We start from the raw sequence: 72,089 nt of genomic DNA, 5'->3' as shown, positions 1-72,089 counted from the left end.
CTTTGCATCTACACTGTCAGGTTAAATCAGAGCACAGATTTGTATCGATTTTTGACCACCTGTGCCACACACCCTGCTGGGCTATTGACGGCCACTGGTTCCCTTGGTCTTTGCCAGCCATGGTCTCTTGGGGCCACAGTGACATGGGATGCCATGCAGTCCATTTGTCACCAATTGTCATCGTTTTGTTCTGCCTTGTATGTTCACTCGGCTGTGTCATATAGAAATACAGGGCTCTAGCAGGAGGGGTCTCTCTAATAGGCTGAGAATCACCCCTGCTGAGAGGCTACTAGGAAGCAAACTGAAAATTCTAACTGCCTCAATCTGCTCTGTATGAGGCTGAGTGGGAAATGAGCCCAGCCCCCCACCTCCCACCAGAGCACAGTCAATTACTGGAGACCCCCAAAGGCCAAGGAGAGTGAAAACAGAGAAACAAGTAGGCTTAAGTCACTTAATGCCAACAGGTGGGTGTATACTGAGGTGTATATGTGACAGCAGCTTATGTAAGTAATGGAGAATCCAAAAAATATACATTGTTAGGTCAGAACTCCCGTTATACCTAAGCCTGTTTAGGTTGATATGTGGTAGGAAATATAAAAATACCTGCTAGATACCACACCACACTCTTTGCTGACAAGTAGTACTGTACATGATATAACCTAAAAGTACATCTGCACAACATAACACATTTGCATCTGAATTCTGCTCACTTTCTAAACTGGCTATGTCAGTACATTTGTTCTGTGCTTTATTTAGATAGATAGATAGATAGATAGATAGATAGATAGATAGATAGATAGATAGATAGATAGATATGAAAGGCACTATATGATTCATAAATAGATAGATAGATAGATAGATAGATAGATAGATAGATAGATAGATAGATTTTTGTAAAGTCAGGGCACTTATGATTAAGATGGTATTTGTAATGTTCTATGAGATGTGAACAAATAAACTACCCTAAATGCAGTAGATAATTCATTAAAGTTAATGGTGGGGCAAAATTGACCCGAAATGCATTGTAAGGTGGTAAATGTTTTTAGCATCTATGAAAATTACGAGATGTTTAACTTTTTCTACTATGCATTAAATATGGGGAAATATATAAATGACTACAAAGTTTCATCTTAAACAGATTAAATTTAGGGTCCTTTTACTGATTTCAAGCTCAAAACTAGAAAAAATGTGACCTAAAAACTGGTTAAAAGGAAAAATTTGTCTTAGCAATATTAAAATATTAATAACTGTGTCTTGTGACTTGTTTTTTCTGACCTGGCACTGACCTGTCCTTATTACTATTACCATATGCAGAAGAAATGTTAAAAAGCAAAGAACAGCAGCTTAGTCAAGCTCTGTTAAGCACTAGCCTTAAACAAGTAGTTAAAAATGTGTAAAGTACTGAGGATTTATTGCTTGATTCTAAAAAATTCTGATTTTGTGTGGAAAAAGGTGGTCTGCTTAAAAGTACACTAGATCTTTTAAAAGTACAAAACAATCCTAAAAATAATGAAAAGACGAACAGCCTCAAATCAACAAACAATAAAACAGAAAATCAAAAACAAATCTAATGAGTTAAACAAAACAAATAAAGAAAAACCAGTCAGAGATGTATAAGATTCTTTAAAAAAAAAGGAACATATTAATTCAAGAGACAGAGTGTGTAACACACAGAACCAAAGAGATGCTGATCTAAATAAAGCCTTCAAATGACAGTCTAGATCTCATGACAATGATTTGCCAACATAGGATGTTCTCTATATGGCAATACCCCATGTTCTCACAATACGATCGCCATCTTGGATGACTGAAATAATTTGAAGTTGCCAGGTCAAAAACACAAAAATTAAAAACTAACCATAATAAATAAAAAATAGCAATGAACAGAGTGCTAATGAGCCCTAATGGTAAACAGTTTTGTAAACCGTGTTCTGAGATTTTTCAGGTAAGAAATATAGAAATTTTGCCATAAGGTTGTTATACTTATTAATCATGGTGCCCATTCGCAGGGAAGGAAGGTGGGATCAAGGCAGTTCACCCAAGGTGGCACTTTATAATAAACTATAGTACTAGACTGTGACAATTTTATTTGATAGGTCTTTGGCAAGGGGCGGCACAGTGGCACAGTGGTAGCGCTGCTGCCTAACAGTAAGGAGACCTGGGTTTGCTTCCCGGGTCCTCCCTGCGTGGAATTTGCATGTTCTCCCCGTGTCTGATGTGGGTTTCCTCCAGGTACTCTGGTTTCCTCTCACAGTCCAAAGACATGCAGGTTAGGTGCACTGGTGATCCTAAATTGTCCCTAGTGTGTGTGTGTGTGTCCTGCCCAGGATTTGTTCCTGCCTTGCGCCCTGTGTTGGCTGGGATTTGCTCCAGCAGACCCACGTGACCCTGTGTTAGGATATAGCGGGTTGGATAATGGATGGCTGAACTTTGGCAAGCTAATGTGTGTTATCTATGTCAAAATTACACCATTTTTAATGATTAAAAAAAACTGGGACAAATACATGAGTCGCAAAGTTATATCTTACAAACACAAATCTTGACCATTTCACCAATTTATTCTGACTGAAGACTCTCACCACTGACTTACTCTGATCAAAGACTCTCTTCATTGACTTATTCCAATGAAAAGGGACAAACCATTCAATCTCATTATTAATATTTTATTATTCTCTCAATCTTAAGATGAAGCGAACAAAAGAGAGGTGTGCTGCTTTTAGATAAAACAAAAAGGTGATGGAAGAAGTATTAACTCTTTGAAGGCTGAATGTTTTTCCCAAAGACAGTTTTTGAAAAGCAATGGTTTCACACAGAAATCAACATAAATGTCTGTTGCTGCATGCTGTAGCTGCCAATTTGCTAAGAATGTGCAGCAGGCTTGCTGCCAGGCTGTCTTTGTGCGGCGGTCACGGTCGCAGTGCATTGCAATCTGGTTTCTACCTCTTATCATTGTTAAGTGGCAGTCCTACCTGGCGAACATTGCCAGTACCACTATTAGCTGGGGACCAATCAGCTGAAGCTGGAACCTTACATTCATTTTCGACCACTTGTATCAAAATCGGAATCCGACATGTCACAGTACAGTTCAGAGATAAGAATATTCAAAACGTCGTCCACGGAGTATTTTGCTTTACACATCCACTTTCATCTCTCGCCAGATGTCAGTGCCATTTTTGTTGTTGTCTGCGCCTTGCTATTCACGCGAGTACAGGAATCTCGGTCAAACCAATGAATCTAACTTTCCTTCTAGCAATGAGAGACCAACTAAAATATAACAGTAGGTTTTGTCACCGTTTGCAATCGATTACCATCATCAACGTCTCCTTTTGACAAAAATCAACATTACCCCTGAAAGAGTTGAAAAAGAATGAAGGGGCATTACTGAAATATCTCAATCGTAATTAATGATTAAAAATGCAGTTAAAATTTTATTGTTTTTAATTTTTTGTATGATATGTAAGGTGGGTATGGGGCGGGTGTGGACGGTTTTGGGTGTCAAACTCAAAGACCAACCCGGATGACAAAAATTCTAGCTACTCCACTGGTGGTGATGTGCTGCATGTTGATTAGCACATGCAAGTAAGAACTTCAAAGCATTTTGCACATGTGACAATAATGATATAGCCAAGTACCAGACATCCTCCTCTTACATCCCTTGTAGTTTTCCAAGATCTTTTCCTATTTTAAAACTTAAGAGAACTGTAATTACATTGGCCCTTCCAGAATCTATGCCGATATCCATGTTCATAGCCTATGGGGATTATGCTTCTGTTCACCAATTCTTGGGCTCCTGCAGTAGTGACCATCAACTCAAATCCAGTTGGAGACTTCACCTCTGTCTGACCATGACCAGGACCAATATTGGGTGCACCACCTATTACAGTGTATATGGTTCCCTTCTCTTCTTCCATGTATGGAAATGTTTTTGTGCGATTTGAATAGCCATTTAAGTCACAGCAGGTGAATTCGACTTCACAGTCTGTAACAGTTTTGGAGGTGCCAGGCCTACCTTCCTCCTCCTCTCTATAACCAATGATATTGGCATGTTTCTGTCCTCCTTCTCTATTTCCTCACCAGGTGTGCTCTTGCCTCCATTTTATTCCCAATTCCAAGTACATCTTGCTTAGGAAGGAGGCTGCTTTTAAAGTGTAGTCCTTAACTACTTCTGGAGGTCATAGCAAACTGGTTAAAGGTCATCACTGACCTTTTGGCAAGCCTACATAATGTTTACTTAAAGGGCCAGGTGCACCTACATGTGGTTACAACCAAAGAATAGCTTCCTGGTACTTCTGCATGGTCGATGTATTATTATGCGGTCACTACTCTTCTTTAAGTCACCATTACAAATCCATCTGAGATGGGATCTCAAGTACCCAGATAACTGCTTTGTGTCTGTCTCAGGCAGTAGTCCCAACAAAGCCCCGGAGAGCACAGTGTCTTCCCATCTGGGCAGTGGTCCCAACCAGCTTCTGGATTGCACAAAAATAAAAACCTCTGTACCCTGCTGACCTTCACAACGTATGCACATAATATTAGGTAAAGACTCCCTGAACGCAGGTAAACTCTGTCATCTCCGGTAATCTGTAGTTTATATTATTGAGCATGATAGCTTTGGCCTGGGCATAGATTATTCAGTCCATTTGTTGTTCTCAGTCAGTTTTTCATGCAACACTTCTCTGCTTACCTTTAGCTCAGTTTTAATGCAGCAGTTTTCCACCTTTAAATATAAAGCAAACCTAACCCACACTTCTATGACCCTTAATAAAAACACAGACCAAAATACAATGGGGGAAAGCAGACATTAAAAAAAAAAAACCCTATTGTATCCATATAACCATTGTGCTCTTACAATACTTCAGTGAACCAGATACCCTGTTCCAGTAAAGCACCCTGAACTGTCAAACCAACAAGATTACATTTGGTTTTGTCACTGAATAATATCCATTATTTGCAACAGTACTATAAATGACACTCATCTCCCATATTGTTTCTTTGCCTTCATATCTAATGTCAACATAATAAAAACAAATGACATTCAAATATTGACCTTCATTGAACCAAAGTCCCCTTATAATGTAAAAATGATGCAGATGACACTGGTGATTAGCTTATTTAATTAAACTATGCACCTTGTAATATGGAACCATTTCCCATGTGACGTGAGGTGGGTCAGAGGCAGATGTTAAGCTGAAATAACACATTTTCATTTCAATACACTAATGAAATTTTGCTGCCCTTCCCTAATTAGACCCCTTTATCCTTTATGCTATACATTCATTTTCACAGTGTACTTGTGGCACCCTCCCTTTCACTCGCTATCTCTGTCTCGGCTTTTCTCCTTGTCTCTACAAACACTATATTTACTCTCTCCAGACACTTCATAATTCACTCTGACATAATACTTACTTTTCCCCCTTGATTTTGCAAATTTTTTGAACTTACCAAATATAAATCACCCTTTGCTTTCTACAAAAAAATCCAATACACTTAGAGCAACAAATTGCAAATATTTATCACCTGGGGCCTCATGTATAACGCCGTGCGTAGAACTCGCACTATAACATGGTGTAAGCACAAAAGCCGAAATGTGCTTACGCACAGAAAAATCCAGATGCAGGAATCTGTGCGTACTCCAACTTCCACGTCCTTCCGTTACATAAATCCCGATCAGCGTGAAAACTAACGCTCATGCACGCGCATTATGTAACGCCCCAAATCCTCCCAGAATTACGCCTATTTGAATATGCAAATCAATATAAATCGCCCTTAAGCACAGACTTCTGTGAAAAGACAATGGGAAAAGCACGGGGAAAATATAAGAATTTCAGCGAATACCAAGTGGAGGCAAAGGAAAAACATACTATTTGTTCAAATAAACCGTGGTATAATCAACAAAATGAAGTTGATCGAGTGACATAGCGTGTTGGAGAAACTTGAAAGCTCACATTCACAAAATCGCACAGTGCCGGAAATAAAAAAGAAGTCACATATCAAAGTTGCCGTGAAAAGAAGAGTTGTAAGCCCACTGTCTGAGTGTCATATGAAAGTTTATTAGGGTACAGAGAAAAAAGGCACACGGTGGGGAAAAAGCACGAAATGTCAACTTTAATCTCGAATTTTCCACTTTAATCGCGTAGTTTATTTTGTCATTGAGTAGAACATTATAAACTTCATCTTAAAATCGTTTAATTAATCAGTTTCTCAAAATTACATCGTAATTAAAGTAGCACGTTAAATGCTTTGTTTTGTATTTGATCTTCTAATCGTATGTGATCTATGTGTGTGAATCACTACTTGCTTCTTAAACTGACTCTCTTCCTCCAACTGGACACAGAGTCCATTACATTTGTGACATTACAGCTCTCTGAATAACTAAAATACTGAGAGGTATACGTGATATCATTTTCATGATGATAGGAGCTAAAGCACATTATTAAACATGTGTTTCATGAGCCTCGTGCTCATGACAAGCATTTATCTTTTGTCGAAATTTGTCGCTGCGTTTTTAGCTGTGTTGTTATTTTCTCTTTCTGTTTTATATTCAATATATATTGGGTGCGCCCAAGAGTCCTTGCTTTTCTTTCCCCAAGTAACCGATTGCCATACAATCAGCTCTGTAATAGACGTTAAGCCATCTGTAAGCTTAGCGCCGATTCTTCAAAACGTTTAAAGAACATTGAAATATCTTCGTAGTACATGTTTAATTATTCTATCCTTCACGACACTCCCAGTGAAGAATATAGATTATTTAAATGAAGTTAAAGTTTTATGTGTATAATTTAACAAACATATTTTTCACCTTAAAAATGATATCGTCATCATATGTGAATACACCCTTTATAAAGTGGCTCAGGTTGTGCGATATTATAACTGTAGTACAAGTTTACAGTGGGGTGATTGTACTTATAAGTACAAACCGTTCTACAAGGAGAAATTGATTGAGTGCATTTAAAGTTCTTGGGATTAAACTGTTTCTGAACCGCGAGGTCCGTACAGGAAAGGCTTTAAAACATTTTGCACTGGCTGAGACACCATGTCCTTAAAGCTGTATACCGATAATTCTCTTTCCAATCAGCTGCTGCTGTGATTCACACTCAGATACAGTGATATAAATACTCCGAATCGTGCAGTGAGAGTAATATGGAAAAAGATGATCCACTGTGGCAACTCCTAATGGGAGGAGCTGAAAGAAGAAGAAGAAGAAGAAGAAGAAGAAGAAGAAGAAGAAGAAGAAAAGAAGAAGAAGAAGAAGGAGAAGTGAGAGTAACAATGCTAAAGCAGTTATGGTATTTGGAATACTATGGCTGTTCCCTGGACCATTATATTGTTACGAGTTAATTACAATCAGATGCATTACACTAATAAACAATATGCGATTAGTTTCTGTGTATTTATAAAGCCGCGTCATGAAAATAATGAGTAATCACACAAGAACAGTACCATTGCTTTGACGCTGGGTGCCGCCAGTTTGCAAAACCGAGCGGAGAACTTGCGTAGGACAAGGCATGAGGTACCGTGGAAAAGTGCGTGGCTTTACGCCAAGTGTAGGTTTTATACATCGCGATTTGAACGTGGAAAAGTTCTAACGCAACATTTCTGTGCGTACGCACCGTTTATACATGAGGCCCCTGGTGCCCAATCTTTGTAATTCCCTATCTTATATAAAAACTTCTACGCGTGGAAGTGTGTGTGTCTGTCTGGCCAGGAAGTGAGAGCTGGAGTCCGGATAAGAGCTCCACCTCTGAGGATACACAAGCGAGGCCAGCATGTCGGCAAAGCAAAACCTCCGAAGAAAGAGTCACTTGCTTAGCGGCTAATACAGAAGCGAGGTGAGCACATCGACAAAACGGTATCCCTTTTACTTTTCCTCCCGCCGCTAATGCACGAATGATGCAAGGATGTCGGCAACATGAATCCTCCTAGGAGAGAGATTCCCAGAGTAGTTTCTTTCAATTACCTGACATCTGTACATTTCAATTTTTTTCGGACGATTTCAATAGTTTCTATGACCCCGTGCTTTTTACAGCATGGGCTTACACAGCTAAATTATAGTAATAATAATAATTTTTTACATTTATATAGCTCTTTTGTCATTACTCAAAGCACTTCAGTGAGAGAGGAGCCAATTCAGCCACCACTAATGTATAACATCCACTTGGATGATGCGACGGCAGCCATTTTTGCTCCAGTATGCTCACCACACATTCAATGTTAGGTAAACTGGAGAGAGAGCTAGCCAATTAGAGAGAGGGAATAATTAGGGGGCTGGAATGACCAGACTGTGGTGGCCAATTTAGCATGCACATTAGCATACACCCTGCCCTTTACAAAGTATGTCTAGGAATCTTTTATGACCACAGGGAGTCAGGACCTTGGTTTTACATCTCATCTGAAGGACTGCACCAGTTTTAAAGCACAGTGTCCCCACTACTGCACTGGAGCATTGAGATCTACACTTAGACCTCAGGGTAATTATACCCCCAAACCCCCCGTTGACCTCATCAGCACCTCTTCTAGCTGCAACCCAAGCTTTTCCAAGATGCTCTCCAATCCAAGTACTGGCCTTGCCTAAACATGCTTAGCTTCAGGTGGATGACCTGTTCTGAAGTGCATGTGGTATGGCTGCTGGAAACCCTTTCAGATGTTTAAAGCATAACCAGTGGGAAAAATGGAGTGCAGAATTCTCCCTCCACTGTTTTGACACCTCATTTTAAGAAAGTCAGTAGCCAATATCTCAAGAATTAATTTCACACTGTGAATCATAGTAATAATGATGATTTAAATAAATGCAAGAGAAAGACTTCATAATAGGTTACCAAAATTAGGCACCACTTTTCTTCTCCTGTTTTGTCATGCATTGCACCAGTTGTAGCTTTAGCTTTACACTAGTGTTTAAAGGAATTTTAATTATAAAGTATCAGCATCTGCAGGAATGGCCCCCTTACAAAAATACAATAATCAATAACAGTGCTTCATGAATGTTAACCATTTTATGACTTGATTTAGACCTTAAAAATTATTTATTTTTGTAGAACAGACCAATTACAGATGTCTGACGCTTCAGTCTATGAATTGAATCTTTCTATTTATTTGATTGTTTTCTATACTAATTCTAATTGAAGGACGTATTTCTAGGACTTGGCAGCAAAAACTTTAAAGATGGCTCAAAATGAGAGGTTAATGACATCAGGTGGAGACCAGTGTCATATTGTTACTGATGATATTATATGTATTTCTGATTTTTTGTAGGTAAATGATCAATCACCCCGCTGCACTCCATATGAGTATGGAATATCTTCATGTAATTGACTAGGAATGGTAAGACAGTATGTCTAAATCAGAAAAACACACACAAAATATAACTGATTTTAATTTTTAGATTTTGAAATATTTGATTTTTTTTCCCAAAACCATGCTTTTGAGGCCATTTATTTAAATTCTCCTTATGAGTCCAATAAAATATTAAATTGAGATTTTAAATGTTCACAAACTGATTCTGTTAGGTAAATTCTGTTATGGTGGAGTAATACTGGAGTACGTCAGGGAACTGTCCTGTCTCCCTACCAGTTCACAATCCACACAACTGATTTCCAGCACAATACCAGCCCTTGCCATCTATAAAACTTTTCAGATGACTTATCCATCATATGCTACTTTATGGAGATGAGTCAGAGTACAGGAAAATCATGGACTTTGTCTTGTGGTGCAGAGAAAACAACTTACAACTCAACATCAGCAAGACAAAAGAGTTGGCGGTGGACTTCAGGTGTGCCAAGGAGCCTCTGAGATCAGTCACCATTCATAGGGAGGACGTGAAAGTTCTGGAGAGCTACTAGTACCTTGACTGGACTGATCTGACAACACAGTGGTGATGTACAAAAAGGGCCAGAGCTAGCTGTACTTGATAAGGAGACTCAGGTCTTTTCGTGTGTGCAGCAAGCTTCTGGAAATGTTCTACCACTCCATAGTAGCCAGTGTGGTGCAATATGCTGTGGTCTCTTTGGGAAACAACCCGACCACAAGGAAAGCACAATGCCTGAACAAACATATCAAGAAAGCCTGCTGTAGCTATTGTGGAAAAGAGGATGATGCCCAAATTGGAAGCTATCATGAAAAATCCCCTCCATTCCCTCCAAGGGACACTCTTTTGGAGTACTTGTAGCCACAGGCTCATTCCACCGCAGTGTGCTAGGAAGCACCTCTGGGGATCTTTTCTGCCCACTGCTATCATGCAAATCAATGCTTCCAACATCAATCAATCAATCAACATTTATTTACAACATATGTACTCAATGAGTTTATTTATTTATTTATTTGCTTGTTTGTTTGTTTGTTTATCTCGTCTAGATTACTGTAATGTGCTTCTTTGTGAAATTAGCCAGTCCTCCATTGCTCGCCTACAGCTGGTGCAAAATGCCACTGCTTGATTTTTAACTGGCTTCGCTTCACTGGCTTCCAGTTTGAATCAATTTTAAGATCCTTGTATGTGTTTTTAAATCCTTTAATGGTTGTGCCCCATTTTATTTGTCGGAACTGCTGCACCCTTATATATCGTCTCGCCCTCTCAGGTCAGCAGACCAGATGCTTTTATGTGTTGCTAAGACACGATGCAAACTCTGAGGTGATCTGCCTTTTTCGGTTGCAGCTCCAAAACTCTGGAATTATTTGCCGTTGCACGTTAAGCAGGCTCATTCACTTGCTCTCTTTAAATCTTATTTAAAAACACACTTTTACTCCATGGCCTTTAACCCAGTATGATATGTTGACTATCTGTGTACTTTTTATTATGAATCTCTTCAGTTCTTCTGTGTTTATGTGTTTCTGCTTATTTTACCCTTTGGTTACTGTTTGTCTGATATGTTGGGTTTTTATTGTACAGCACTTTGGTCAGCCTTGATGTTGTTTTAAAGTGCTTTATAAATAAATTAATAAATTAATGTGTCTAATATTAAAAGTTCTGTGTGTGAAGAAATAGTATTTTAGATTTGTATGAAATGGATTTCTTAACCAACTTCTAGTTGTACCTACATGTCCACAGTGAGTTTATTTTAATGTAATATCTGTTATCTGCCTCCTTCATAATTTAAATACATCGCTATTGTGTTTTTCACATTGTCCATTTGTGCAGTCTAAATAAAGATTTGCTCCTTTGTTCTGTCCTCCTTGCTCATACCTTACATTGTTAGTATAGAAGTTATTTTCTGGGCTGTTACCTCCATGGTAGTATTTATAAACACATTTAAATTTTAAATACCAATGTCAAATGTTTGTGAGAAAATATTCATTGGGCAAAGTGACAACAACTGAATGGGAGTTTATCCAACTTTCCAGTGTTTCATTTTCCAAACAAAATTATAAAATAATTTTTTATTACACATCCAGTGAAATTTCATTCCTGTTTGAAGGCATTTTTATGCATTTATTTTCATGCTGCAGTGTGCAATGTTTTCCATTCCAATTATATCTCAATTAAAATCCTCCACCTGCGTCCTTGACCCAGTACCAACAAGGTTTTTCAAAGAAGTATCAGGCGTGCTAATTAATAATGTTCTGGACATAGTAAATTCGTCATTAGATACGGGAGTCTTCCCAGACTGTCTTAAGACTGCTGTAGTTAAACCCCTTCTTAAGAAACATAATCTTGACCCCTCGGCTCTTGAAAATTTTAGACCCATCTCTAACCTGCCTTTCTTAAGTAAAGTTCTGGAGAAGGCAGCCATTATGCAGTTAAATGACCACCTAAATAAACATGCTATTCTTGATAAATTTCAGTCGGGTTTTAGAACAAATCACAGCACAGAAACTGCACTTGTTAAAGTAGTAAATGATTTGCGAGTGAACACAGACTGAGACCATTTATCTGTTCTCATCCTCTTAGATCTGAGTGCTGCATTTGACACCATTGATCATAATATTCTTAGAAATCGCCTTAGTCAATGGGTGGTCTTCTCTGGCAGTGTCTTGAATTGGTTTGAATCCTACCTGACAGGGAGAAAATATTTTGTTAGTTGTGGTAATTACAACACGAAGACACATGATATCCGATATGGTGTTCAACAAGGCTCTAGCCGGGGTCCGCTGTTATTCTCAATCTACATGCTTCCGTTAGGTCAGATTATCTCAGGACACAACGTGAGCTACCACAGCTAAGCTGATGACACACAGCTGTACTTATCAATAGCACCTGATGACTCCGATTCTCTTGATTCACTAACACAATGTCTGACTTGTATCTCAGAATGGATGAATAGTAACTTTCTCAAGTTAAAAAAAGAGAAAACTGAAATCTTAGTGATTAGCAATAATGGATACAATTAGAAATAAACTGGCTACATTAGGATTAAAAGTCAAGACGGAGGTAAAAAGCTTAGGGGTAATTGTTGACTGTAATCTGAATTTTAAATCGCATATTAATCAGATCACTAGGACAGCATTTTTTCACTTAAGAAACATAAGTAAAGTTAGACCTCTTATATCATTGAAAGATGCTGAGAAATTAGTTCACGCATTTGTTTTCAGTCGACTAGATTACAATACAATACAATACAATACAGTTTATTTTTGTATAGCCCAAAATCACACAGGAAGTGCCGCAATGGGCTTTAAAAGGCCCTGCCTTTTGACAGCCCCCCAGCCTTGACTCTCTGAGAAGACAAGGAAAACTCCCAATAAAACCTTGTAGGGAAAAATGGAAGAAACCTCGGGAAAGGCAGTTCAAAGAGAGACCCCTTTCCTGGTAGGTTGGGCGTGCAGTGGGTGTCAAAAGTAGGGGGTCAATACAATACAATACACAGAACAGAACAATTCCTTAATACAGCATAATAATAAAAATTTTAGAAGTACGGTTTAACAGTAGATGATATGACATAATTAGGTTTGGATATTTTTAGAGTCCTGGAGACCTCATCCATCTAGCTGCCTCCCCATTTGGCCATGCCACGGCTGAAACGTTGCTCCGATGGAAGGACCCGTCTTTCCCATGATTCCTGTGATCCTCCATCAGGGGTGACTTTACCATAGGCAGGCAAACAACTTGTCAGGTGAGCCGTGGCACCAATTGCCACATTTGGGTACCGAGAAAAGAAACAGAATAGGTGAGGGTTAGTATTCTATTATAATTATCATGTTACTTATGTTTTAGTGCTAATGACTAACAACAGAGATGCAGTATGTACAGTTAATCAGCAAATTAGTCAGAAAATAGATTACTGTAACGCACTCCTCTCAGGACTACCCAAAAAAGACATAAATCGTTTGCAACTAGTGCAGAATGCAGCTGATAGAATCCTAACTAGGAAAAGAAAATCCGAACACATTACTCCAGTTTTGATGTCACTACACTGGTTACCTGTGTCATTCAGGATTGACTTTAAAATTCTGCTTATGGTTTATAAAGCCTTAAATAATCTTGCCCCATCTTATATATCGGAATGTCTGACACGTTATATTCCAAATCGTAACCTTAGATCCTCAAATGAGTGTCTCCTTAGAATTCCAAGAACAAAACTTAAAAGAAGTGGTGAGGCGGCCTTCTGCTGTTATGCACCTAAAATCTGGAATAGCCTGCCAATAGAAATTCGCCAGGCTAATACAGTAGACCACTTTAAAACACTGCTGAAAACACATTACTTTAACATGGCCTTTTTATAACTTCACTTTAACTTAATCCTGATACTCTGTATATTCAATTTCCTCATAATAATTACTCATGGTGGCTCTAAAATCCGTAATGACCCCTACTCTCTTTTTCTGTTTCTTTTTCCGGTTTCTTTGTGGTGGTGGCCTGTGCCACCTCCACCTACTCAAAGCTTCATGATGCTCCAACAATGATGGGTGGATTAAAAGGCGGAAGTCTACGTGACCATCATCATCAAGTCCTTCCGTGAGAACCCTAAATCCAAAGAGGACTGTTTCATTTATGTTAGGTAGAATGCCCAGAGAGGACTAGGCGGTCTCATGGTCTGGAATCCCTACAGATTTTATTTTTTTCTCCAGCCATCTGGAGTTTTATTTTTTGTTTTTTCTGTCCCCCCTGGCCATTGGACCTTACTCTTATTCGATGTTAATTAATGTTGATTTATTTTGTTTTTCTTATTGTATCTTTTATTTTTCTAATCTTTATTATGTAAAGCACTTTGAGCTACTGTTTGTATGAAAATGTTGTATATAAATAAATGTTTTTGTTGTTGTTATTCCAAAAAAATACTTTTAAAACCCAAAAAAAGTCTTTACTGAGTTTTGCAGATAGTTGCAGTGTTGTTAAACTGTATGCAAATCAAAATTTGCCTGTTTTGCTCATCACAAGTTGGAAGAAAAGCTTGAAACCACAGTAGCATTTCAGAGCAAGGGCTGATAGCCAGTACACAAGAATCATCAACGGAAGGATTGCAAGGAGGCTGTGGGTTATTCTTCCTTCCTGAGGAGCGAGAGGGAGACATTTATTAAGTGGTATTTTTTGTCCCATCACAATTAATATTCTCTCAAACTCAGCTGTTTAGTTGCAAAGACCAACTCTGGATGGGGTGTCAGCCCATCACAGGTACACTCATGCCAATGCCTACAATCTTTGTAATTTTTGAAAATCAGATTTCTTTGGTTTACAGTAGTGCTGATGTTGGTGAGTCTGTGTTGTGTTTGCTTGGTTAAGGGGTGTCCCACTCAATGTCTATACAGACATCTGTTTCTTTTGTCTGATCATTCTAATTTGGAATCACAAGGAATCTAGCACTGACACCATGCAGGAACCAAGTCTCAATTGAACACTAGTCCATCACAGGACAGGTGCATTTTCAGTTTTACTTTCTCTCATAATGAGCCAATTAAGAGTAGACAAAAGAATATATAATGTATACATTTGGGTGGGGAAACTGGAGTACCCAGGTTAAAACCTACCTAAAGACTGGGAGAACATGCAAACTCTACATGTGTTATTTAGTATCTCTGCTGTTATTCATTTCCAGAGTTCTGTTACTCATTGGATGTGAACCCAGGGCCATGGAGCCTTCAGGACTAATCTCGCCTGTGATTTAAACCTCTTGCTTATTCACTCCTGGGGAGTTGAATTTTCCCACAATGTTTATGTAGGGTTCCTCTAGAAATTTCAGTTTCCTCCCACATTCTAAACCTAACCATTATGGTTTACGATTGGTTATAAATTGCTCTGGCTTGATTCAGCCTAGAACTGATTGTGGGTATACCCTGTAACTGAGTGGCATTGTGACTATGACTAATGTTACCTAGGAAAGCCTAAATTATCTGCCACTAGTGATGTGTGAGACAGGCAAGTCCTGACCCATATATAGTTTTGCAAAACTTATTAATTTATTTATTTAATTAATTTTGCAGATTATTTAACAATTGTTAAATTTGAAGGAAAGCAGATAGATTAAACTTTATTTGACCCCAGTGAGAAATATGGCTTTTTATGGAAACTCGATAGATAGATAGATAGATAGATAGATAGATAGATAGATAGATAGATAGATAGATAGATAGATAGATAAAACAGAGAAAATGGATCAATATTTGGCACTGACGAGTAGACTTTTGACACTGAAACGTGGTCAAAAATTTCAAAAAATACATTTGACAATTGAATCGGTCCTTCAGGGTACCTTTATTGAAACAAAAAAAAAATGGAACTGAGCTGGCAGGAAGTGAGAGATGGAAATGACATCTTCATCGGGGGACAGGGATGACGTCATCATAGGATGCCGGAAGTGAAGTCATCGATGTGCGGCATGAAGTGAGGACATCTTCTGTTTTTCTGTTGAAAGAAGAGAAAATGCATTAATAGTTTGTTCCAATCCCTGATCTTTTGTACTTTCACACTTGTTGAACCCTTTGGCTGCCCCTTAAGTGCACGTGCCTGATACTGTAGATAGATAGATAGATAGATAGATAGATAGATAGATAGATAGATAGATAGATAGATAGATAGATAGATAGACATCCACACACTATTGTCTGAACACACACCACAATGACTAAAAAGGAAGACATTTTCAAAAGAAAGTAAACTTCTGACTTTCCAGTCATAGTCCCTGTGCGCCATTATGCAGGTGTATTGCTCCCCCCTTAGTGTTCCTTGACACACTTCTGGAGAATGATATGTTGGCTGAAAGTCTCAGTGTTAGTGAGTCAGAGAGTGGATGTGCAGCATTGTTTATGATTGTTCACTAAAGAGCTTTTTGGGGGTTTTAATGTTTTCTTGTTGGGTGATAAAACAAGGAATATTGCTCCTTAAAGCCTGGAAAGTAGAAGATTGCCACTGCAAACCCTCTGTTACCTAGTAATCGCTTTATCCTAGTTGAGGATATGCACACTATCAATGATTTATTTTTCCACAAAAAATATTAGTTGAAACACTGACAGGAAGACACAGGTGAAATTAATACACAAAACACTTTCAGACAGGCACTAAAACACCCTTTCTTTTTGTGTGAATGCCACATATTTCGCTGGAAAGGAAACACAATTCATTAAACAAAACACTCAGTTTCACTGTAAATAATGTTCCCTTTGAATCATTTCATTCATCACTATCTACCACCTTGCTTAAAGACAAACATACCTTTATAAATGAATGGAAGGAGAATTTATTCTTCCAAACCATTTCAAGTGACTCATGTTTATCTTATAAAAGGCCTTGATGCCTTCATCTTGTTGGGTCAGCCAGAATTTTTCCAAGTGCAAAGCACATAAACAGGATGCTAGAGAGCTCTGCACATTTTTTTTGCTTTGCATTACCTTCTGTCAATCAACCCTATTATTGCACAACAGACTCCATCATTTAAAGTTCCTCTTTCATCCTAAACTGGTTTGATCAATGTTGAATGGGTGTCAAGTTCATTAAACAGTCTGCTACGGGCAGAGCCCATGTAATTATGTGGACATTGAGACAGACTGGTGCCTTGGTCATGTATCCCATTAGCTGAAATAAAATGAAAACTGTAGCTCATCAAACTGGGATTTAGGTATCTCTGTTCTTCATTTTCAAAGTTCCATTATTAGTCGGATGTTCCTTTGCACCAGATGCTGCTGGTTTAGACCACAATGCCCCATGATACTAAATCAGATTACGAGGGTTTGAATTAGAGGGTTTTTGGTTATGGAATGTTATGCTATCCTTTTGGAAAGTGGATGGTCAAAAAATATCAAAAAATTGAAAATAAAAAAAAAGAATCAGAAATCGTACAATAAAAGCTGAAACCTGGCCAGCCTACTCCTGGCCCCCATTAAAACATCACTCAACAGAGCCCATAAATATAAGGATCTGTCTCCCATGATCACTCAGCCCCGACTTGACATGCTCTTTCTGACTGACGTCCAAAATAACTGTTATGTAGAAAGAGCAAGCGCGCAGAATGAAACAAACAAGCTTGTACTTGTAATGCCTCCGGAAAACATCCAGCACAGACTGGGGAGTTCCCAGGTGAATTTTAAAGTTTATGTTAGGAGACATCAGCATGGAAATATTTGGCACAGGTAATCACCGTACCCAGATATTACGTCTTTTAAAAAAATGGAACAAAGCCTCTGGTGCAGGTTAATAGAAAAAATATAAAGGCTTCTGCCTAAAACATGTTAATTAACTTTGGAATAAATCATTTCTGTTGGATAAATAAAGTGATTACAAATGAATTTAGTGATTTCTATTCCCAAGACAGAGGACACAAAAGTTAATACTGTCACCTGGCATATCAAAAATTCTGGGTTAAAACCTCAGCCTGGGCACTGCCCATGTGATGTATGCACACCTCCCCTTGGCTCATGTGGGTTTTCTTCTGCAGATTCCCTGAAGATTAAGGTGATTGGCATCTCTTTAAAGGCCAGCTGTGAGCAAGTGGGTCTTGTGATGGCTTGGCATATCATGCTGGACTGATTCTCACCATTTTCTGGCATGTTTTTGTCCCCCATTACTCTATATTACAATAAGTGGGTTAAGAAAATAAATTCAATAAACAAATTTAACTTAGAGACTATACATGCTGCTGGCTTACCAGTTCAGGGACGTGTATTTAAGCCCCACCCCATTCAGTGCCTTGATGGATTCTGCACATTCTCTCATGCCTAAATGATTTCTTTACCATAATACAAAGTTTAATTTCACTGGCATTTCTATATAAATCCAAGGTAACTTTATGAAAGAAAGTTCCAAGCTAAAGGCAGGCACCTTGTTCAGGGTTTGGCACTGCCTTGGACTTAGTAAACCAGCATTGGCTGATCATAAATGAATAGATGGATGAACAAAGGTTTTCAACTTGCATGTTTCACAGGTAAAGGATTTTCAGCCTTCAGCAAGTCTCCTTATTTCCCTATTCAGTAGTTCACAAACAGCTTTGGTGACAGAATGAGTGATATAAGCAAGAACCTCAGAGACAAAACTAAATGATTCAAATCCACCTACCTTACTATGCCTCATCACTCTAAATCCTTACTAAACCAACTGTAGAGAGGCAGTGGAGTAATAGCCTATGGCAGCAGCCTATAGCAGGATTTGGTGGTGCATGTTGGGGTCCACATTAAAAACAAACTGGACCGGTCTCATAACACAGAGGAACTGCAGTATGTAAAAAAGGACAGAACAGGTGCTTTATTCTTTAGGGACTGTGCTCCTTTAATGTGAGTAGTGATATCCTTCATATCTTCTTTAACTCTGTAGTGATCTGTGAGATTTTCTATGCTGTGCTGGGGTGTTAACATCACTTCAAGAGAGGCCCATCGAATCAACAAATTAATTAAAAGGGCTGGCACATTTATAGGACACATCATGTAAGTCGTAGCAAAAGAGAGAATTAAAAAAATCTGAGTGCCATTATGAACAATGCTGCCCCTCTGTAACACACTAACACTGAGGACTTTCAGCCATTTTTTGTCTTTATTTTTAGTCATTGTGGTTTGTGTTCAGACAATAGTGTGTCTATCTATCTATGTATCTATCTATCTATTGAGCTTCTGTAAAAAGCCAAAGTTCTCACTCCTTTATACCAACAGCAATACATCAGCATGAAGTACACTGGGACTGTAACTGCCAAGTCAGAAGTTTACTTACTTTTTTTTTTCTTCTAAAATTTCTTCCTTTTTGGTGTTTCTGGTGTGTGTTCAGACCATAGTGTGTATATACATATACGTATACTGTATTTATTAATCTATCTTTTAATTAGCAGAAGTGTGTCAAGAAGTGCTACCGGGGATCCTTTAAACCAACAGCAATATGCCTGCATTATGCCTCACTGTGACTGTGACAGCTATTTAAACTTTAGCCGGTATGAAGTTTTTCTTTGTTTTTAGTTTTCTTTCCTTTTAGTCATTCTGGTGTGCATCTGAGAAGAAGTTGCTGTTTGTTATAATATGTTTATTTATTGAGCTTCTGTGAAAAACTACATATCCCCCGGTTACAAATACAGTAAAGTTATCTATCTATCTATCTATCTATCTATCTATCTATCTATCTATCTATCTATCTATCTATCTATCTATCTATCTATCTATCTATCTATCTATCTATCTATCTATCTATCTATCTATCTATCTATCTATCAGTGAAGGCAGGTCATCTTTTTATGAATCTGACTCAAATTGAACAAATGTCAAAAGTAAGCCCACCCCTTAATATTTTTAATTTGAAACCCTGAGTCTGTCCTAGAAACATCTCAGCTGCTCCTCTTTTCCATCCTTCATACCTGGAAGGTGTTGTGCTTTCATTTTGTGCATGTACAGTAACACCCTTCCTCCATCTCCCTGCATTATTCTCTTTGATCCCAGTGGCCTCATCCTTGCTTCTTACGTCTGTTAGGCTATGTGAGACCCCATGCAGACATCAGTTTTCATCTCCTTCATAGGATTTGCCTCTTGCAAATTATCATATGTGTTTTAATCTTTTCCTTGCTAGCAGACAAATTCCCCCCCTGCCTCTGCCAAAGGCACCGAAAATGACTCCATCACCTTAATCTTCCTTTTCACGATTGTCTAACAATTAATAGCACATTCATGATTTTCTGTCTGCTTGCCAAATCCATATTTGTGATGCTGCACTGGAGGAATAACAATTTGGACGGCATCACCTTGTCATAAAGACAAGAATGTACTTCACAGAAAAAAATTCAAAGTTCTTTGAAACACAATGATTTAGAAAGGGAGCTGGAGAGCACATATTTTGTTATGAAAGGAAAATTAATTACTACAAAAAAGAAATAGAAAACAAAAGAGGGCAAAAAGTGATTTCAGTAAGCAGTTGGGTGCTGAACAGCTCCAGCAGGATTTAACTGAGGTTAGCTTACATACTTTCATAAATCCAACTTTAGGAATTCTGTTAATCGCCTCTACATATCTCAAGCACTATGTGAAATTCAGAGAGCTTGGAGAGGCACATCCACTGTCAGTTTTATGTGCATTTTATTGCTTGTAGTCATTAGGTTGCACTATATGTGACCTCAACAGCAAGAAAAAAGAAGTTTTAAAAATGTATGTTTTCTTAGGGAAAATTGATGTTTTTAATAGAGGACAAGACCCTTTAAAAAGTAGGGTTTCTGTTAGAAAGTAATAAAAAAAGGGATCTTTTGCATTTACTGTTTGATGATTATGATAATTTAATTAAGATATTTGTTTGGTGTGTTAGCAATTTTTTTTTATTTGTTAATCTTTTTGGGTCCATTCATTTCCAAACAATCCGTCGTTAATTAATCTCAGGCAAAGTGCTTCAGCTTTATAAAACTGCTGTTATGTGTGTAAGTAGACAGCATAATCATCAGTGTTAACTCTTACAGAGACAAAACAACCCTTGCAAGTGCATATATAGAAAGAGATGATCCATATAAATCGTTAAGAGCAATAGCAGATATGGAACTTCAGATGCGTTGGTTTGTGTTAATTTACATCATTTATAATGTCTAGGCATGAAAGTAACATATTATAAGTTCATTACAGGGCACAGTCATCCACACACCCTCATACATCCCATTAAGTGTAGTAAATCCATCTATTTTCATGCCTTTGGTCTGTAGAAAGAGACTGAAGTCCAATGAGAAGACATACAAAAACACAACAAAAGCATGCAAGCTCCACACAAAAGGAAACTCATCCAAAAATGGAATGAAGCTTAATGAGGTTCCAAGACCATCATGTTACCAATCTCAACGTTTGTACTAGTCAACTGTATCAGTGTGACTTGCAGCTGTGGGAGGTGGGCTTCTGTTAAGCAAAAGATCACAGTGGTCAGACCCAATCAAAGTCCTCTAATATAAGGAGGAGTTTAAAGAAAATATATGGCAGAAGTCATGAGGTAAGTAATGGGAAAAAGTGAGAGATATAGTTAGCCACATTTACATTGTGCTATTGTTAGATTTCAGTCAGGGTTTGTTCCCTGTCTTATGTTTTATTGTTATATTTTTGGCATTTTTAATTTTTTTTTGTTTTAATGTATTTTTGTAAAAGTGTAATGCTTATTTATTTCTGACTATCCATACCTATTGACTGGGTATAAAAAAGCAGGTGTTAACTGTCTTTTGGAAATTCAACAAGGCAAAACACAACACAAGATATGACAAAAAATTGTGCTCTTATCCAAAGCTGTAATCTAGTGAGATAATTAAACTGTTATCCAAATTATAATGTTGCAGTTGTGCCTGTGGTCTTAAATAAGATCACAGTTTGGCTTGTACAAAACTTTGTGCACACTGAAGGTGTCCTACCATCAGCTCCAGCACACTCCTGCTGCTCGAATTGCATCCCCATTATCCATGGTGGTCTTTAGGTTTCCTTCCTCCCATTACTACCCATCAGTCCAATGTGCCATAGAGCCTTTATTTTATGTCAAACTAACAGCAATGCGCAGGCAGAAAATGAATTGACACCAATGTGTTATTGTGTGTGTGAATTGACACCAATGTGTTATTGTGTGTGTATGTGTTTACTCTTTGATGGACTGGTGCCCCTTACTGTTGTTTTTTTTGTGCTTTGCATCCTATGTTTGCTGGGATAGGCTCCAACTGCCCTGTGACCCTGTCCTGTAAAAGTGGGTTAAGAAAATAGATGGATGGATTGATCTATTGAGTTACATTTGCTTAAAGGATACATTCCTTGTGTTCTGTAGGTGAAACCTCAAGAGGCTTGGCCACCATTACGTTACTGCTGAGGAATTGCCTTCAGACTCTGTATTTCAGGATGGGGAGAGAGTCCCTCAGAGGTTCATTGTTGCTGGTGGAGAAAGGTGCATAACAATAAGTATGGTTGTTGAATTGTCTGGTGTTCTGTGATTTTCTGGTTGTTGCTGTTGGATTTAAGATTTAGACTTTCTTGTACTGAGTTTTGAATTTTTTAAATCAATGGCCCATTTTGGTCCTATACAGGCTTGAAAGCCTCCCCCTTTAGTTTGGAGTCTGGCTGCCCAGGGTAAGGTCTGTTTCTGAGGCTGACCACTAAAGACTTAGTCAGATTTTCATTTGTTCTGAGACCTATTTGCTATTTTGTACTGTTGCATCACAGCAACTAAACTATAATGTCTCTTACATAAATAATCCATAAATAAAAGAACAGAAAGCAAAGTAGGTAAAAGGAGAAAAAATCAAGTAAAAATAATATAAAGAGAATCAGGATCACTACCTTGTAACGGCCAACCCCTTCACTCAGACCGGCAACTACACAACCGAGACTATTGACTCGGCTAACCTCAGGATTCTCCAGATAATAAGACGCCCTACTCCTTACAAACAGTCCTTTTTCCCCAAACAACGAAATAACAGGCAATGCAAATCAGAGATGTAAAATCAAATGCAGATATATTGAAAGTGAACGAATATACATATACAAGGTGCCACACACGTGCGCATGGGAAACAGCTGAAGGGCCTAAACACTAGTAATTCTACGCCAGGCCAGGGGGCGTCGGAGTGTACTGACTATCTCTCTCAGTCCCTTACAGACCTTTCCTGGGAAATCCCGCCTGTTGCTGGCCCCAAGGATGATGTCACTTCTGGGCACAAGGACACCACTCCCATTTCATGCACCAATGACATCATTCCCCTTTCAGGCCTTTAAAACTACCATCTTGCCTCAGTACAGGCAGTTCTGTTCTGGAGTCTGACCTAAGCACATTGTGCTACTAAAAAGCAAGTTTGCAGCTGAGAAATATTTTACTGGTGGCTGCCCCAACTCTTTATGATGTCTCCGACTCATTCTTGTTACAGTGGCGTAGTCGACAGGATGAGACTTTCCCAGAAGAAACCGGGAAGGAACTGTGGATATACTCAGGTAGGAGAGTACTAGGGCCATGTTTCCGGGTGGGGGGCGTGCTCAGTGGTCTGAAGCAACATGGTGCAGACTTTGCTCGCACCAAGGGAAAATGAGCCCCTAATCCTACACAGGGAGAATGTGGAGGAGACCCACCAATATGGGCTGGTTCCTGGGAGGAAAACGAAAAGGGCTTATTATGTTCTCTCAGAGGAGAGGACTGAGCCATCCGTTGGGACCAAGGTCCCAGAGACATATCGGCTATCCCCAGACCAGCAGGTAAAAAACTTACAAAATTGGGAATGCGATCCGGAGATATCATCCAGCAAGCTTATGTTCTCTAGGAGCTAGTGGCTCAATCGCTGAAGCCATTTGAATTAAACACTTTACAAATTGTGCAGCAGGTGGCCTGCTTTATTCTAATTAAAGGTCTTTCCACTAATTTTGCACAGCCGGTCTGGGAAGACTTTCATTCTCTGGACAAATTAATAACACAAGTAAGAACAACTAAGCCAGCCTTACAATCTGTGAGAGCAGAATGGTCCTCTAGTGGACTCCGTAGGGATTATGTCCCACTGTATAAGTCCCTTCCTTATAAACCGAAGTCTGACCCGATGTCCCCGGGGCGTGGGGTGGGCTGCTCACGCGGGAGCGTGAAGGAATGTGGGTGGAAGGGGGGACGACGGTTATATGCACTTACAAATCCCCTGGCTACTGGTCATATGGGAGTAGTAATTATAAATGGATTTCGAGTTACAGCCCTTCTTGACTCCAGCAGCAACATCTCTATTGTTGATTGCCGTTACATACTACCGCGACAGGGGACGAGGGAAAAGACCAGTATCCAGTGAATACATGGGAAAACAAGTGTATATAAAACTGCCCTGTGTGTTATAAGCTTTGAAGGGTTAGTAAAAAAGTTCTCCGTGGTGGTCCACCCACACCCACCTTCTCCTGTGATCCTAGGGCGGGACTGGTCTGACAGTAAATGCGGGGTGCTGATAACTACTCCTCTTATCCCTGTAGACGTAGTCATGGAAGGGGCTAACCCGACTCAGGCTGTTTCCACACTGTGTAACCAGCCGAAGGAGAGAGGTAAGGAGGGCTGCAAAGAGGATGGGGAGGCTCCTGGGCTGTCGCACTTAAACATGTCATCAACCCGGGCCTCGACGAGTCGGGAGGACCCCCTGCCCCTTGAGGTCTGACTGGACCCTCTCTCCGAAATGCATTTCCAATTCAAAAAAACACCTCTGTCTTTCAACAAGGAGCAATGGAATGATGACTCCCTCAAATTTGCAAAAAATGCAGTCGTGCTTGTCAATGGTCAATGTACTCATCAGCCCATGCCACGCGGCCCTCACTTTGTACTAGACAACGATCTGTTATATTGAATAGCTAAACATGAGGGCGGGGTGCGGAAGCTGTTGCTAATCCCACAAACCTACCAGCGGCAAGTTTGTGAGTTGGTGCACACCCACCTCCTGGGAGGCCATTTAGGCACTTGTCAGGGATGCCAGGGGTGACAACCCGGCCGGGACGCCCTGAAGGACCGAAAGAGGGTCTATGCCTGCCCTGGATCACGTGGGGGCCGCCACCCTGGTTGCTTTGGGGGCCACGGGTAGAGGGCTGGGAAGCCCAACCCTGTAGGGGCCCGTGGTCACCGCCAGGGGGCTCCCCGATGCCTTTGGAGCCCTGGACCTCAGCACTTCTGCCACACCAGGTGCTGGGGGGAAGAGAAGAAGGGACACCTGGAGAGCTTCCGGGAGTACAGCCTGCACTTTCACCACACAGGGTTTGTGTGCACCTGACTTTTGTAAATATTGTAAATAAACGTGTGGTGGTGACTTTGCAACATGTCTGAATGTCTGTGTTCGGGACATTTCCACACACCGAAAAGACTCTAGAGCAGATTAAGCTCTGATTTTATTGGCCGGGAATTAATGAGGAGGTTCGCTGTTTTTGCATCTCTTATCCAGAATGTCAATTGCGGCAAATTCCTAGGAGGGAACGTGCTCCTCTCATTCCCCTTCCCCTGATTGATGTTCCCTTTGAGCATATTGGGGTCGATATAGTAGGACCTCTGGAGCCAGAGGACATAAATATATATTAGTCCTCATGGATTAAGTTACCCGATATCCAGAGGCAGTTCTGCTGCGCTCTGCCACTACTAACGCTATCGCACGGGAACTAGTGGGAGTCTTTGCAAATGTTAGGATCCCTAAAAAATTCCTTACAGACCAAGGGACGCCCTTTACTTTGGCGACATTCAAGGGAACGGTCAGGTTACTTAAAATAAAGCACTTAAAGACCGCAGTATATTATCCTCAAACCGACGGTCTTGTCGAGAGGTTAAATCAGACTCTCAAGCAAATGCTGCGCAAGGTGGTCAGTGGGGATGGGAGGAACTGGGATCAGCTACTCCCCCTCGTGCTCTTTGCTTATCGGGAAGTCCCACAAGCCTCTATGGGGTTCTCCCCTTTTGAATTGTTATATGGACGACAACCTCAAGGACTATTGGATGTTTTAAAAGAAGGATGGGAAGGAGAGGCTCTTCCCTCTATCAATATATTGGTATATATCACGCAGTTATGCGATTGATTTGGAAAAATCCGACCTCTTTTAAAAAGTCACATGGAAGTGGCGCAAGCAGCACAGGCCCACTATTATGATCGTGGCACCGCTCTCCGGGAGTTCTAACCAGGGGATCGGGTCATGGTATTGGTCTCTACCTCACATTCTAAGTTGCTTGTCCACTGGCAAGCCCCATATGAAATTAAGGAGAGGAAAGGGCTCGTCAATTATTTGGTGAAACAATCCAATTGTCGGCAGAGCAAGTGGGTATATCATGTCAACTTGCTGAAGCCATGGAAGGACAGTGATCCTGATCCCTTCTCTGCTCAGCCCCACTCTTTCTTCGCTCAGAACAACAACCTTAACTTCAGTCCCGAGTTGAATGCTAAACAGAGACGGGAGCTCGAAACAGCTTGTCAGTTCCGGAGGTAGTAAGTGAGCAACCCGGAAGGACCTCTCTGATTGCACATGACATAGTGACAGAACCAGGAGTTGTCATACGAGAACGCCCATATCATCTTCCCGAAGCAAAGAAGGCAGAGGTGGAGCTTGAGAGCAAGAGCATGCTGGATCTAGAATTGATTGAGGAAAGTTATAGTCCCCGGTCCAGTCCAATTGTCTTAGTCGGTAAGTTTTGCAACGACTTCTATCGACTGAATCAAGTCTCCCAGTTTGATACCTATCCGATGCCTCGCATGGATGACCCTTTGGATGTTGTCTTTAATTAGTTGTGTTAGTGAATTAAAGGAATGGGTGAATGAGAACTACTTGTCTTTGAATACAGATAAAACAGAGATGTTAATTGTTGGAGGGAATGACGCTGATCACAGCAATATTTTGTCGTCATTTAACTCAGCTGGAATCCCAATTAATTTTACTGAATCAGCCCGGAATCTAGGAGTTATCTTTGATTCTAGAATGTCAGTTAAAGCACATATTACAAAGTCGTCCAAAACATGTTTTTTCCATCTTAAAAATGTTAGGAAATTAAGGCGCTTTCTAAATAAACAGGATTGTATGAAATTAATTCATGCATTTATCTCTAGTAGGATTGACTACTGCAATGCGGTGTTCACTGGCTGTTCAAACTGTTCTCTATACAGCCTCCAGTTCATCCAAAATGCGGCTGCAAGAATTATTACAAGAACAAGAAAATATGAACACATAACTCCAGTTCTTAAATCTTTACACTGGCGCCCAGTTAAGTTTAGGGCAGATTTCAAAATCCTCCTTTTAACATATAAAGCATTAAATGGCCAAGGTCCGGCTTACTTGTCTGAACTTATCATGACTTACAAACCTGAGTGCACATTAAGATCTCAAGATGCCGGTCTGCTTAGGATTCCAAGGATTAATAAAATAACAGTGGGAGGTCGAGCTTTTAGTTACAGGGCCCCTAAACTGTGGAATGGTCTGCCTCCTTTCATAAGAGATGCCCCTTCAGTCTCAGCCTTTAAATCCCGGCTGAAGACTCACTACTTCAGTTTAGCATATCCTGACTAGAGCTGCTGATTAACTGTACATTACGCATCTCTGTTGTTTAGTCATTAGCACTAAAACATAAGTAACATTATAATTATATTTGAATACTAACCTTCACCTATTCTGTTTCTTTTCTCGGTACCCAAATGTGGTAATTGGTGCCACGGCCCACCTGCCAAGTTGTTTGCCTGCCTATGGTAAAGTCATCCCTGATGGAGGATCACAGGAATCATGGGAAAGAGGGGTCCTTTCATGGGAGCAACGTTTCAGCCGTGGCATGGCCAAATGGGGAGGCAGCTAGATGGATGAGGTCTCCAGGACTCTAAAAATATCCAAACCTAATTATGTCATATCATCTGCTGTTAAACCGTACTTCTAAAATTTTTATTATTATGCTGTATTAAGGAATTGTTCTGTTCTGTGTATTGTATTGTATTGACCCCCTACTTTTGACACCCACTGCACGCCCAACCTACCTGGAAAGGGGTCTCTCTTTGAACTACCTTTCCCGAGGTTTCTTCCATTTTTCCCTACAAGGTTTTTATTGGGAGTTTTTCCTTGTCTTCTCAGAGAGTCAATGCTGGGGGGCTGTCAAAAGGCAGGGCCTGTTAAAGCCCATTGCGGCACTTCCTGTGTGATTTTGGGCTATACAAAAATAAACTGTAATGTAATGTAATGTAAAGGCTTGTAGAAGCAAAATTTATGACTACACTTGACATGAAGAAGGGGTACTGGCAGGTTACTTTAACGGACTCCTGTTTAGCACTCCTAGTGGGCACTGGCAGTACCGGGTCCTCCCATTCGGGTTACATGGTGCACTGGCAAGTTTCCAGCGTCTGGTGGACAGAGTGATCCGGCCTCATAACGCGTTTAACGTTATTCCAGCAGATGGAAGGACCACACGCGGCAGGTGAAAACAGGTATTGCAGACGCTGGGTGAAGCCGGGCTTCGAATTAATCCAAAGAAGTGTTTCTTTGAATTAAAGGAGGCTAAATATTTGGGCTACCTGGTGGGTCTGGGTGCCATGAAGCCACAGTGCTCCAAAGTTAATGCCATATTAAACTGGCCCCGTCCAAATACTAAGCAGCAAGTGCAGGCCTTTGTCAGGTTGCCCAGGTACTACCGCCGGTTTGTACCCCGATTCTCAGAGGGAATGGCCGGGTACTACCGCCGGTTTGTACCCCGATTCTCTAAGAGAGCAGCTCCATTGACAGACTTAACAAAGAAGAGGGCTCCAAACCACGTGGTATGGACTGACAAGACTGCCACTGCATTTTGTGACCTAAAACAGGCCCTTACGTCAGCACCCATATTGAAAGCACCCAACTTTTCACTTCTTTTCATACTCCAGACGGACGTTTCGGACACAGGCCTGGGGGCCATGCTGAGCCAAAGCATCAATGGTGTTGAACACCTCGTCATGTACCTGAGCCGGAAACTGCTGGATCGGGAGACCAGGTATGTGGCAGTGGAACAGGAGGCTCTTGCGATAAAATGGGCGATTACGCAGTTGATGTACTACAGTGGATGGCCCTTCACAAGGAGACAAATCCACAGGTCACTAGGTGGTTTCTTGACCTCTAACCGTATAAGTTTTTGCTTGTTCACCTTAAGGGCTCATTTATACTTCACGTGACGCGACGCATGCTGCAGCGGACGCTCCTGCTACGCAAGCGTTGAAGTGTTTATACTTGTGCGCGTACTTTACGTAAATCTGGAGGAGTCCACCAGGTGGCAGTGTGAGATATTATCACGGTGAGAACATGTTTGGCTTCTCTGTGTTGTGAATTGCCTAAAACACCTATTAAATTCCGATAACACCTTACCGCAATATCTATGAAAAGGATGTTTATTGATTAAATCCATCAATCCAGGGATGTGTCCATTCCAACAAGCATTGGGCACGACTGAGAAACAATCCCTGGACGAGGTCTCCGCTCATCGCAAGGTGAATACAAGCACACATACACTAGCGTCATTTTAGCGGCACCAAATCCCCAAATCTGTTTATCTTTGGAAGGAAACCGGAGCACAGTGTGGAATACAAGCAGGAAATACCAGCAACGTAACTCCCTGTGAGACAGCAGTGCTATTGCTCCGCCACCGTGTCACCCCCATGTGTGTAATTATTAACAGTATTCATTATTTAAATGAAATTATATGTAAAATGTAACATACACTTTAATGCATTTCATCATGAAAGTGATATCAAGTATGAATCTAAAGATTCTAAATGTGCAGAGAGTTGGAATATCATACATTTAATTTGTTCTGTGTGGTGATCTTTTGCTGCTTGCCGCAGCTGTCCAAGAAGCTCGTGGCGATTAAAAACTGGGATGATGTTTACGATGGTCTGCTTTAATGATAAAGTAAACTACGAGGTTAAAGTGGACAATTCGAGATTAAAGCCGAAATTTCCACTTTAATCACAAAATACACGTTTTCACCGTGTCCTTTATTTTTTTCTCAGTGGTTCAAATATAACGCTATACATTATGTTGCTGTTGTTAAGTTGTAAAAATAAAAAAATTAAAAAAGACGACACAAAAGATGGTATGTGAGACTTTTAAAATGTATCGTGTCATTACGATCGGGAATATGCGACGCTTGAATATAAAAGCACCACGAATGCATCTGTATGTCGGCATTTTGCTTCAACACTTTGAACCATTCATCAAACAGCAAAGCGCGCACATCGATCCCCGCAGGATCTCCATAGAGGCTTGCTGTCACATGTAGATAGTAAACAGAGACTCTGACGTCACGCGTTCCGACTTTTAGCACACTCGCCCCGACTTTTGCTGGTACTGCAACTCGCGCACGCGTCGCGTTAATTTCTGAGGACCTGCTCAGAGGACGAGTGAAATGAATGCTGGGAACGCATGGCAGCCATGATGCGGACGCGTACGTGTTCTGAGCGTGAAGTATAAATGAACCCTAAGGCTTCTCTCCATGCCAATGCTGATGCTCTCTCTCGAGTCCACAACCTTTCGGACAGGTCCGGGCTTGACCTGGGTCTGGGCTGGGGGGGGAGGGGGGTCTGGGCTATTGTCACACATGTGCGCATGGGTCACAGCTGAAGGGCCTAAACACTAGTAATTCTACGCCAGGCCAGGGAGTGGCGGAGTGTACTGACTATCTCTCTTAGTCCCTTGTAGACCTTTCCCGGAAAATCCCACCTGTTGCTGCTCCCAAGGATGACATCACTTCCGGGCACGAGGACGCCACTCCCAGTTCCAGCACCGATGAAGTAATTTCCCTTCCAGGCCTTTAAAACTGCCATCTTGCCTCAGTACAGGCAGTTCTGTTCTGGACTCTGACCTAAACACATTGTGCTACTAAAAAGCAAGTTTGCAGCCGAGAAAATATTATAAGGGTGGCTGCCCCAACTCTTATGATGTCTCTGCAGACAAATACTCAATATTATATATTGTAAACAATTCCCCCTATCCCAAAGGCACACGAAGATACAGTAATAAAAGAAAATACAAAGCCCTCCTTTGCCCCTAAACAATAAATGAATACACACAGAACACAAAACTCTAACACAGATCAAAACAAACGGCAATTTGAATGGATGTGATATATGAGTCCAGAGTTATTAAAGTCCTGAATTAAATGAATACTGTCTGAAATGATATTTTGCTCCTTTCCAAAAAAAACACAAAACGATCTTACTGTTTGAGTCCTTGGCAATGGCTGAATGAAATTCAAACCCTGGGGTTTCTTCTCACAGGCTGTCGCAATGCTGTGAAAAAATGAAAAAGCAAACGGTAAAGTTTCGCAATGGTTGCAGGTGATGATTTCAAAGATGAACATGAAAATGACTCCTTTCTCCTCTCAGTCTCTCCCTTCTTTTAGATCTTCTTGTTCTTTTTTGTTCTTCACCCCTCTATTTTAAATAATAAATATCCCGGATATAATGGTTGTGGGAACAGGAAATTCCAGTCTCGGGGTCAGGGTCTCACCGCATCGCTCTTCCTCGTTTGTTTTCCGGGGACAACATTTACTTACACACACACACACACAATAGTAAATGGGATATTATGAACAAAATGCGACTCAGCACAAACACAAAAAATACCTACTATTATGTAGCCCTGCTATAACCTGCCCCACTCTGTCTATCTAAATAGGATCATGACTCTAAATGTTAGGTGAGGTGGCTAGCTCACTTGCTTATCATCCCTGAAACTCACTATTTACCTTCCAAATACTTACTTACTTTTCTTTTTTCTACTCTGGCTGCACTATCATCATGCCAGTTGAGCCTTGGTCAAAATTGCCTCCTTAAATCAATGCTCAGTGAATGTCTGGAAGGCAGTGGCAGTTAAACCCAACCCTGATGTTATTTACAGTACAATGACCAGAATTTAAATGCCCTCTGAAAGTTTTCTGGCCTTCTTGCCAGAGTTTCCCCATGCTCCCCTAAATACCCTAAATCCCTTATTCTTAATTTAAAGACTCCAAAAAAAAAACTAAAATAGTTTTTTTTACAAAATATGAAGAAGTTCTACACCCTCTGCTTTCAATTGAAATTTTAGGTGTCTTTTACTCCCCATGACCTCCATCTTGCAGTTCAGTCCTCATGTTCTAATTACTTTTGGGTACTATTTGAACATATGTGATATATCACACTCTGGCAGTCGTTTACCTGCACTGCTATACACCACTTTTACTCCTGTATTTCCAAAATGTCCATGCTAGGTTAATTTGCAACTCTAGATTAGCTCCATATGAGACTGACCACTGATAGAATGACACTTCATCCAGTTCGGGTTCCTGCTTTGAGTTTAATGCTAGGTTTGGCTCCAGCCACCTGCAACTTTGAACTGGACAATTAGGGTTAATAATGGATGAATGTAATGTAATGATGCAATTGATGAGTCTTTATTATATTGCCCTTCTGGAAAGTAGTGGCACAGCTCAGTTTAAGGTGTTTTAAGCTTTAGTGCAGCAGTTCTCAGTTCTGCTTGCAAAGCAGGAGGTGATTGGCTCAGTTCCCCCATTACAGCAGACATGAAGTAATGAAATAAATATTCCATCATTTTGGGTGATTTCACATATGCTTGCGTCTCAATCACGAGTGATTCATGTTTAAAAATCAGCAGTGAACACATTGCCATGAGTCTATCAAAAAAGTGTTAATAGTTTACTTCAACATATCAGGAGGGCAGTATGCTGACATATTGGTTAGAGTTGATGAACATAAATTCATTGCCCAGTGTACCCACTGTCTGTGAAGTTTGTATGTTGTCCCCATATCCATGTGGACATTCTCTGGGTACTTAGGCTTCATCCCATACCCAAACAGCCATTGATTCAACTAAAAGATGGTCTCTATCCCCCTTATATGACTGAGACCCTTAAAGGGGGTTCAGAAAGTGGATGGTGTATTGACTCAAGCTCATTAGCACCAAGAAGGGAAAACCTAGTTTCATATGCATAATGAAATAAATACCATTCTTTCAATTATTTTCTTTGCAATTTTTGCAAAATGTAAACCCAGAACTTATGACTTGGAGTGGCTTCTAGGTAGAAATGCTTGACAACTCGGCAATTAACACACCAGCAGTGCATGCAGCCTTCCCTGCTGAGGACACAGCATGCATCAGACTCCAAATGTCTCCAAAAACACAACCCTGCCATGCTCTCTGAGTCTCTGCTGTAGGCCAGTGACTGAGTCAGGCAGAAATATTGGACTGGAAATTACTCTCATATATCAAAGGAAATGTGCAGGCAATGAAGGCTATGCTGCCCTGCCTTTCAGAGTTCCCCTTTCTTCATTTTTCCTGTTCATGCTGAGCCTGCTGAAGAGAAATCTCCTATAGATGCATATACCTTATATATATATAATGAGTGTGTTCTAAAAATGAAAGGTGAATCTCTGGTCTTCATCTCTTTTCTTTTCTTTTTAATTTAGCCCTCTATTCTCTCATTGGAAAAATTGATTTGGATTGGTTCGGGTTTACTGACTCACAGTTCCAGAGTCCTATGGCTAAAACGTTCCAAAGCACTGCCTGTCTGGAGTCGCCATGTTCTGCCTGTGTCTACAAGGAGTTTTCTCCTGGTACAACAGGGTCCTGTGACCTGAGATTAGAATAATGTCACCACCCCTTTTGTATTTTATCAAATTTTGGTGTGACGTCTTCAAAAATCCAGTTTGTTTAGGTAGATGTGAACATGCCAATTACACTCGATGAATACCAAAACAAGAGACTCTGTGGAAATGGTGGTCCCAATTCAGTGTGATAGTGATCTGACACTGGATAGACCTAACTAAAGGACATACTGTGCATTATGTGTGTCCATGCTGTGGCCATCACGTTAAGCATCTGATGTCGATAAGGAATTTCATTCACAGACAATAAAAATGTAAATTTAAAAATGTTGTGAGGGATGACAGGGAAGTCTACAGTCTGGGAGAACTGCTTGCACAGGGCTTTGTCTTCCCTAGAATGCTAGATGGCAGTCCACCTGTGTTATAGCATGGCCAGGGATTTACACAGGGCATCTTGGGAAATGGTGTTTGGCAACTCAGCCTTGTTGGGTTCTGTGGGTGCTGCCAGAGGGTGCTGAGACACCTAGCAAGCCCTACTTTGTCGGGATCCCACCTTACCCAGAAGTGCTTCTGAGCCCCAGCTTCAGGACACCGGAAGTGCTTCCAGCTGATACATAAAATGAGCTGCCTGCCACAATTCTGGAGGCCAGAGTGGGGATGAGGAGTACTAAGATTGCAACAGGAGCACAGAAGAAGGAGACCAAACAGCTAAAGAAAGAGACAATTTCTGTGTGCTCTGGGTAATTCTGGGCTATAAAAAGTTTTACACAATAAAATCCCTTTGGTTTACTTGTGAGCTTGTGGCCAAGTGTGTGTATTGGAAGTTTGTGGAGCTGCAGCGCCCTAGGTGACCACAATGTACATAGCGACAAATGATACACAATTTGACTAAATTAGAGAAAGCCCCTTGCACACATGATAGTACAGCAGTTGATAAAGGTGATCAGATGAACACATACAACGATGGCAAAAAACAAACAGCAGTGTCCTGTGAGACTGATGATGAAGTCTATAATCTACACCAAAGTGTATAAGCGGTTTCTGACTTACACCCCAAACATCCAGGCTGTACTCCAGTGAGCCAAAATTGGTCTAAGGGTTTAGAAAGTGAAAGTGCATAGGTTAGTCCTGCTGCTTCACAGCCCCAGAGTGCTGTGGTCAGGTTCCAGCCTTGTCACTGCATTTGTGGCATTTGCATGCTCCCCTATATCTTGCTTGGGTTTTCTCCTGGTGTTCTCCCACATTTCACAGGTCACATATGTTGGGTTGAATGGCAATTCATGTGAATGTGGGGGTATGTGGAATGGGCTTTGAGATGAACTGGTGCACTTGATCCAGAGCTGGTTCAGTCTCGTAGTCCGTGCTGCTAGCATACACTCTAGCTCCCCCCATTATCCTGAACTGGGTAAATTATGAAAAAAAAGGATTATGGGAATCAGACTTAGAGAATTTTAATGCAGTACAGTATGGTAAATGCTAAATGGTTGAGGTTAAAGACATGCTTCATTTATAAAAGGGACAGAATGCAGCAAAAAAAAAACATGTAACATAGCTGGGGCCCATACCTAAATAAATAACATACTAGGAAGAGGAGAAAACATCCAGAAAAAAATGTTCAGCACTTTTTTCAACATAGCATTTTGCATCATCCCATCCAGTGATTTTCTGAACTTTTATAATCCAATCCAAGATTGCTGGGAAGCAGAACAAGAGTTCAATGGCCTGAATAAACTGTGGGCAATTAAAGTCGATTTCACATTGCACAAATTCTAGTTGTGGGGGGTGTCTGATTTGCTGAAGGCAGATACTGATCTTGTCTCCGGACCGTGTCAGTTTAAATGTCTAAAAATTACTGCCTATGTCACATCTAGAAACTGAGTGCCGACCATCTAGTACAGATGTGCTCATCCCTTTTTCCGACAGCTAATAGGATGCTACTTAACAGAGCTAGAATGGTTACGAACAATTAACAGCTACGGCAAGTTCAGCAACAACCTTGCCCTTTTTTAAATCATTTTTCCATTCTTTCACAGTACATAAAACACGAGACATCAGATAGGTTCTCTTCTATTTCTAACATACAAAACACGTGCTCCTTATTCCTCATCACTGTATTTCATGCATTGTACATTTTGATGAGTATTCATTGGTTGTCAGCTGTCATACACACACAGCCTGTCCATACAACTCAAGACAAAATTAAACCTGTTGGAGTTGGTGTGAGTCACTGGGTATGTCACATTAGGTGACTATCTTCATAGGAATGTGATGCCAAATGCCTCTGACTCACTAAGACAATGTAAATGAAGGCTACGACTGAAAATTGCTGGGAAAGCCGTGTAATGTGACATAGCCTTAACACAGTTTTGTTCAGGATTTGAGAGTATTAAAGTGATGTATCAATGGAGAAATGTACACAAACATACCCAGGGAGAACATTCAAATTTTATACATTCTGGCCTGGAGTTCAAACCCTGTTTGCTGAAGAAGCAAAAAAGCACTGCTAGCCACTTTAACAAAAGATCAGTTTTAATAAGAGAAGCAGAGACAAATATTCAGGAGTCCTTGAGCAGAAGTGACTCATGTTACTGCATTACTGGGATGTGGGAGAAGACGTTTAGTATCAAAGTCTGGGACATAAGTAATGGTGAACTTTTACTTTTTAAAATAAGTCTATATCTCATTGCTGCAAACCTCCAGCAAAATAGTAACTTGCTGTTCCTCCCATTCTCCCTAAAGTCAGGCTTTTTATAATGAATAATCAAAGTGCAACAAAGTGGCAAGGCAAGTGTTATTCATGTCATCGTTGTGAAACTTAAACTTTTCCCACAAAATATCCAGAAAGGAATAACCACAAACCGGCTAATTGCGAAAGAGCTTGAGAGGAATGAAAATTAGAGGACATGGGTGCTATCTCTGTCTCATCCCCATCCTATCTACTTGTCATCCTGCCATTTCTTCCTAAGAGTAAAAGTAGGCTTATGTTTTAATCTAGGCGTGCACGCTATGAGCTGCTATTTACGATTAGCTTACTTGCATGGGTTTGGAGTTGTAGTCACCTTCTGGTAGCTCCCAAAAATCTGCAGTAAAATATTATGGGAGAATCATTTGGAAGGTTTATTAGAAATATAGCAAGCTTAGGTGAAAGGGAGTGATATGAGGCTCTGCTTTCTTATTTTACTTCTGCCTCTCTTTTGTGTCTGACTAAACGCTGTATTGAAAGTGACAGACGTGTTACAAAGATTACATGTTACATATTATGATAGGAGTGGATGGGAGGAAGGACTTTCTTGTCTTAAAACTTTATGTTCTTCTAAGTGATGAGAAGCTGTAAAATTATAATTCAAAGGCATTTCAACAGCAACATGGTCATTTGTGCTCGATTGATGATCTTTGCTTTGACAAGCTGCTAAAAGCTGCCTCCTTTCCGATTGCTGGAAATGCCCGCTGTAAGGGGATCAGAGCCTGAAGACATCCAGAGAAGGAGCCCCATATGGAAATAATCAGGAAGCAGTAAAATCTGGTGACGTTCTCTGTACAAAGACCAGAGTATCACATATCCCCTGGAACGCTGCAGTAAGAGCTATCAACATCTTTGAGATATCCTGGGAATACCATTTTCACAGCTTTGCCAAAGCAAAAAAGTTATTTGTTTTCTTTTCTTCAATCTACAAACAAGATTTTCTTTTTTTGTGTTTTTACGAGAGAAAAAGTCCTGCATTGTATCAGTGCTATCTGTTAAATTATATGCAATTGTTTGAATAAACGTACAAAAATTCTATTAATTTTACTTTATGTGCAAGACTTATTGCAATCAGATTAAAGACAACATGGTTATTACTTACTCTTCAGCCTAACAAGAATAACAGTTAAGTTTTTATTGGAAATGTTACTTTCTTGGTTTGGAGGGCTAAACCACACTTCTCAATAGGGTTTGTTTCCTTAGATAGTTTGGTTTCATTTACCCAGGGTTCTGCAAATGTGTCTACAGTAGAAAGGACAGTCTGTTGCTTTTGGATTTACCCTACGAACCATCGAAAGTAAATATCACTGGGCTGTGTGCAGTTCTGCCAGGTCCAGAAGGGTCGAAGCATGAGAGATAACGTACATGTTAACATTCTCTTGGCAGAAATGGCTGCCAAAGATGGTATGAAACAAATGGTAGCTAGAAACATGATGGATATGCGTTTGAAGTCGTATATGTGAAGTCCTGACTCTTCATCGTTACTTTGTTACACTGCCTCTTGCACTATACAGTATCTTGTGCTACTGTATATATTCAGAACTAAATGGAGTGAAGAGTAGATTTATGAACAGGAGTGCTTTCATCTAACTGGAATGGTTGCCTGCTGCAGACAGAACACTCTCACAAGTCCAGAGGCACTTGTTCACATCCCAAATGTGTGCATTATTATTATTGTTTACTGTTATATTTATACCATCATTTAGTATATTGTTTTTGTATGATTGCTGCCCTTTTGTTAAAATTGCTTCATGACCACAAGCTATGTTCTTGACAGCAACTCCTTCTATTGTCAAGGATGTGACTCAACAATGACAGTGCATACGATGTCATTGTATGGAAATTTTTTTTACAGCCTTAGAACAATCTAGACAAGAGCAGGACATTCAGCTGGACAAAGCTCACCAGTCCTATCCTCTTAATTCCTCCAAAATAATATCAAGTTTAGTTCTGAAGGTCCCTAAAGTCCTACTATCTACCCCACTACCTGGTACCTTATTCCATGTGTCTATGGTTCTCAGTGTAAAGAAAAACTTCCTAACATTCATGCAAATGTGTCCCTGCATTCCTAATGAGCTCATTTTAAGATAGCAGTCTTGATCCAGAACCCTGGAGTAGAATCGCTGCTCCTCTACATTGAGCAGAGCCAGCTGAGGTAGTTGTGGTGCCCCCCAGACAGCTCTGCCTAGTGCTGCTCCAGGCACATCCCACAGACCCTGCAGTAGACCCAGGACATGCTGGAGTGGCTGGCTTGGGAAAGCCTGGGAATTTACGAGGAAGAGAGAGAATCTGTAACTAGGGACAGGGAAGTCTGGGATTACCTGCTTGGTCTATTGCCAGAGTGACACTCACCAGGAAATTGGTTTCAGAAAATGAGATGAGCTGAGACTTGCAAATACATGTTGTATGTAATGTACTATATGTGTTTCATGCTATATAGACTGTCATACACATGAACATGGGGAGTCTCATTGGAAATGGTGAGGTGAAACACAGGGAGTTTCCTAAGAAGGTTGCACAGTTACTTACATACTTTCATTTAAATAATGGAAAAGTAGTCCCAAGAAGAAGCCTTATAACGCCTCATTTATGCTAGGCCTGCTCCTTCCAGTCCTGTGGATATAATAAACCAACTAAATATCAGAAATCACCATTCACTGTAGAATAAGCTTCGACAAGAAACAGAGCAGGAATCTTGAAACCCAGGTCTTCAGTGAGTCTTTGACTCTGACATCTTCTTATGTTTTGCCTTTCAATCATTGGGCATTTAATGGGATTTTTATGGAACACCAACCCTTTTCCAGTTTCTTTGTATTTTATTCACAATAATTTTCATTTATTTATTTCATTGTATTGTCATTATTTAAATATATGTGCAAATAAGAATTGTGTTGTACTATGTACACAGGACAATAAACTTAACCTGACCTGGACTTGATGCAACTATTGTTTTGTTATTTTGAAACGACCTTTGTATGTGACTTTTGTGTTCCGTGTGGTTAAAGTACACAGTTGTGTGCATGTTAGGTTCTGCCAGAGAGAAATGGCAGCCCAGCATGACCAGGAGATTGGAGTAAACAAGGGCAAAAAAAAAAATCCAAAAAAAGTCCAAAATCCAAAAAAAGAAAAAATTCCCAAGGCCTCATATACAAGCCCAGAGTGCAAAGTCAAAAACACATGCAAAAATCCTAACTCTCCAAAAGAGTTTGAATATCTAAGTGCATGGCTGTCTCTTGAGAACAGTATAAAACTTTGACATGGACGAGAAGGTGCCGCTATGATTTATATTGTCAGCATGATGACATTACACAATTCAACCTCCTCTAGTCAGAAGAAGGCAATAGTCTCTCTCCAACAGTTCAAAAGAGTCACAAAATGGAATTACCCGTAGCTAGAAATGATAAACAAAATAAAGTTATGTGAAGCCACCAGGGGGCGTAAAGCCACCTTAACCCAGACACACACAGGCAGGACACTGGTTGTCCTCACAGATGGCACAGGTGGTAGTGCTGCTGCTTTGCAGTAAGGAGACTGTGGAAGGTTGTGGGTTCGGTTCCTCCCTGTGTGGATAGAGCTTTGAGTACTGAGAAAAGCGCTATATAAATGTAATGAATTATTATTAAAATTCAACACCCGGTTTATTTACAGTTTGAAGTGCACAATCACCAACACACCAATACACAGTCCCTTCTTGCCGCCAGTCCATCTGCCTCCACTCCTCCTCAGGCTTTGTCTTCTTCCTCCGGACTCTGGCCATTCAATGGAGTGAGGTGGCTCCTCTTATTCAGGTCCCGGGAGTGTTCCAGGTGGCTCATAAATACTTACTTGGATTCACTCCAAGGTGAGCTGGAGGTTCTCTATAGGGCTCTGCAGCTCCCCCTGGTGACCCCCACAGAACCCAACAGGGTTTCAACAAAATCCAGTTCCCAACATGCCCTGCAGGAATCTGTGGTGCCACAGCCGCCCAGGAGGGCTGCCCTCTAGAGTCCCAGGGGAGGTATTGCCTCACCAATGCTGTCTCCCCTTGGTCTTATCACTCTGTTGGCGTCCCGGTCAGGTAGTGGCTGTGGCTGCCCATCACTGTTAATACAAAGAAATACATTTTCTAGGTAGGTCTGCTTGTCTTTCTTTCTGTTAGTTTTCTTCTGTTTGTCTTCTGGTTTACGATTTTACTCCACTTGGCTTCTTGCTAACCTTGCATCTTCATTTTCCCCGATTGTTGTCTTCAAAGAGAAACTGATACCTGATTATTTATTCTTTTATGGCTATATACATAAACCTGGCACATAATTCAGCATGTAGAGTTTTATCTAATATAAAAAAATGTTCTCTGTTTTGTAAGCAGCTGTGATTTTACAAGTAATAACAGCCAATCTTACACACTCAGCATACAAATGGTCAAACCAGTGAGAATATCATTATAGGTCTCCCAATAGTTAAAGATACAGTAGACAATAATTTCAACATTAATTAATCCTGTGCACAGACATCGCAAAATAAAGTAATTAGTAAATTCAGAAATTGTATAGCTGTGTTGCATTATTAGACCATTAAAGCAATTATAATGAAAATAGGACATAGATTGTCTAAAATAGCATCAAGTTGACACCTGAAAGTCTCTGAAGTCCTGCACTCCACCACACTATTTGGTAATTTATTCCATGTGTCTATGGTTCTTTTTAATGTTTGTGAGGAATCTTCCCTTAACAAGTTTCCAACCATGTCCCTGTGATCTTGATACCTAATTTATATTTACCGTATATACTCACGTATAAGTCGGGTCTTGAAACCCGAAAAATCGATCATAAAATCAGACCCCGACTTATACACCCGTTCAAAAATGCAACACTTACATTTTTTTTTTACATCTTCTTGCCTCCTCCAATCTTGCATCAGTTTCTCAGACACATCAAATTTTGTTGCAGCAGGGCAGCTACAATTTTTTTCGCTACTTCAATGACGTTTAATTTAAAACCAGCTTCATATTTTCTCCTAATAGAACTCTCTAACGTCGATAAGGGATGCTTTTACGCTAAAGGTGTATGAAGGTGTGAGATAAAAAAAACAAAAAGGAGTGCAAATGTCGCTTCGGAATAGTTTGGGTATTACCATGTGGTCATGTAGGAACAATAGACAGACAAAGAGAAAGGTTATGAGCACGTGCTGATACAGTGCATTGCCGCACCAACATAAAAAAGGCAGTGTGCTCTGTGGTTACTCACTCAGGTGGGCATTAGCATATCATAATCTCTTGGACCAATGGCGCGAGTTTTCAGCATTTGACTTATACGACCGACATTATAAAATACCAGAAATTACATGGTAAAACCAAGTCCCAACTTATCCACAGGAGAACTTACCCACAAGTATATATGGTAAGTAACAAATAGAATCCTATCTTCTAATTTCTTTCATAATTTTAAGCACTTCAATTATATCACTTCTTAATTAGACTTGTACTCTACACATCAGGGTGCTATACAACATGACATTCTGTTGGCCTTCTTAATGGCCTCTGTACACTTCTTTGGCAGTTGATAGTGTTGTGTTCACTATGACTCCTACAACCTTCCTAGAAATACAATTGATGGTAAAATGAAAAGACATGACTAATCTTTACTAAAAAAAAATATATCAAAATGTCAAAATTGAAGTTCTGTGCACTGGAATAATGTAATGTCCATTAAATAATTTTTTGTTGTGAATGAGTTAAAAATTCAAAAGCAAGAAACAAAACCAACAAGAAAAACTGACGATATCTCAAATTCTTTTTTTCTCAACAAGATATTAAAAAAAGGATTTCCAAAAGAAAAGTTACATAAATAAAAATAAACCAACGTCCAGCTCACCGGATTACTGCCACTCTCACCCCTATATTCAGTCCTCAGAAAGCCTTCAAGGTATCATTCACCAACAACTGACACAAGGCAAAAAAGATGACCTCTAGTGTCAATTTTCTCATTTTATTCAACCAGGCGACTTCTTCCTCAAATCCCCATTGCTGCCTTCCCAGCCTCTTCTACTGACTTTGTGTTCAAATCCTCATTGCTGCCTTTCCAGCCTCTTCCACTGACTTTGTGTGCCTTCATGTAGGTTTTACTACACACTTCTGTCAGGAAGGAACATAATATATCCACACTCATGTATGTATATGGACACCGGAACTTCAATCACTCTCTGTTAAGTATACATGCTCTTTGTTCACAGGCTCTCTAACACTCACTCTAATGCTTTTTTCTGTCCATAGGCAGGTATGGGCCATGTAGCACTCCAAGTCCCAGCCTCACATGTGTCATGGACACTCATACCGTGCAGCTGCGCAGCTGCTTGCATCACTCCATCTGCACCACCTTTTAACTTTCAAGGCAAGCACTGCTTAGCTGCATAACTATTTAAACAAGTGAAAAATAAATCTATAAACAGTTGGACATAAATCTTAAACTGACTTCATGACACTACCCTTCACACCCTTCTACCTTGTCTGGTATCATCTGCAAACCTAACTAGTGTGTTGAATATATTGTTGTTTAGACCAATTATATTCTTGTCCTTATCATTATGGCATTAGGTAACAAAATTGCTGAAATTGCACTGTAAGAATGAATGGCATATAGGCACACCTTGAGGACAGACCATATGTAGTATATAAGTATGTCCTACATTAAAAGAAAAACCCAAGACTCTATAAGGACATGTTGTTAAAGTAAGTGTTACAGCATTCAAAGGCCCTAAAGTCTAAAGAAATCAAGAAAGCATAACAAAGGGTTTAAATACTGGGTGATAGTGAAGCAATTAATTCCAAGGTTATCATGTAACCATTGACATGTCACAATCTGAATCTTTATACACAGCTATCAAGAATTAAACAGAATTAAAATAGAAACATACCTTTAAAGGGGAATTTACCTTATTCTGTTTAATAGCAATGCTCTATCATTAAGCTGGGTTAGACATGATGGGGGAGTGACTGAATGAAAAATAAGGAGTGTTACACAGATTTGAAACCTAGTAAATCAAAAGTCAGCTTGTCACCTGTTGAACACCTGCATCCCAAAAACAGTCGGTGCCTGATCACTAAGTGGAATGGAGCCTCAGGGTAGTTTGATACATGACATGTAATATTTTCAGCAGCTCATTCGCTTGTCATACTGTACATCTGCATTCAGGGCTATTCATCATCCCTGGAGAAGAAATAGTGCTATGTATTTTTAAAAAATGGATGTAACAAATTAATGAACAAGAGATCCAACTGACAAACCTTCCTTAATGCCATTTTTACAGTTGATAGGGACATTTAGTGAAAAAAATATTTTAATTAAGTTGAGAAGCAGTATTATTGAACTGATGCTTACATAACCCATACATTAGCCCAGGCAGCACTCTTCTGGTATGTTTATCTCACATCTCTTGGAGACAAGGTTCAATTGTGGTGCAGAGTTTACATTTTCTCCAGGTATTTTCTGAGATACTTACATTTTTTCCTGTATTCAAAAAATGTCAAATGAATTATTCCTCTAAACTGGCTTTGTATAAGTGGATGTGCTAGACGGACTGGTGTGCCCATGTTGTTGCTGTTCCTGCAGATAGGGACTAAATAAACAGGTTGCCAAGTATTTTCATTGTGTACTGACATTAGGATGTGATAAGGCTTGACGGATGCTTGAATGCCCAATGAATAAATTAATGTAGACAGAATGAAGGTGTGTTACTGAGGATGTCATATCATTTACTCTTTATCTGGCTCTGACCCATCTGGAAAAAAAGACGTTGATGCTAGAGTGCTCATTCACTTCAGTTCAACATTCAACACCATCATCCCACTGAAGCTCTTATATATGCAACTAGATCCTGGACTTACTGAAAGAGAGACGCCAGACAGTCTACATCAGAAACACCATCTCCAGTACCAGCATGCTGATCATTGGAGCTCCCCTGAGCTGTGTACTCAGCCAACTTCTGTTCACTCAACTGACCCAAGACTGTACAGCTGCGTACAGCTGCAACACCATCATTAAGTTTGCTGATGACGGAATGGGGGAAGATCTCATCACTAATGGGAATGAGTCATCTTACAAAATATAGATATGACGATTAGTGGACTGGTGGAAGTGCCATGGACAAGATGAAATAAATTAATGTTGACTTCAGAAAGTCCCGTGTTGTTCATAGCCCTCTGCACATCAAGGGTTCTGAGGTGGAATTGGTCAACAGCACCAAAATCCTTAGTGTACACCTGGCAGCTGACCTTACAATTAACATCACCTCCATAGCCAAGAAGACGTAGCAACATCTCCATTTTCTTCAGTAACTGAGAAAGACAGGCCTACCTCCTTCCATTCTCACCACATTGTACAGTTGCACCATTAAGTGTGTTCTGACCAGCTGCATCACTGTCTAATAAGTGGTGCCTCTGACCTTAAGTTTCTACATCTGAAAGAACACCATCCATCCATCCATTTTCTAACCCGCTGAATCCGAATACAGGGTCACGGGGGTCTGCTGGAGCCAATCCCAGCCAACACAGGGCACAAGGCAGGAACCAATCCAGGGCAGGGTGCCAACCCACCGCAGGACACAGACAAACACACCCACACACCAAGCACACACTAGGGCCAATTTAGAATCACCAATCCACCTAACCTGCATGTCTTTGGATTGTGGGAGGAAACCGGAGCGCCCGGAGGAAACCCACGAGACACGGGAGAACATGCAAACTCCACGCAGGGAGGACCCGGAAGCGAACCCGGGTCTCCTAACTGCGAGGCAGCAGCGCTACCACTGCGCCACCGTGCCGCCCCTGAAAGAACACATAGAAGATAATTTCATTAGGATTCTCATTAAAGAGATCTTAATTACGTCTTTCATCCACAAAGCCTACAACATTTTGAATGACTGGTCTCACCTTTTCCATGGTCTCTTTGTCCTGGAAGAAACTATTGTAGTATCTGAACCAGCTCTGCCAGGTTCTGCAACAGCTTCTACCACTCTGAACTCTGTTCTGCTCACCTCCCATGAGATCTGTTTCTATTATTTTATTTACATGTTGTACATTGATTACATTTGTTGCTACGGCTGTTTTTATTATTAGTCTGTTATTATTTATTTATGTATATATTACTTTCTATTTCAATTTATTACTATTTGTTATCTCTTATTTATTTTTTATCTCTTATAGTAAAATAAAGTAAGTTTTTTACTTGTCTTGCACCTGTCCTGAATTTATGTATATGTTGCTCTGAGGTCCCGGGGAATGTCTTTTTCTGCCTCAGTATCTGCAATACACTGTATAGATGGTATGACAATAAAAGCACTTGACTTGGATCCATTGTTCATGGGTTTGAATGCCACACATGTTCATTGTTTGCATGAAGTTTTAATGTTCCCTTTCTGTCTGTGTGGGTTTACTTCCAAGTTCGCTGGTTTTCCTGCCACATTCACAACATTATACAAGTAGGTTTTGTTAAATGGTTATTGTATTGTGGCCCTGTGTGGGTGTGTGCATCAGTAGGTGCTAAGATGGACTGTCATCATATCCTGGGCTGTTCAATGCCAATGTGTAATGGTGTTGGGAATAGCATGGCCCACACTCCCATCAGGACCAAGAATTGGACAAATCACAATAAAGATTCATAATAATAAAAGGAGTATAATTTGCTCTTTCTGGAATATTTGTGTTACATGGGCTTCATGTAGAACAGCTGAATACAACAGGGCAGTGAAGGATGCATTTTATAAGACCAAATCAATTTTGACATTCTGTCCCACCTCTCTTATTTCATTACACTCAGTTCTGTTAAGACTGGTACATTCTAAGCCTGTCACAGTGAGAGTTTGTTCCTTTACATGGTTTTCTTACAATTTAATGGCAAATAATGACATTATAAACATCATCACTTTAGATATTAACCTCCCCAAACCCCTGTGTTTCTCACAGACATCATCTTTTGCAGTAATTTCAAAAAAGTCTTTCCACTCTGCTTCACTCTTTTATGAGGAAACTTTTGTTGTTTTCCACACAACTCTGACCACTGTGCCGCTCAGGCAGAGGAATCCTTCAAAATGCTTTGGGGAAGGTGAAAGGTTAGCAGGAGGTCAAAAATAACCTGAGTAAAAGCTACTGTGCCCTCTAGAGATCTTCCCTCTGAATTATAAAAAGAAAAGTTGGTGTCAGACCTGCATCTTGCACTTTTATTATATTGTATCTATGGTCTTTCACCGCCCCCAGCAAAGAAACAGATGGCAATCTATTACCATGTACGGTGAGTACATTTTAAAACAAGTTATACAACATTATACATAAAAGTTCAAAGCTGGATTAAAATGCCATTTTCCTTCCTTTTCCATGATGTGTCAGCATTTTCTTACACTCGTCATTAAATATGTGTGGGCTTTCTTTTCTGTTTTTGGCTGAAGCTTTGGCTTTCAATGTTATAACATTCATTCTCTAATTGTGTTTGTTTTATGGTGCAAACTTGGTCTTTGCATTTTCTGCTGTGATGAGTCATGGAGTACATATGGATGTCAGTTTTATTCGAAGGCAGTGTGGAGACACTGGCAGATTAGTAATGATATTTACAGTACATTGAAATGAGAAACTCTTCTCTTTGCTAATCTTTTTCAGATAGTTTTGCTGTTATCAACAATTAAAAGGACGACTGGTTATTTTGTAATGATGATGATGACAAAACTAGAGTAAAACATTCAATCTACATATCTATATACATCTATATATCAGATCAATGGTGTATGTCAGTATAGCAGATACGGTGATTTTAATTTTGAATCTGATTCTAATGTGGCTTGTGTCAGGGACAGGCTTGAATGGGTTAAGAAGACTGGCCAGCTGTGAAGCTAAAGTGGAGATCTGTATGTAGGAGGGTTAATAGTAACAGACACCTGAGGTCAAGTAGCATTTCCTGCACTTATAGAATGTTACAAAATGAAAAAAAAAAAAAAACAAAAGAATCATACAATGACCGTATACGCTGATGAGCCAAAACATTATGATCAGCTGCCCAATATACCATTGTTCCAACATGTGCTACATAAACAATCCCTATCCACTGAGGCATGGACTCTACAAGATCAAGTGTCCTGTAGTATCTGGCAATAGGATGTGAGCAGTTACAAGGTGGAGCCTCCGCAGATTGAGCTTGTTGTTCCAACACATCCCATAGGTGCTTGATTAGATTGAGATATAAGGAATTTAGAAGCCAGGCCAACACCTTGAATTCTTCACCATGTTTCCCAAACCATTCCCAAACAGTTTGTGCAGTGTGACAGGAAGATGCCACCTCCATCATGGGAATAGCATTGCCATGAATGGGTATACCTGGTTTTCGATGATGTTTAAGGTGGTGAAAAGCACCAAATTGACATCCACATGAAATCACAAACACAGAATTTTACAGCATAACATTTCACAAAAGCACCACACTCCCTGCGTATCCCTATCTTATTCCCACAGTGCATCCTGGAGCTATCTCTTCTCCAGACAAATGTTTGCCCAGGGTTCCACGAGATGCAACAGAAAATGGAATTCATTGGACAAGGCAACCCTCTTTCATTGATTCAATGTCCAGTTTTGATGCTCATAAGCCTATTGTGGGCACTTTCAATGAAGGACAGGGGTTAGCATGGGTGCTCTGACTGACCTGTAGCTACACTGTCTCATATACAGCAGGGTTTGATGCACTGTGTCATGACACATTATTCCCATAACCATCATTAAAATTATCTGCAATTTGCGCCACAGTAGCCCTTCTGTTGTTTTGTACCAGACTGGATAGCCTTTGTTGACTTCTTGCTTCAATGAGTCTTGGCCGCCCAACACGATGTCAATGTTTTGTGTTTTTTTCCCTCCTTGGAAGACTGTTGGGAGGTGCTCACCTTGGTGGGCCATGAGCACCCCATAAGCCTTGTGGTTTTGGAAAAGCTCTGACCAAGTTGTCTGAATATACTGTATTGAGGATTTGTTCTGTTCTGTGTATTGTATTGTATTGACCCCCTTCTTTTGACACCCACTGCATGCCCAACCTACCTGGAAATGGGTCTCTCTTTGAGCTGCCTTTCCCAAGGTTTCTTACATTTTTTTCCCTACAGGGTTTTTTTGGGAGTTTTTCCTTGTCTTCTTAGAGAGTCAAGGCTTGGGGGTTGTCAAGAGTCAGGGTCTGTTAAAGCCCATTGCAGCACTTCTTGTGTGATTTTGGGCTATACAAAAATAAATTGTGTGTGCGTGTATATAACTTGGTGCTTATTAAAGTTACTCAAGTCTTTACACTTGTCCTGAACAGAGCTCATGCATTCACTGGAACATACATTTTCACAATAAAATCTGTAGTTTCGAATATGAAATAGAACAACTGAATCATTAAAGAAAAATACAAAAACAAACAAAAGCTGACATCCATCTTAAGGTATCCATTATGCCCTTGCCACATACAGCTTCTACTGCAGGTATGATGTCATAATGCAAATCTGCAAACCTGAAAAAAACTTACTTGTAGTAACACTATGGCCATGATAAGAAAAGAAAAAAAAATCTGTCTTTCTTTTAAATTACTTAATTTATTTTCATGAGCAGGATGATCACCTGGGGCATCATGTATAAATGGTGTGTACACAAAAAAATGTTGCGTACCAACGTTTCCACGTTCAAATCGCAATGTATAAAACCTGAATTTGGCGTAAAGCCACATACATTTTCACGGTAGCTCCAACCCTGGTGTACGCAAGTTCTCCGCTTGGTTTTGCAAACTGGCGGCACCCAGCGTCAAAGCAGTGCTTCTGTTCCAGTGTGGTTTCCCTTTATTTTTTAGATCCCTGGCGCGGCTTTATCATATACTTTGAAATTAACCGCATACTGTTTATTAGTTTAATGCATCTGACTGTAATTAACCTGTAACAATATAATGGTCCACAGAATGGTCAAACTATTCAAAATACCATAGCTGCTTTAGCGTTGCTACTCTCACTGCACCTTCTTGTTCTTCTTCTTTCAGCTGCTCCCATTAGGCGTTGCCACAGCGGATCATCTTTTTCCATATTACTCTCACTGCACCACTCGGAGTATATATATATCACTGTATCTGAGTGGGGAATCACAGCTCTACAGCAGCTGACTGAAAAGAGAATTATTGGTATACAGCATCTAGCATACGCTGCCTCAGCCATGCTGTCTATTGAACTGCTCTCATACAGCAAATGCTTCATGGAGGCCTGAAGCTTTATTCATATAGCAAAGAGGTGCGACCAGCTCTGGGCAAAGCATACTCTTCCTTACTAGCTATTACTGGAGCCAATTTAATCTTATAACAGCATTTATTTCTAGATTTTCATACAAAGAATGTTGCACAAAGTACAAAGTTACTGCTTTAACATGTACATTTCTGTGCAGAGAGGAAAGCATGTAATTTCAGTACAGTTATTGGGCCAGCATTTAAACCTAATCATTTGGAGTCATGAGGTAGTATCATTAACCACTGCCTGATAAACCACATTTATAAAACCTAATATGTGAAAAAATGGAAGAAAACATCCCAGCTTCCTATTCTGATTAATTGTGAATACAGTTCAAGTATCGTTAGAGTTACAGTATATGAGAGTTGCCCTGTGCCTTCTTATGATTACACTGATACTAAACAGCATGTTAATCAGCTTTAAAGTTAGCCTCTTACATGGTAAAGCAGGAACTGTATGCACAAAGGCACATAATTTCACGTCCTTTAATTTAAACACCTCTTCTTACCAGAGGAATTTAAATAATGATGGCTTTGTTTTTCCTCCAACCGTGTGGGATTTTGCTCATGCTTTTATGAATGAAAAGGAAACTGTTGTTTTTCTTCCTTCAAAAAATGGATTTTGTGCGTCTTTGCTAGCTTGCTCTGTGATGTCTGAGGGTAACTATAAGCTAAATGAGGGTACTGGAACTCTAACTTTTTATACGGTTGCAAGAACAGCAGACACTTGCCCAGTGTACACAACATACTGTTTTTTCATATCTGCAGAAGCACCCTCCACACACACACACACACACACACACACTTATTGATCCATATCCATTCATCTATCCATCCATCTACCTGCTAAGCCTGCTTAGCCAGAGCAGGGTTGTGAGGAAGCTGGAGCCTATCCCAGCAAACATTGGATGCAAGGAAGGAACAATCCCTGGACAGGGCGACAGGGAGAACACACAAACACACACCAGTTTAGCATCACCAGTCCATATAACCCTGCATGTCTTTGGACTGAAGGGGGAAACTGGAGCACCAGGAGGGAACCCACAACAGTTTGTGCAGAACATGTCATTGCTCTGTTTACTTTGACTTTCAACCAGTTTAATCCCTGAGACTGCACTAAAAATCTAACGAGGGTGCCATCCTATTTAAGTTACCTTCATTTAAGTGGCCATGGCAAATTGCTAATGTTCTCAGTCAGAGCAATAAAATGAATTAGTTCAAATGTCAGATAAACTACTATTTGTCACATTGCAAACAGGAATGTTTGACCTCAGTGCTGTTCCAGGCCAGCCCTCTAGTGACCAACGGAACAAGAGGATATCAAGACCGGCTTAACAAACAAATAGAGGAGCTATAAATCCAGGCTGCATATGTTATGTGCCTATAGGAGGGTCCCTATTATATTCAGGAAGTGGACCAGAATGCATTTAACAACTTATAATCAAGGCCTATGAATGTGGATCTTTGGCTTACATTTGGTTTATTTTAATTTTACTGTATATGCAGTGGACCATTTAATGCCTGATAAAATGTGCTTATTTTTTAAATAAAATGCGTAATTATTCTCAGTAAGAACATATTTGTGCAGCATGAGCCAATTCTTTAGAATGACCTGTAACACACAGTAATAATTGGCAATGAAGAAAAGAAAATAAGATACAATGACTGTGGAAGAGTGAATAGATTTTTAGCTTATAAAGAAGTCAGAATTAAAGGGGTTTAGGAAACTAAAATAGTATCATTATTACCGTGTGAGCATTAATATCAATGATCCATTTTTCTTTCCGTTACACCCGCCAAAGTCTCATTTATCCTTAGGTGTGCATTGTTATTAAAATAATTATGTTAGCACTTTACTGGTAGCAAGTTATAGTTGTAAACAGATCATAACATTAAAATAGGCACATAAACTCTTACTGGGACATGGGAACTGCTTGTACTTACTTGTTTTGGGCCATAGTCTTTCACTGTTACAGAATTCACTCCAACACTTTCTGCGTATCCAGACTTCTTTTTTCTTTTTTTTATCAGCACAGTCCTAGGGAGCAGCTCTGAGTCATGGGTCTCCTGCACTGCTGACGGCCCCTCTACCACAGCAGTGCATTAGTCCGCGATGCCAAAGAGGCATGATTCCAGCTTCCTGTGACATCATTCTTGCAGTACAGAACATTAAGCATTTTGCAATCTATTAAATAATGAATATCCATCTCACTCTAGTGTAGAATCAGAGCTTCCTGGGGTCCACTGGAGAATATTAATTATTCTTGAAGCCATGTCATCAATTCTGATTTTAAATAAGTTGCCTGTTTAGTTAATTGACTTCTTTATACAGGTAACTTTATGTGTGGCTTTTCTAAAGGTTTATTTTGATGACAATTTGGATATCAAGGATTAAAGGGTAGCGCCAAACAGGGATAGGGTCCACAATGGTTGTACAGACAGGAAAATCAGTACTGGCAGTAAGAAGATAAACCTCAAATATTTAACTGGTTAGTCAGAAGAGCTTTAGGCAGGGGCAGCAGAGACATTAAGACAGAAGTGTGACTAGGATGTAGACATTAGGCAACTAAGTAGAGATGACTGAATGACTTTCACTGCACTCTGTAGACTCTTAGAAATAATGGTTATTTAAAGGCATTATATGGTTCTTTACTGGGTTGTGTGGTTCCTCATTGAGCCATTTCTTGACAAAGAATCATCTCATTCTGGGAAGGGTTCTTTGCACATAAAGTTGGTTCTTTGTGCTTTGAAAAACTTTCTAAATATGAAGAAAGAAAATCTTTAATGCATGGGAAGCTACCAGCTGGACACTAAAAGATTAAGAAAATCTATGCTTAGCCAGTGCGACTGCACATAAGCAGCAAGAATCTATTAGAAATCATTACCTACTAGTATTTCACAAATCTGTTACCATCTAGCCATGGTTATTTACTGTATGGAGCCTGTTATAGAGCTATATAAATAAATAAAGGTTCTTTCTGGAACCTTCATGTGGATGGGTCATTTGGGAACCCAAAATGGTTCCTGTATGGCATCACCGTAAAAAACCACTCTGGCACCTTTATGTTTAAGTGTACATGTAAATATATTTCGGTTATGGGTTACTTCTATTTTCTTCAGTTCATTTTGGGTTTTGTACATATTTTTGTCTTCTGTCATTAATTTTCATGAGGAATCTGGTTTTATTGTTTCTATGTTTTTGGTCCTTTGTGCTATTTTTATTAAAGTTAATGAAATGTAATGTCATGTTGTTATGCAATGGCATTTGGGATCAAATGCTCGAGTGACTGGAGTAAATTGTGAAACTAGCCACCACAGCTTGACAGCTAATAAATAAAGTAAATGCTTTGAAACAAAAGTGTGAAACACTCACAGTGGTTGCTGCTATTGCTCTTAGTGGTTAAGTACTTGAGTCTCATATTCCTCTGTGATGGGGCTTCAACCTGCAAAAGGACGTGGAGCCAACCTGGACAGCAGAGAGATGAGCTAGTGGCACTGAGGAATGAAGAACAGAAGGATAACAGCAAGAGGAATCAAAGTCTGATTGTTCTTACAGTATGAACCAGTGCACCCAAGCCTGAAGAATGGACATATTTGAATATTTGAACTTTTATTGAACTATTTACTTATTGATGGTTTTATTGTGTATTTTAACCATTCTCATTCTTTCAAATATCTTGGTTTTAAAAGTGGTGCTTGGAATTTGTTTATTGTGAGTTTTAGAAGTGATTTTAGTGGTTTTAGTGCAGTGCACACAGGCAATGTCACAGACCTTGAGTCACCTGTTGCACTCGGTTGCTTTCATACACAACTGGTGGCTTATGGGAGGACAATTATAATGGTTGAGGTCCAAGACATTGAGTGATTTTAAATTGAATGAATAATTCAGAGTATACACCTGAGGGCATGCACATGCTACTTCGAGGTTGATTGAGATGTTTGGCTGATTGCATATTCATTTCAGAAGCAGGTCAGTTAAATGCTTCATTCACACCTCGGAGTTGGTAGTTGTGGCAGCTGTGGCAGTTGAAAAAGGGAGTCTGGGCAAGAGAACAGGAGAATGAAAAAAGAAGAAAGAGAGCCATCTTTCAAAAGGGAATGATTTATCATGATGTCCCGGCTAAATTGCCTATCTTAGCCTTATCCATTGTGCTCCGATCTAACTGGCTATCCATCTCACCCATTCACTACCTAATAGCTAATATATGGAGCAATGATGGCTACCATTGCATTATCCAGGTGGATACTATACATTGGTAGTGGTTGAATTGAATCCCCTCTGTCTATGGAAAGTGCTCTAAATAGCGAGGAAAATGCTATATAAATGTAACTAATTATTATTATTATTATTATTGATAAATGTAACCCATAATTATGGTAATACTACTATTATAAATTACTTTTTTCTATCTGTAGTGAGAGGAAACAGAGAGAACATGAATAGTTTGAAAGCAGGACAGAAGACACGCCAACAGACAGCAACCAGCTTATATTTTCATGTTGGGATAACCAAGTTAGAAAAGTTAAAACAAGATAGGGGGTGCAATTGTACACTTCCAGTCCATTGAGCATCATTCTTCTGCCTAATGGGGAGACGACCCAGGTGCTGGCTAAGTGATCTGGTCTTTTAAGGACTACACAAGGATCAGGGTGATCAGGGATTAAAGCAGCTGCAGGAGGGAGCTGTAGTCAGTTGTCCCTGTATTAAAAAAATCTACTCCTGATGTAAGACTAGATGGACAATTACAAAAAAAAAAAAAACCTCCAGTGAGAAGACTTGTTGCTCCTTCAGTTAGGAAGTGAGTTGGGACCAGGGTTCACTGGCAGCCATCAGCAGTTGGACAATGTGAGGAAAAGAAGTCAGCCTTGTATGTCAGAGAGAGATATATAGAGACCAGGGGCCTCATGCATAACGCCGTGCGTAGAATTCGCACTATAACATGACGTAAGCACAAAAGCCGAAATGTGCTTACGCACAGAAAATTCCAGATGCAAGAATCTGTACATACTCCAACTTCCGCGTTCTTCCCCTCCATAAATCCCGATCAGCATGAAAACTAACTTCTCCCAGAATTACACCTCTTTGAATATGCAAATCAATATAAATAGACCTTAAGCTCAGCGTTGTGTGAAAGGCAATGGCAAAAGCAAGAGAGAAAATATAAGAATTTCAGCGAATACCAAGTGGAGGCAAAGAAAAACGTACTATTTGTTGGTTTATACAATGGTATAATCAACAAAAGGAAGTTGATCGAGTAACATAGCTTGTTGAAGAAACAAGCTCAAGTTCACAAAGTTGCACAGTGCCTGACATAAAAAAGAAGTTGTCACATATCAAAGTCGCCGTGAAAAGGCAAGATGCAGCCCACCGTTTGAGTGTCATATGGAAGCTCATTAGGGTACAGTGAGAAAAAAAGGCACAGAGTAGGAAAAAAGCACGAAATGTTAACTTCAATCTCGAAATATCCACTTTAATCACGTAGTTTATTTTGTCATTAAAGTATAACATAAACTTCATCTTAAAATCGTTTAATTTACTAGTTTCTCAAATCCCATCGTAACTAATGTAGCCTGTTAAATGCTTTGTTTTGTATTTGAAACCTATGTGTGTGAATCACTACGTGCTTCCGTTCTTTCTCTTTCTCCGACAGGACACAGAATCCATTACATTCGTGATATTACAGCTTTCTGAATAATTAAAATACTGAGATGTATACGTGATATCTTTTTCATGATGATAGGAGTTAAAGCATGTTATTAAACAGGGGAACATGGTGCGTGATTGTGTGTGATCTTCGATGAAATTATTGTAGCAGTACTGTCTCTTTCAAACATACTATCATTCAATTCCTGTCCTTACTTTTCTTTTCCAAATACCCAATCGCCACACAATCAACTCTGTAATAGATGTTAAGCCATCTGTAAGCTTACAACAACGATTCTTCAGAACTTTTAAGGAACATTGAAATATCTTCATAGTATGTGTTTAATTATATTATCCATCTATCCTTCCAGTGTCACGCCAGCCTCAGCAAATATGCAGCGCAAAGCAGGAACAATCCGTGAACTAGCTAGTGCTGCGGCACCGTGTCCTCACATGTTTAATTATTAACAATGCAGATTATTTAAATGAAGTTAAAGTTGTATCTGTATAATATAATCAACATATTTTGCTGCATTTTATCTTAAAAATGATATCATCATCATATGTAAATACATGCTTTATAAAGTGTCTCAGGTTGTGTGATATTATAACTGTATCTCAAGTTTACAGTGGGGTAATTGTACTTATAAGTACAAACAGTTCTACAAGGAGCACTTGATGGAGTGCGTTTATAGTTCTTGGGATGAAACTGTGTCTGAACCGCGAGGTCCGTACAGGAAAGGCTTTGAAACGTTTGCCGTGGCTGAGACAGAGTGAGCTTGATGCTGTATACTGATAATTCTCTTTCCGATCAGCTGCTGCTGTGATTCCCCACTCAGATACAGTGATATAAATACTCTGAATGGTGCAGTGGGAGTAATATGGAAAAAGATGATCCGTTGTGGCAACCCTTAACGGGAGCAGCTGAAAGAAGGAAAAAAAAGTGTAGTGAGAGTTACAACGCTAAAGCAGTTATGGTATTTGGAATACTATGGCTATTCCCTGGACAATTATATTGTTACAGGTTAATTACAATCAGATGCATTACACTAATAAACAACATGCGGTTAATATCAGTGTATTTATAAAGCCGCGCCAGGAATGTGGTTCTAAGAAATAAAGGGTAACCACACAGGAACAGTAGCGCTGCTTTGATGCTGGGTGCTGCCAGTCTGCAAAACCGAGCGGAGAACTTGCGTACGACAAGGTATGATGCACCGTGGAAAAGTGCGTGGCTTTATGCCAAGTGTAGGTTTTATACATTGCGATTTGAATGTGGAAACGTTCTTATGCAACATTTCTGTGCGTACGCACCGTTTATACATGAGGCCCCAGGGGAGGGGAAGATGAGACATAAAGAAAGAACAGAGGAAACAGAACTTGTTTCATTTTCTTATTTTAACTTTGTTTTGCCTCGGTGGGTTTTCATGATTTTGCACATTTTGTAGATAAAACAACAGTTTTGTATACTTTTGGCCTGCTTAGCATTATTCTGGATGTGGAGAGCCACAACAAAGTTATTGCTTCTGTTATAATGTATACAGTGATTACTCACTAAGCACATCTTTAACTAAATGAAACCAAGTATTCTAAGTAATCATGTAAATACAATAATCTTTGATTTTTAATTTAAAATGTGTGCTGTTACATGGGATACATTGCCAGTACACCATAGCAATGTCTAGCAGCATCAGATACTACTATAACATAAACACTGATTGCTACTGTATAAATATACTCTCTAATTCAGGACCTAAACTAAATGATATGATGTCTGCGTGTAAGTTTTATTCTTGATTTTATTTGGCTAAATTGTTAGGATTCCTCCTTTTATTTTCAGAACTCTGATTTTGACAGCTACTAATTCACACACTTTGAATTACTCATCATTAGCTCACATATCACATTGTTTTTTGAGCCAGTTGAGATGATCTTATGCTAGCTTCTCATTGTTCTAAAAATTTGTTATACAATCCAATACAATAAGAGCTTTGTGGCTCTTATACTATAAATTTCTCCTAATGTAATTTTGTAATGGTCTATTACAGGGGTCCTCAATCCCAGTCCTGGAGAGCCGCAGTGGCTGCAGGTTTTTGTTCTGACCTGGCTGCTTAATTAGAAAGCAATTCTTGCCAATAAAGCACTAACAAGCTATGAAATTAAATTAACTCTGCTATGTCAGGTCATTCTCATATCCTAGATTTTCTTTCCCTTTCTATCATGCAAATGATTTGAAGGCTAAAATGGACGAGTAATTCTCAGTCCTTCACTTTTTTCTCTTCATTTTTCTTCCAAGTATTTAATTAAACCCAATAGTGCAGATAAATACACACAGGTGTAAATGTAAATAAGCTAAATGGAGAAATGCTGCTCTCTCTTGTCATTTGCATGTTATTGATAATAAGGAGCAATTAAAATAGCTGTTTAAGACAAAATTAAGCAATAAGGGCTCAAAATCACTAAAGTGAAGCAGAAGTGTTACTTTAGCAATAAGTGCTTTTATTAAGCAACTGGGTTGGAGCAAAACCTGCAGCCACTGCGGCTCTCCAGGACTGTGATTGAGGACCCTGGTCTATTGGAAAAAACTTTTCTTTTTTTTTTTTTAATTTATTTATTTATTAATTTTATTACAATCAATACATAGCAATCAAGTTTTTACAAAAAAAAAAAAAGAATTATGCTAAGAACAGATCGATCCCCACCCTTGAGAGAGAGAGCAAGCCAAACGGTGTAAAATTTAAGGCTTTTAAAAATACCTAAATCAACAAATTCTCTGTGCTTTATAAAATCATTTCAAAATATTACTGATTAGATCCTGCCATGTTTTGAAAAAGTCTGCACAGATCCTCTAACTGAGTATTTGATTTTTCCAATTTTAAATAATATAACACATCAGTTTCCCACTGACTTAAAGAGGAGAGTTTGGGTTCTTCCAGTTTATCAGAATAAGTCTGCGTGCCAACAGTGTAGTGAATGCAATCACAATTTGTTTGTCTTTCTCCACTTTAAGACCCTCTGGAAGAACCCCAAACACAGCTGTTAATGGGTTAGGAGGGATTGTGAGTCCAAGACTGTCTGAGAGGTAATTAAAAATTTTTGTCCAGAATAATGTTAATTTGGAGCAGGCCCAGAACATGTGACCTAGTGAGGCTGGGGCTTGGTTGCAACGCTCGCAGGTTGGATCATGCCCTGGAAACATTTTGAGAGTTTTAGTCGAGACAGATGTGCTCGATATATAATTTTGAGTTGTATAATTGTATGCTTTGCATATGGAGCTTGAGTGAATTCTCTGCATTGCTACTTTCCACTCCTTTTCTGATATATTAATTGAGAGGTCATTTTCCCAGTGTCCTCTTGGATCTTTGAAAGGAAGGGATTGTAAAAGGATTTTATATATTGTAGAGATGGAGTCTAACTCCTTGAAATTGAGCAATAATTTTTCCAGCGTGGATGAGGGTGCAAGATGAGGAAAATCTGGAAGGTTCTGTTTAACAAAGTTCCTGATTTGAAGATAGTGAAAGAAATTTGTAGCTGGAATGTTAAATTTGGAATGTAATTGTTCATAGGATGCAAAGACGTTGTCTATATAAAGATCTCTAAGCAAGTTAATTCCAAATTTTTCCAGATATTAAAACTGCATATGTTTGTGAGGGTTGAAAGAGGTGGTTCTTTTGCAGGGTGCCACAGAAAGAAGCTTCTCCGTCTTAAAATGCTTTCTACATTGGTTCCAGATTCTAAGTGAGTGGAGCACAATTGGGTTATTAGTGTATTGCCGATAACGTGTGTTTATTGGAGCACAAGCAAGGAATACAAAGAAGTACTGCAGGATTTTACTTCTATTGCGGTCCATGCCTGTGTATGTTCTTCTATTTGTGTCCAGGTTCTTATCGACTGTATATTTGCGCCCAGTAATAAAACTGGAAGTTAGGTAGAGCCATGCCGCCTTCTGCCTTTTGTCTTTGTAGGGTCGCTCTTTTGATGCGTGGATGTTTAGAATTCCAAATAAATGAGGTTATTGTTGAATCTAATTGCTTAAAGAACGATTTATTAATGTATATTGGTATGTTTTGAAATAAAAAGGAGCTTAGGAAGAATATTCATCTTAACAGTGTTAATTCTTCCAGCTAGTGTGAGATGAAGGGTTGACCATCTATGCAAGTCTTGTTTAATTTTTTCCATACAGACGACGAAATTTTGTTGATAAAGAGCTTTATGTTTACTTGTGATGTTTACCCCGAGGTATTTAAACTGTTCTGCAATGATAAAAGGAAGGGTGTCTAATCTAATATTATATGCTTGCGAATTCACGGAAAGAGTACACTTTTATTCAGATTAATTCTGAGACCAGAGAGCTTTTGAAATTCTGTGAGTGCTGCTAAGACTGCAGGCACAGAATTTTCTGGGTCCGATATATACAGTACCATGTCATCTGCATATAATGAGATTTTCTGTTCCAGTCCTTCTCTGCTAATCCCCTTTATCTGATCAGTATTTCGACAATGTATTGCCAGTGGTTCAATGGCAATTGCAAACAGCAGTGGTGACAAAGGGCATCCTTGTCTTGTGCCACGCTCTAGTTTAAAGTAGTCTGAGCAAATGTTATTGATGCAAACTGAAGCTTCTGGGTTAGTATACAGTAATTTAATCCATGCACAAATGTTGGGCCAAACCCAAACTTCTCCAAAATAGTAAAAGGTATTTCCATTCAATCATGTCGAATGCTTTTTCTGCATCCAATGATAATAATATTTCTGGGGTGTTTGATTTAGTTGGTGAGTATATTACATTAAACAGGCGTCGAAGATTTGAAGATAAGTGTCGGCCCCTAATAAATCCAGTTTGGTCTTGTGATATTACTGAGGGGAGCACTTTCTCCATCCTTCTAGCTATGATTTTAGAGAGTATTTTAACGTCGTTATTCAGAAGTGAAATTGGTCTGTATGATGCACATTGTAATAAGTCCTTATTTTGTTTTGGAAAGACAGTGATTAGTGCTTGGCGAAAGGTTTGTGGAAGAGATTGGTTATCTCTGGCTTCTGTAAATGTTGCTAATAGGAGGGGAGCTAGCTGAGCGGAGAATTTCTTGTAAAACTCTGCCGGGTAGCCATCAGGGCCTGCTGCTTTTCCACCTTGGAGTGACTTTATAGCATCCAGTAATTCTGATAATGACAGAGGTTTATCGAGCTCCTCCACACTAATAGCGTCAATTTGTGGTATCTGTAATTTATCCAGAAATGCATTAGATTGTATATTGTCTTCTTTAAACTCAGTAGTATATAGGGATTTATAGTAGTCTCTAAAAGTGTACATTATATTATTGTGTTCGATGATTTTATCTCCATTCGTGTTAGTAATTACCGAGATTGCGTTGCGCACTTCTTGCTTGTGAATTTGTTGCGCTAAAAGCTTATTAGCTTTCTCTCCATGTTCATAATAATGATGTCTGGATTTGTAAATTAGTTGTTCGGTTTCTTTAGTTTTTCTAAAACTTTTCTAAAATAATTTTAATGTGTTATATTGTAATTCATCCGTTGACTCTTTTGGTTATAAATGTACTGTTTTGTCAATCTACTAATGATTCTGATAAAGGAAATGTTATCAATGTACATATGGATTTCAATTCTAGTTTTGCTTCTGTTTTATTCATTATATATTACTAGCTACAGTACCTGTCAAAGACAGGTAATAGGATAATTAAAAAATGTTTGCTATCTCCTGCCCTACATGTACTTTCAGGGCCTCTCCTCTGTATTCCCGTGTGTCTGAGCCTCTCTTCACTGGCACTCCCTTTCTTGAATGTGTTCTCGCAAAGCCTGCTTCTCAGACTCTCATTATTTTCAAGGTGCCTTTCTCACCTCCTGTTTGATTTTATACTTTCTGCCTTTGAAGGTGACTCTCTCAGAGTGTTTTTACTTCTCCTCATGTCTTCGTGTCACCAAAGCCAAACTGATTAATCAGATTCCTCTGATGGACTAGACACACAGATGTAGTGTTTTTATGACATAGGTGATGCATCTAAACCATTTATAGAATAAGTGAAAACTCAACCTTTGTCATATAACCCAAAAAAAATATTATTGAGTCAAATAAAATGTGCCTTCAGTATTTATGTAAGAATGCAGAAACATCTTTAGTATCACAGACTTACTGAATGAAGACTTATAAATGCTGAGCAGAAAAGCACTTGTCATTTTCACAGATCAGACCTCTGCAGATAGCAGTTAAGTTTTGTCTGCGCTCTAAATATAAAGCACGGCAATGTCAAAAGTCTTTCTACATGCCACAGCCAACTCTGCAGATGTGTGCTTCAGTGTTTGTTTCATGGTAAGCTAAAGGTTTTTTCTCAACATGACTAAAAACAAGTAAATTCAGTGAGCCTATCGGTTTCTAAATTTTCAGTTATTGTAACAGTCTGCTTCTGCTGGAAGTGGTTATGTTGTGTGGCATGATATGTTTTTATGTGTTTACACTTATACAGTTATATACAGTTATAGCTACTCAGTCTATAATCTTAAACACTGTTTTGATTTTTCTGCTTCTCTCCTGGGTTTTATTCAATTAACCAGTAAGTGCTAACGAGAAGGTTGGACACAGAGTAAGGCCAACTCTGTCACTTTATACTTCACCAACAGTAACCAAGTTTCCATCCAAGGAGTTTTTGCGAAAAAATATTTAGCGCTTCAAATTTTAGCTGATGGAAATGCTAATTATCGATAAAATGTTGTACATGTCGACATAATATTTTTCCGTTTAACTTTAGCACATAAATTTAATATCGATACTTCAGATGTTGCAAAAACTACATTGGAAACACTTTTTGTCGGAAAAAAGGGCTTTAACGCAAATAAATGTGTCACATGATACATTTTCATCAAGTGCAATCAAAACGAGAATAGCGGAGCGGTTCGCATGGTCTGATGAAGAGACTTGTTATTTCTCGTGATGAGCCAATGCAGTAGCGGACAGGCTGGGTCTCCTGCTACTAAAAGGGGTACCAGAACTCCCTCCACATCAACTGTAGCCTGGGGGTGTCTCTCAGGATGTCTAAATAATACAAAAATCGCAAAGGTAATTTACTGTGCCAGTCAAAATATTTAATAAACCGTGTGTTTCATTATCTAAACATTTTTTTTTATTATTAAATGGCAGATGTTTTAGCATATATGAGAAATTCTCTCATTAATATTAACTTTAGTTTTTTTTTCATTAAAGTCGTTATTTTGTATTAATTCAAATTTCAGTTTTAATTAAAAACCTTAAGGGAAGCAGGTTACAGTACTAATTCAGTTGTTATCGCACTGAGAAGGGATGTTGAAAGGTAGGCTCACCTGTACAGATCCAATGCTGCAAACACAGCTGCATCATGGGCACTTCCAGGAGTGCCAACGCAAATGTCTCGTATCATGCACCTGTCATCAACAAGGGCCTGGAGAACAATAGATGGCCAACCTTTGCGATTAATGTAATCGCGGTAGCCTTCCGTCGGGGGAAGAATAGGCACATGCGTGCCATCCAGCGCACCGTAAATCTGTGGCACAAGATGCACCAAGGAATTGCGGTATGCAATTTCATTGGCCTTCGCTACAGTTGCAAGTCTGATATAACGCTGCATTAATTTTTCTTTAATAGAGGTGCACACAGCATATACACATCGATAGACGATAGTTTTACTAACCCTGAAAGTTTCTCCAACTACTCTATACTCGGTGCAGGTGGCCAGCTTGTAAAGGTATGATGGCAATCCGCTTTTGGGTTGGAACCGGTGGTCGGTTGCAACCTGTGATGGGCGCAACATCAGGACTGATGAATCCACACAACATCTCAAACGTCGGCCGTGTCATTCTAAAATGTTGCAGCCAGAGATTTTCTATAAAGTGTCTCTCCACCACCTCCTCCCAGAAGGTCTTATTCCGTCGTCTCTCCCATATCCGTGGGTTTCGTCGCACACTGGGGTACTTTCTTCGAGCTCTAGGGCTATCGGACAAGCAACTGCTTCATTCTGCTGTCGTCTTCGGATATTATGTACAATTCCAATTATTTGTGAAACTGAAATAACAGTAAGCTGGCAAATTTCAAAAAACTGTCTGAATAATCTCTCCATTTCTTTGTTTTTGTTTAGGGGAGGGGGTGTAACGTGGAAAACAAAAGGTAGATAATTTGCGACATACACAAAATTATGTATGGAAACGACTCAAGGGCAGATTTATTTTCGCGATACAACAAAACTTATGCGCACATTTTTTTTACGTATATTCTGTTTGTCGATAACAAAATGCCACAAAAAACTGGGTGGAAACTTGGCTAGTGACTACTGTTATAGCAAGGCAGGTATGGGTGAACAGATAGCCTTGGTATGTTTGGCTTTTACCAGTGTTGTATACTAATGAATTAGAAAAATGTATTTATTGTACTTGATCATGTTGCAAGAATATTTCCACTTTACTTGAGTTTTTCTTCAGTGAATTCTGAACCACAAATGGCTACTTTTACAGTGATATACTTTTCTAGACACATTCTTTACTGTAATATTAAATCAAAACAAAACAAATGCACAAAAACACACATTTTACTATAGCCATCTTCCCTTTAGGTAAAGTCACATGTATGAAGTGAGACAAATTTCAATGTGAGACTCTAACATTAACACTCAATCATCGACAAAGTTATTGAAGAGTACACCGCGCAGTAGCTCGTAGAACGGGATGGGGCCAGATGTTGCTGACTGTGGTACAGTGGGTCTGCAGCTGAACAATAGGTGCGTAATTTTAAATAAATAATCGTGCCCCAAGAAGGTGCAGGTGCCAGTTGTGCATTTCACTCCATGGCTGATTGGGTTATCTGGCGGACTGCGCTGCCTTCATGTGCAGAGGCAGGCAGATCTGTCAGGTGCATCATGGCGGCTCTTCGCATTTGTACCCCAATTAGGCAGAAGTGTATGTGAGAAGCCTGCATGGTAAAGGAGATGAAAAAGGGGATTGGAAGAGGAAAGACAGATGGCAAGAGGTTCAACAGAGTGGAGGTTAAAGGACAGAATAGAAGGGCAGGAATGAGCAAGAGCCAGTGTGAGATGAAAGGAAGCAGGCAGATGTGTATGTGAGCACCAGAAGATGAGTGTGTAAACGGCACTCATGGGAGCATGGGAGCAGTAGCAACATTGCTACGGAGGGAAGGATAGCTGCGGGAGTCCAAAGGATTGGCAGTTCAGCGGTGCCATGGGTAGGTGGCGGGGACATGAGCAGGATTGAAGATTGTCTACACCTGTTGGTTGATGTCTCTCCGTGCTGTGAGATTCGAATAGGATACGCTGGAAAAACGTTCATTTTAAAGGGAAGATTCATGGACTGAGATTTCTATAAGAAGATTCCTGCCATGTTTTATTGGATTAATTTATAGAATTTTTAACCTCCGCTATCACAGTTTTATTGATTATTTATTTAATAGAACTTTTGCACTGTACTTATTGAACACTAAGAGTTTGTTTTTGTATTTGTGATAAAAGCACTGATTCACTTTGGCACCAACCCCTTGATTGGAATGTATGCGTCCTCATCTGCCCAGCTCATCTCAGTTACAGCTTTGATGGTGGTGGGTCAAAGAAGCTCCATGAAGGCAAGAGGAACATGGAACCAACCCGCAGTATCGGAATGACACATAGTCACAGTCTCATTTATTTCAACTGCAAATACTGATGCATTCAGATAATGTCCTCACAGCAGCCTGCTGAACAGAATGGAGCTGATCTGCGGCTATAGCAAGGTGTACTTGCACAGTCTCCTGATGTGGTTTACTCAGTTTGCCCAATGTGTTGCTCACATGTCTTCTTATATTATCCAGGGTGTCACAGGCCCAAAACAGATTGTGAAGTAGTTGGAAAAACCCAAAGAAAAATCGAAAGGCCATTCTCTTGAATGTAAAGTAAAGTCAACATAAGCACTTTATTTAAACATGGTTAGTGTTTGTTTAGAGAATGAATATTATTATTGAACTAATTCTGTCCATTTTTATATAGTTCAGTGTTTTTCAAACAAATATTATGGGTCATTTTTGGATCCAGGTAATGCCTGAAAATGTTTTCCATATTCCAAATGTTTGCATTGCAAGAATTCACTTTTTAAGTGGGGGTTTTCAAGAACGTATGACCTCCTTTTTGAAGTGGAGGAAGTATGGACACCTTTCCTATTAGAATCTACACCGTTAAATCAAGATACGATCATTAAGTTGTCCACTCACACTGCTTCAAGTTGCAGTTACTAATTTCACAGTTTAGGCATTACAACAAAATATACATACAAAGAGAAGGTAGCCTGAACGATTTTAAGCTTGTAAGACCTTTGTTTTTTTTTTTACTCTTTGTCATTACCAGGTATGCGGTGGAGTGTAGGACTTTAGGAATCTTCAAATCTTAGGTTGATGTTATTTTATATAATCTTGGTGAATAGGCTGGACAAGCTTATGTGGCTTATTTTATTTGTCACATGCAAAATCATACAGGAATATAAGATGCAATTATTTTTTTCCCTAGTAGATCATAGACCATGCCTAAAGAAAAAAAATAAAAGCAAATTAGTGTTTCAGGGTGGTGGATGGGGAGACTCTTGTAAGGAGAGTCTGCACTGAATAAAATAGAAACCAACATATACCTAGTAGAAGGAAAACTCTTATTTTAAACTGGGGCAGATAGAGCTCGCTTAATCTATTCAGACAAATTCATCTATCATAAGGAAACCGTGATTTCTCACTAGGCAGATTAACCTGGAGAGAGTAGTCCATCTAGGAGAAGGAATACTCCAATTACAACCAGCGAGGAAGGGAACAGAGAAATCGCCATGCCCATTTTTCCCAAGAATATGATTGCTATAAAAAATACTAACACATTACAGTAAAGTACAATACCATAAAATACAACATAGCAGTAGTACAAACATCTAAAACAACAACAGCCATGCAGAAAGCTAACAGTGGTGTTTCTGGATCACTCTGATAGCACATGGGTAGAAATAAGCTCTTACAGTTTATAACAGCCTGAGTTTATAGACTGCAGAGTCTTCTGCCTGACCTTAGAAGCTTAAAAAATTTTATATATATATATATATATATATATATATATATATATATATATATATTTTTTTTTTTTAGGGATGACTGAAGTCCCTCAATATCTTGATGAAGATGTGATGTACAGTGGGAAGTGGAGTCCCAGTGATGCACTCAGCTAGGCACCCAACCTTATGTAGAGTGTGTCGGGCAGCCTCAGCCATTTCCCAGCCAGGACAACTGGATGGAAGGACTGGGGGTGAGAGCACCTGCGAACCACTACCTCCCCTGGGATGCGAGGGGGGAGCCTTCTTGAGTGGCTGTGTCACCATGGATTCCTGCAGGGCACGCTGAGAGGTGGAGTTTGGTAAAGCCCTACTGGATTCTGTGGGGGCAACCAGAGGGAGCTGCAGAGCCCTATACTTGAATTCCACCACACCTGGGAGTGGTTCCAGCTAATCATGATGAGCCACTCCTAGGTGCTGAATAAAGGGAGCCGCCTCACTATATTTGATGGGCGAAAGTCGGGAGGAAGAAGACGCACCTTATCAGAGAGGGAGTGGGGGAGGAAAGAAAAGAGGAAGAAGAAGAATAAGACGACCTTGTCATGTTTGGTATTGTGTAAGAGAACTGTGCTGTAAGATTGGGAATGGAGTGAACTGATTCCCAAGGAGAAGATTAATAAAATGTGTGTTGTGTGGTAAAAGCCTGTGTCTCTGCTTGCCTGTGTTGGGTAAGGCCAGATCTGCGCGCCCCTGGTTCCACAAGAGATTTCCACACATGGATAGTGCAATTTCCATACCAGACAGTGATACACTCAATGAGGACGCTCTCTTAATGGCTCCAAACTATAAGGTCTTTACAATATGAATTCAAAGTTTAAACATCCTCGACTGCCTAAGGTGGCAAAGTATCTGTCTATCGTTATTAAGATCAGAGTCTGTATGTGTGGGCCGTATGAAGTCTCAGCAAGGTATTTAAAACTCATTACCCACTCCACAAGTGTACCATTGGTGATCAGGGGGATTTAATTCCTCTATTGAACTGTCCTAAAGTCAATGACCATCTCCTTGGCCTTGCTGACATTCAGGTCTAAATGACTGGCCCAGCACCACTGTTTAATTATTCTCACCACAATTGTTCTAATGCTCTATATAAACCAGGGAGACACCCTACATTTACTTGTACTTTTGATATCTAATTACAAATAACATCAGATGCTTTGAAAATTCTACGTATTTTGCTCCTGGGCAAATATTACTGTAGTAACTTTTCTGAAAGTTATCTCTACTTTACACTCAAGTATGGCTGCGGAGTACTTTTTGCATCACTGGTTTAGATTTTTCTGCTGGATTCAAAACATATTAGAAATTCTGTTTTCCTCTTCGCTACTGCCGCCATACCATTGAACTATATGGTTAATTTTGTTACTTGTGTGTGTATGTCACTACTGATTGATGGTTTTGGTGGTCAGTTTATCTCTCTGAAAAATCCACTAATATGAAGATATTAGATATTATATTAAAAATAAATTGTTGTTTTTAATGTGGTAATGTTTCATAGTTCTGGAATAACTTATTTGTGTTTTCTTTCTCTTGGCTTCTTTTTGAACTTTTACTTTGTACAGCTAGCTAAATATTTTCAGTGGAAGATTTATTTTGCTTGTCTTCTATGCCTCTAAAGATGGTTCAGGGACCCATCTGTGCCTTGACAGAGATGCTGTAAATCTGCTCATCTGTTTTTACAAAAATGTGGTGGGGAATCCCTTGGAAATGTGAAATAAACACATACAGTGGCACGTGTCATTTATTGATAACATTCTTTTCATTTCTTTCAAAGTATTCTTTACTATCATTCATATGCCTAATGTACTTAAATGTACACACATTCTGATACTTGCTTAATCCAGATCAGGCTCACAGGGGGCCAGAGGCGTTTTCGTCAGCATGGGACGCAGTGCCAGACACAACCCTAGATGGGACACCTGTCCATTGCAAGACAGTGTAATATTAAGTACAGAAAGGAAAATCAAGGGAAAATGCCATAAAAAGTCATATTGTTCGTTGAAGGTCACTCAAATAATAATGAGGCAAAGGATCTGCGCTGGTATCCCGAAGGTTGCTGGTTCGAATCCCCGTCACTTCCAAAAGAGATCCTACTCTGCTGGGCCCTTGAGCAAAGCCCTTAACTTTCAATTGCTCCAGGAGTGCTGTACAATGGCTGACCCTGTGCTCTGACCCCAATTGGTATGCAAAAACCAAATAATTTACTTTGGGATTAATAAAGTTAAAAAAAAACAAAACAAAACAAAACAAAACAAAGAAGACAGGACCAGCCGTGATCATTACTCCTCAACATCTCACCAACAGCCAAATTAGCATTTACTCAAATTCATCAAATCATGGTCAAGGTATACAATACAAAAATAAACATTGAATATAAAGAAAAAAAATCAAAATAATGCATTTTTATCTTGCTTTTTAAGATGCAGAAAAAGTTTATGGGTAAGATGAAAAAAATATCAAATTAGAGATAAATAAACATGTTACCTGTCTGCATCTGGGCGAGCCATTAAGCCAACACCTGGTGTCAATGCCTATAATAAAAGTGCAGCTTTCCCAACAGCAGCATTTCCTGCCATAGGTCAGCTTATTTTCTCTTCCTTTCACTGTTAATTACAGCCAGTGCTTCTGGACTACTTGAAGAGAATTCAGAAGCACTGTGCCTGCTGACTCCCCGGCATGTCTTCTCTTGTATCGTGTCTGCTTTTCTATTCCATTTTATCCTGTGCACATCCCTCAATCCTTGTGTCGGCTGATCCGCTAATCAGGGTAAGAGAGTTATTTTCGCGAAGGGGTTAAGTCATCTCTTGAGTGCTTACACGGAGGGGAAATGTGTTTGACATACGCTGAGCACACACAGTTGGGGAGACTGAAACAGCAGGATACAATTAATGACTATGAAGGAAGATTGTTACAATATGGCTTTCCTCTGCCTCACCTTCTGCACTGTAGTCCTTTCATATTTCATTGTTTGGGAAGAGTTAGTAATATTTTTTTTTATTCTATGTTTTGGGCAGGATAAATTAAATGTGGTCTTCCTCAGCCGCCTTTTTTTTTTTTTCTTTTTTTACATTTCTGCAGAGGAATGATGGAATGTGATGGGTTACACCACAGTATGCAGCCACAAGAAAAGAGAAAGAAGAAAATCTAGGAAGTATTAAAATTTTGACTAAAGTATAGAGATCTTTACATAGATTAGATTATTAAGGCTTTCTTAAAGAGAATTAACTGTGCTTATATGACTTTAAACGTCTATAAATGTCCCATAGTTTTTGGCTACTGTTATGAAGGTAAATCAAAAAGTGAAGGCAATTTGAAAATTCCACAGTACCTGCAACAGATAGAAGCTGACGCACAAGTAGTTCAAAGATGTAGGGTGCAGTGCTGTGCCATTAGTCTAGCTGAAGCCAAGGTTAAATGAACATGCACACTCTGCTGTGGAACTGAACAATTGTTGAACAGCACGCTGTAGTGAGATTTCTTTAGGCAGCAGGATTGAAACCTGCTAAAATTCACCAAAGGATGATGGCTCCATATGGAAGTGAAATCAGCATGACACAAGTTTATGAATGGTTAGAAAGATCTAAATCAAAAGCAATGAGTGTAACCAATGAAGGTCTATCTGGTCAACCATCAACATTTTTCACACAAGCCTAAATCAACATGGCAAATGCCTTTAACAGAGAAGACATGCAGAATACATCTGCCATTGCTGCACATTTGAATATCAGCTATGGATTTAAACATGGTTTAGTGCATAATGACATGAAGTACCATAAAGTTTGCACCCAATGGGTAACCAAACAGCTTACTGAGCTGAACAACCTAACATCCTTTGGTGAATTTCAGCAGGTTTCACTCACTTTGCCCAAAGAAATCTCACTACAGCATGTTATTCAACTCTAGTGCAATTCCATGGGAATTCTGTCAATGTTCATTTGACCTTAGCATCACTAATGGCAGAGTGCTGCACTATACAGGTACATATTCAAATGACCAATAAGCCATCATGAACATGTTGCATTGTGTCATCATCTATCTGTTGCACTTATCAAAATTATTTTCAAATTGCCTTTACTTTTTGACTTACACTCATACATATTTATAGATCTTGGAGAAGAGGTCCATTTAATAATGATTGGAGCTGAAATGATATGAGAAAATGGGTGGCATAATGGTTAGCACTGCTTTTTCATATGAGCTGGGTTCATATTCTGACTGTTTGTCCTCTTGTGTGTTTGAGTTTTCACCATGTACGTAAAGAACATCCAGAATAGGTTGAATCTCGATTCTAAATTGGCTCCATAGGGATGAGTTTGGATGTATGTGTGAATAAATGTACCCTTTCATGGCCTGCTCATTCCCAGAGTTAAACCTCAACAGATTGTCCCCACGACACTGTACTAAAATAAACAGATTTAGAAAAGGAGTGAATAACCTAAATAAACACAAAAAACAGTCTGTGAATTGAGGGAATGGGAAGAATCAGTCAGTCATTTTCTAACCCTCTTAGTCCTGTACAGGGTCACAGGGGGTGCTGGAGCCTATCTCAGCCAGTATTGGGCACAAGGCAGGAACGAACCCTGAACAGGGCACCAGTCCATCACAGGGAAAACACACATACACACACCCCAGCCAATGTAGTATCATCAATCCACCTAACTTGCATGTGTTTGAACTGTGGGAGGAAATACATGCAGACACTGGGAGAATATGCAAACTCCACAAAGGGAGGACCCGAGACATGAACCCTGGTCTTCTTATTGTGAGGTAGCAACGCTACCATTCCGCCACCAAGCCATACTCTGGGGAAAAATAATACAGCAAATTGTTTTGAAACATGTAAGTTAGCAAAACAAGTTTTTGAATTCTAGATATTTGCACAGAGTTATCAGAATGGAAGTATAAAGCATACTTAATCCACTATGCATTTGTATAGTCATGGGGAACCTCTGTATGTGAATGTAAATGAAACCTTTGTCTCACAGAAGTTGTAAATCCATAACCATACTAAGTTATATTCCTATCTGCCTTAGGCAGGCTGATTTATACTTGGCAGTAGGATCGACCAATTGCCCAGGAAATGCTGGAGTCTATTTAGAGTAAGTCACCATTTCATGGAGTATGGTTCCAGCAATAGGCTGTAACAGCAATGATTTAAGTGGTTACCCAATGGCATTGGTGAGAAGCACACCAACTCAATACACACCAGTGGCACAGGTTGTGCTTGAAAAGAAGCTGAGATAAAGATGAAATACTGAGAGAAACAGATATGTAAAGTCACCTCCATTGCGTGTGTAGTTTATAGGAGACCTCTTAATTCGAAGCCTATATTCATCCTATATCTCTACACCGTTTTAAAGCACAGAGCAATCTCTGCCATTCTCAGTCCTGACACTCTATGTGAAGATGTCCCTACTTAATGAACTGTTCTCCTGACACCATGCCAACTGAGTGACCACACTTCTCCATGCCTATTATTACTGCAGTGGCATGACTTATGCGTATACTTCTCCCTAAGGAGAGTTATGGCTCCTGGTCAAATAACAGGAATCTCTCCTCCACAAACGAGGATTAGAAGCTAGCTGCCTGACCCTATCCCAATGAGACTTGAATATTTATATTGGATTCAGGCCAGGCAGGGCATGCTTTCACAAAAGTAATTCAGGTTTGGGTCAGGCTCAGGTAATGTTTTCTGAAAAATACCAATAAAAAGAACATGGTATGATTCATGCTTAAGGCTACAATAGACATTAGAATAAAGCACATTTACATTCTCTTCAAACCCTTTCATAACATCCACCTTTTTATAAACAGCAGCTAAACAGAGCTTTTCTTATTGAAGCTATGCTGACATTTACCTCCATGGCTCTTTTAAAAAAAATCATAACAAATGAATGATAAAGATGGTGGTATGGTGACCAAGCATTTAGAGATGTGGCTCCACAGATCCAGGTGTCTGGTTTCAAATCCCGGCACTGGTCACTGTAAATTGCAGACCAAAGGAGTATTGGGGTGCTCCTTT

The 72,089-nt window shown here is 39.6% G+C and overlaps 1 long non-coding RNA gene across 2 annotated transcripts; it reads right to left on the bottom strand.

Annotated features, from left to right (window-relative positions):
• Positions 1-15,652: 15,652 nt before the first annotated feature.
• LOC120517961 lies at positions 15,653-68,883 on the bottom strand. Of its 2 annotated transcripts, none has more exons than XR_005631151.1 (3): positions 68,552-68,883; positions 30,961-31,030; positions 15,653-15,766 (listed from the first exon to the last, which is right to left on the bottom strand). It is a non-coding gene; the product is annotated as an uncharacterized LOC120517961 (long non-coding RNA). The 2 variants fall into 2 exon arrangements; XR_005631149.1 differs by lacking the exon at positions 68,552-68,883 and adding an exon at positions 51,269-51,404.
• Positions 68,884-72,089: the final 3,206 nt, after the last annotated feature.

This window comes from Polypterus senegalus, chromosome 17 (genome assembly GCF_016835505.1).
Source record: "Polypterus senegalus isolate Bchr_013 chromosome 17, ASM1683550v1, whole genome shotgun sequence".
In the NCBI taxonomy this organism is placed as follows: domain Eukaryota; kingdom Metazoa; phylum Chordata; class Cladistia; order Polypteriformes; family Polypteridae; genus Polypterus; species Polypterus senegalus.
This window is presented reverse-complemented; position numbering and strand designations above follow the sequence as displayed.